At 44.4% G+C, this 60,897-nt stretch overlaps 1 protein-coding gene across 1 annotated transcript; it reads right to left on the minus strand.

Annotated features, from left to right (window-relative positions):
• Window positions 1-21,691: 21,691 nt before the first annotated feature.
• On the minus strand, window positions 21,692-50,547 carry LOC146338034 (digestive cysteine proteinase 2-like). The gene is made up of 11 exons (XM_084814403.1): window positions 50,385-50,547; window positions 46,499-46,570; window positions 41,918-42,010; window positions 41,358-41,530; window positions 38,635-38,875; window positions 37,780-37,981; window positions 29,394-29,587; window positions 28,557-28,648; window positions 27,494-27,655; window positions 24,275-24,464; window positions 21,692-22,986 (listed from the first exon to the last, which is right to left on the minus strand). The coding sequence occupies exons 2-11, from the start codon at window positions 46,533-46,535 to the stop codon at window positions 22,799-22,801; spliced, it is 1,572 nt and encodes a 523-aa protein (XP_084670529.1). The 5' UTR covers window positions 46,536-46,570; window positions 50,385-50,547; the 3' UTR covers window positions 21,692-22,798.
• Window positions 50,548-60,897: the final 10,350 nt, after the last annotated feature.

Below are 60,897 nucleotides of genomic sequence, written 5' to 3' on the forward strand. Positions count from 1 at the left end.
GTGCTGAGTGCATGGAGGCACGTATACCTAGTATAATAGGCAGTTTTGTAGTAAACCAAGCAGGCCTCTCACACAAAGTAATTTACAGCTCCACATGCAAACAACTTTGCAACTGTTTGGCCTGTGCCAAGTCACCTCATCCGGCATCCCTCTAAGATAAAGATGTTTTGCCCTGCCTCACAGAAAAGTGGAGAAATTCTTCCTCCCTTGCTGGATAGTTGGGGCCCTATTCTCACAGGAAAAGGTGATTTATCTCCCAGCCTGCGAGATCTCCCAGGGGGATCTCTATGGCAACGGGTTTAGTTCGCTCTCCACTTTGCTGCAGTTTTTACTGGAGTCGAATCTGCTCCGTCTGGGGACACCCAGGGCTTGAAAACTAGGATTATCCCGGAGCTAGCCGGAGCTCTCAGCAGGTCACATGGCAGTTTACTGCAAACTGTTTGAGTGGCTACTGGGTGGCCACTCTCAACCATGTCAACATTTTGAGAGGCTGTTCCCTCCCTCCCACTTTGTTCCTCCCTTCTGCATTCTCTGGCCAGTGTATGTTAGCACCCCCTCCCCCCTCCCAATTTTTAAAAATTTAATTTCCCTCTAAAACTGCAATAGCGCAATAGCGCCAGGACTAAATGCACAGACCCATTAATTTCATTTTACTTGGGGAGCTGGAACCACCAGGTGAAGTAGTTCTTTCCTGCACCTTCTCTGCAGTGGCCCCACGCCTTTGGAACAAGCTGCCATCAGAGGTCCGCCATGCTACATTATTGCAGACTTTTAAGAAGGCCTTGAAAACATGATTGTATCTTGGCCTTCTAGTGATATGACTGCTATTGTTGCTGTTACTGGTGTTAACATTGTTGCTGGTTTTATTGTTGGCTTTTATTGTTGTTTTTATTGTTTTTGTTATCACTTTTAATATTTTTAACTGTTTTTATGTATTTTATTGCTGTAAGCCGCCTTGGGAGGGCTTCTGCCCTAAAAGGTGGCCAAGAAATATTTTAAATAAAATAAAAAAATAATAAATAATGAGGACTTACTATGGTTTTTCCTTGCGTGGGATGAACCTGACTTCCTCTTCCTCCATAATGGAAGTGACAAACATGCTGGCCAGCAATTCAGTGCTGATTTAGTGATCTGTTTTACACTTCCCTAGTGCTTCAAGTGACCTGGCTGATGTTCATTTGTAAGCTGCCATGTCTGCATTTATTCAATTTGATGTACATTCATCCCCCCACTTTTTTTTCTTTAGCTGAATCATAATTTAAAATGATATACTTCTCTGAGAAATTATGTGTGGGTTTTTTGGATCACCGGTTCCAGTCAATGAGTCCTGTGCAGTTCTTGCTTCTGCTTTAAATACTCAGAACCAGCTTGCCTGAGCTCAGTCCTGCAGAAAAGTGTGTATGTTTGAACAAATGTAATGAGTGTACTTTCACAGAGCCTCCATTGCTTAAGGCATGCATGTTTGTACATTCCTTGACAATACCCCTAGCCTAATCATAGAGGTATTAGCATAACGACTAATTCTCATGTTTAATCCAAACATGTCCCATCAGCTTTTTAGTCTTTGTGGGCAAAAGAACCACACAGAGTCCAGACTGGATTGGGGGTGGGGCGGGCCTTTGGCAAAAGGGACTGTGATTTTGTTTCCCCATTTTTTTCTAACCAATTGCAGGCAGTGAGGAGACAAGGTGTGTAACCTCAAAGGAATAAAGAAATAACTCTACAATCAATCTGGCTTCCTCTTGCTCATCTGTGTGAATGAGGAGGTGGCCTGCAGAATCAGCTACTGTTTTTTTTCCCAACTGCTGTCAGAACTCATGACTGTGAACATCATGACCGTGCTTTTCAGTTAGGCAGGGTGAGGCCTCTGCCTAAGGTAAATTTGGGGAGGGGGCATGAGAAAGCAGCAAATTATCACTTACTGATGAGATTTTTACTTTAGTGTCAGGCTGCCTTTTGTATTTTCAACAGGTTTGTCTGGAATGTCTGGGTCATGCAAGCTAGACTTGAGAGTGAATGGGAAAGAAGCAACAATTGCTGAAAGCCTTGCTTTAGCGCTGAAAATAGGCAGCAAAATACTTTCCTGGGTTTCTGAGGGCACATCTACATTTTAAAATTATATCCACCTGGCATGGTTTCTTCAAAGAATTTCTGAGAATTTAATTTTGGTGCAGGAGCTGAGATTGTTAAGAGATCTCTAGCTCCCTGCACAGAATTACAGCTCCCGGGATTCCCTTGGTAGAGGGAAGCAGCCTTAAACCAGTTTAAGCTGTGGTGTAGCTATGTCCTCCAAAAGCGCAGTGGTGGATAAAAGGAGAACCCAGATAAACTCCCGTCTACAAAGTACTCAGCAGGAAAAAGCAGAGTGTGCATAATTCTCCTCCCCTTGCCTAGTCAGTTATGAGATTTCTTTTATTACTTGGGATCTCTGGCTCCTCATGAATAGTGTGAATGTTCAGCTATCTTTGAAGACCATGAATTCTTTTTTTGGATAGCTAGATCATGACAGGTGCAGATGCAGAAGCTCAGCCTCTCCAGTTCAAATGCGCTCTCACATAGCTGTGCCAGAAAACACCTGCCTTACTCCTTGGAGAGCCACTGCCAATCAAAATAAGCAATACTAGGCTAGATGGACCAATGGTTTGAACTGGTATAAGATAGCTTTGTATGTATGCATTCTCTCTTTTCTTTGTGTGAATAATACAACTCCACCCCCCAAAAGAGAGTTGTGGTAACTTCTATCAGATATTGAGGAGACCTTGGTAACTGAAAAACTATGCAACCACTCAAGATATTTTACACTTGCTCTCTTTTAAAGGGTCACTTCTTCCCTTCCAGGAAGTTACCATGGAGAGCCTGAGGGGCAAACAGGAGACAGAAATGCAATGCAATCTGGAGACAAATTTCCCCAAACAACCTCAAATTGAGTTGCCCTTCTGAGAGGTCTTCAAACACACCCAATATCATGTTCTGGGTCCTGAATGTTGGAAACCAGGAATCTCATTTTGGACATATTTCTGTCGCTTATTCCCCTTTTCATTAGTGATCCTTTTGTTTCTTCAGTTTGGGAAGATAAATCTTACCCTACACCCCACTTCCTTTTTAAAGAAGCTGCCCCCCAAAAGCCTGACACCAAAGAAACCACCTAGGTATGCCCCTCTTGTGGGTTCCATCCATCCATGTGTGGTATGCTTCAAGGTCTTGGCACAGCACCTTGTTTTGTTGTCACTGATGTTATTGATTTCATTAATTTTTAAAAACATCTATCAGAATTCTTTTGCAGGGTATATATTTCTCCTTTTTGATAAAAAAAATAAAATAATTTGCATACATTCAAAGGTCCATGAAGCTGTTGATATAGTTGTGTGGGTTGAGAGGCACTCAGAAGCACAGAGCTTTCTAGCACAAGGTGTGAATTTGGGGAGGGGTTGTTTGTGTGGCTTGATGGTATAATACGGGGATCTCTACACCTCAAGTTTATTGCGCATTCATGGTTGCTCACTCACTGAATTGTGCGGGTCCATTAAATTACATCGTCGTTGTCCAGTCATTATTCCACTATTTCCTCCCACCTATCCCATGTTTTCCTCAAAGGGGAAAAATGGGGTATTTTTCCAGATATGTGCAAATGGAGCACCACGTCCTCCCCGTGTATTTCTCCCCTAGCGTGAATGAAGTGCTGAGTGTGGTTGTTGGGGGCGTGGTCATGATGTCGAAGGTGGTGACGAAGGTCTGACAGGTGTTCAGACTTCCCGCTCCTGTGCTGTTTTGGCTCCTCGCCATTTTCAGCCTGCCTGTTCAAAACAGAGCGGCAGAACAGCAGAGTGGCAGCAAGGGGGGCGGCAGAGCAGAGGAGCAGCAGAGGGGCTGAGCGGCAGGGACTGGCCAAAAGCATGGAAGAGGGAGGCGGGGCCCGGGGAGATGGGGGGGCTGTCCGTGTGTCAGTCCCATCCACCAGTAATGTGCAAGGGAAAGGGGCAGGAACCCAGGAACAAGTATCACTGAACCTGGAGCGTGTGTAATGCCTCTTCACGGAAACATAATGCTATGGGAATGGCCATCTACAGAGAAGGAAGCACATGTAAAGGGAATCAGTTATGATCCTGCATTTAAAACAGAAGTGGAAAGCCCTGTTTTAAATGCAGGATTTTAGGCTGGTGTAGAAATCCCCTCCGTGAGTGGGGACTGATTCAGGGATGCTGTGTTGTACACATGGTTTCAGGAACCAGCTTCCCTTCTTCTACCCAGCCAAACTGAAATTCAGAAATGTAGTACAGAAATCCCAGTGTGAAGTCAAAATGCAAGTACTATTGATTCAAGTACTTTGCAGTTGCTCAGAGGCATTCAGCTTTCAGTAACAGAAGAGGCAAGGATGCAATCTACTGAACCAAAGGTAACAAGTCCCCAAAGCTGGAAATTAAATAGAGTAAGCACATACAGTGAGAAAGGCAACTAAGTGGTGGTATAAGAAATAGGGTCAGGACTGGTTCTGGGATGTGCCTAAGGTATACCTTAAACCAATACATGTGTGGAATAGATTGCAAATGAATGATCACATTCAGCCAAAGAAAGAGATCTTATTATGTCTTCATGCATGTGTAAGAGAAAAGGCTTCTTCTGCAGGCCTGAACCAAAGTCCCCAAGATGGAAAAGTATTAAGAATATCATAAGTGAATTACTGTGAAAAATAAGACACAAACAACTGGGTGAGAGGGTGGAATAAACATTCCTAAGCACAGATAAAGACTCTGACTGCCTCTTTCTGAGTCTTGAGACTCCTGTCTCATGAGGACGATGGTTCCCTGTTGCTTTTTCCCTCGTTTTGTTTTTGCTTTTAGAGAGAATGTCTTTATATCTGTATTTGTGCCTATTGTTCCTGCCATGTGAGGGTATGAGCTTTTTACTCCTCTTAGTCATCAAATGCCTGTCCTTTGGGTCTGCTGGACAGATTGTCCTATATGCCACCTGAAAGCTACAATAGCAGCAGCTTCTCCCGTGTAAAAATCAAGATGCAATGACTGTGTGTGTGACTGGCAACGCAGAGTGAATGTTGGCTGAGGACCGTCTGTATGGTCATATATTAGTTAATGTGTTTGTGTGTGTTTAATTAATCACTCATTTAAGTGATGAGACTGTGTTGAACTATTCCCAAGCATTAATGAAGTGTGCGAAGGTTTTCCATTCACAGGTTAAAAAGTGTTTCCAGCTGTTCCTACAATACAGTGTCACAACCTGTAGCCTAGAGACTGAGTCTACACCAAAGTCCATCAGAAGAAGTCTTCCCTTGAGCCTCACTGAAACAGACCCCATCAGGTGCTGTTGACCACCCACACTGCTTGAAGCTGCAATGACAGCCTACTTGGATCCCTGCATCCCACTGCAAGAAAGTGTTGCCCCTGGAGATGATGTACCCAGACCAGACAATGCTGGATGTGCCCTAACACAAGAGTTCATCAGCCCTTTGAGTCATTTTGGACCCAGAAAGAGAAGAACATCTCTGGTTACCATCGTGGTACTGGCTTGTTGCCCTTTTTCCTGCTATCGTGTGAGATCTTCATAGACTTTGGGCACTTTGGCTTCCTCTGGATTACAAAACAGTCTGCTCTAAGAAACCAGTAGTGAGCCAAGCACTTGCTGGTGAAGCAAGCATAAGCCTAGCAGTGAGCCTAGCTCCTGTTAGTGAAGAAAGAGTTGTCTCAGCAGCATCCACCAGAGGCATATTCTCATGATGTGGCCCACCTGCATCCTGCTGCTGCTTGACATCTTCTGTTGCATGAAAGCAGAGAACACTTTCCTGAGAGTAGTGAACCAGATTTGAATAGACTTGAATGTATCCAACTGCTAGATCTGCAGCCATGTGCCAGTCCATGCTCGTGGAGGCATACCCATGATCCCAATTCCACAAAATGAGACTGAAATGACTAAACCCTATTACCTAGATTTACCAGAAACAGCCACCAAGCAAGATATGTAATGTGATAAGCATAATTGTTGTTTGCATTGTTTCGTTCCATGTGATCATTGCTTTGATTAAATGTTGTATCAAATTCCTTACAAAAACTCTACATAAAGCTGAATAGGGCAGTATAAAGCCCTTCCTCTGCATTGGAAGGGAAGGTGTACTCTTGTTTATGTGTTACCAACATTCAATGTACATAAACACTTGACTTCAGAAAGCCTTACCAACCTAGGAAGCTTTGCCCAAAAGGTGTGAGGGAAACGTGACACAGAAAACCCATTAGTAAACTGACCAACCGGATTCCACTCCTTTGCCCGGTGGTTTATTCCGTGGCTAGGAGTGGCAGAATTAGAAAAAGCCATAGTAAATGTGGTCTTTAAACTATTTTTGTGCCTTGGCCACCAAGTGTGTAAGAAAACAGAAGCACCTGTGCATGAATATGTTAACTTAGTAACTATAGTTAGCAAAAACACACATGAACAAAATGAAGAAGATGGCAAAAGTATTCTGGAGGAAGAAGGAGCTGATAGAATGAGAAAAATATACATTAATTAAGTGGCACTTAACATTAGTGGCCAAAGGGGGGATTTGTAGGAGAAAAGGCCTTTTCTGCAGGCCTGAACTAAAGTCCCCAAGATGGAAAAGTATTAAGAATGTCATAAGTGAATTACTGTGAAAAATAAGACACAAACAACTGGGTGAGAGGGTGGAATAAACATTCCTAAGCACAGTTAAAGACTCTGATTGACACTTTCTGAGTCTTGAGACTCCTATCTCATGGAGACAATGGTTCCCTGTTGCTTCATGAGATAAGGAGCTGCCTTGCAAGAAGTTGCAAGTATTTTAGCTCAAGCTGTGCTTAGGGGTGTATTCATGGTTCTCATAAAAAGAAGCATCCTGTACATGTGATAAATGCCTGATGCGTGCATGATCAGCTTAAACCCTATGTGATTGGATATAGGTAGCCTATGCTAACTTTTCACACTGACAACAAAGGTCCACATAGTTAAAGCAATGGTATTCCCCGTAGTAACCTATGGCTGCAAGAGCTGGACCATAAGGAAGGCTGAGCGAAGGAAGATAGATGCTTTTGAACTGTGGTGCTGGAGGAAAATTCTGAGAGTGCCTTGGACTGCAAGAAGATCAAACCAGTCCATACTCCAGGAAATAAAGCCAGACTGCTCACTTGAGGGAAGGATATGAAAGGCAAAACTGAAGTACTTTGGCCACATAATGAGAAGACAGGACACCCTGGAGAAGATGCCGATGCTCGGGAAAGTGGAAGGCGAAAGGAAGAGGGGCCGACCAAGGGCAAGATGGATGGATGATATTCTGGAGGTGACAGACTCGACCTTGGGGGAGCTGGGGGTGGCGACGGCTGACAGGAAGCTGTGGCGTGGGCTGGTCCATGAAGTTGTGAAGGGTCGGAAGCAACTGAACGAATAAACAACAACAACATGCTAACTTTTTATAGGCTAAGACCTTTGCTTAGCATTTTCTATGTATGTATTTTGTTTTCTTTATAAACCATGTAATCTGTTTCCCCAATTTGTAGTTCCTTGGCAAATTACCCGTGTATACACTTTTTGAATAAAGTGTGATTTCAGAGACGTGACCACCAGCCTCATCCTTCAGGCAGGGATGGTTCTCACTCTGTTTGTTTCCCCGACACAGGACAGATTTTCAAACTGCAAATCAAGTGTGTGATCTAATTTGTTCATTTAGAAAGGGACTTGTAAGTGGCATTTGCAGACCCGCATTATAATTCAGACACGACTGTAAACTTTTTCAAAAGAAGGAGGCAGCGCTGCTTATTCAATTGCAAACAAATATAATAATTAGGGATGTGCATGATCCCTTCATGGATCACTGCCTTGTTGTGGCGAAGGGGCTTGCGTAACTCAGTGAAGCCATAAGCTATGCCGTGCAGGGCCACCCAAGACGGACAGGTCATGGTGGAGAGTTCTGACAAAATGTGGTCCACTGGAGAAGGAAATGGCAACCCATTCCAGTATTCTTGCCAAGAAAACCCCATGGAACGTATCACAAGGCTAAAAGACATGACGCCGGAAGATGAGCCCCTCAGGTCGGAAGGTGTCCAATATACTACTGAGGAAGAGCAGAGGGTATTTCCAAGTAGCGCTAGAAAGAGTGAAGCGGCTGGGCCAAAGCCGAAAGGACACTCAGCTGTGGATGTGTCTGGTGGTGATAAGAAAATCCGATGCTGTAAAGAACAATATTGTTTAGGAACCTGGAATGTAAGGTCAATGAATCAAGGTAAGCTGGAGGTGGTCAAACATGAGATGGCAAGATTGAACATCGACATCTTGGGAATCAGCGAACTAAAATGGTCAGGCATGGGCGAATTTAATTCAGGTGACCATCATATCTACTATTGTGGGCAAGAATCCCTTAGAAGAAATGGAGTAGCACTCATAGTCAACAAAAGGGTGGGAAAAGCAGTACTGGGGTACAATCTTAAAAATGATAGAATGATCTCAGTACGAATCCAAGGCAAACCATTCAACATCACAGTAATTCAAGTCTATGCCCCAACCACTGAGGCCGGAGAAGCTGAGGTTGATCGGTTCTATGAAGACCTACAACACCTTCTAGAACTAACACCAAAAAAAGATGTCCTCTTCATCATAGGGGATTGGAATGCTAAAGTAGGAAGTCAAGAAATCACCGGGATAACAGGCAAGCATGGCCTTGGTGTACAAAATGAAGCAGGACAAAAGCTAATAGAGTTTTGCCAAGAGAACATGCTGATCATAGCAAACACTCTTTTCCAACAGCACAAGAGATGACTCTACACATGGACATCACCAGATGCAGATGGTCAATATTGAAATCAGATTGATTATGTCCTTTGCAGCCAAAGACGGAGAAGCTCTATACAGTCAGTCAAAACAAGACCTGGAGCTGATTGTGGCTCAGATCATGAGCTTCTTGTTGCAAAATTACAGCTTAAATTGAAGAACTTAGGGAAAACCACTAAACCATTCAGGTATGACCTAAATCATATCCCTGATGAATATACAGTGGAGGTGAGGAATAGATTTCAGGGATTAGTCCTGATAGACAGAGTGCCTGAGGAACTATGGACGGAGGTCCGTAACACTGTTCAAGAGGCAACAACGAAATCCATCCCAAAGAAAAAGAAATGCAAGAAAGCCAAGTGGCTGTCTGATGAGGCTTTACAAGTAGCTGAGGAAAGAAGGGAAGTGAAAAGCAAGGGAGAAAGGGGAAGATATATCCAACTGAATGCGGATTTCCAGAGACTAGCAAGGAGAGACAAGAAGGCCTTCTTAAATGAACAATGCAAAGAAATCGAGGAAAACAACAGAATGGGAAAGACTAGAGATCTCTTCAAGAAAATCGGAGATCTCAAGGGAACGTTTTGTGCAAAGACGGGCATGATAAAGGACAAAGAAGGCAGGGACCTAACAGAAGCAGATGAGATTAAGAAGAGGTGGAAAGAATACACAGAAGAACTATACAGGAAAGATCTTAATGTCCCTGATAGCCATGATAATGCGGTCACTGAACTTGAGCCGGACATCCTCGAGAGTGAAGTCAAGTGGGCCTTAGGAAGCATTACTAACAACAAAGCTAGCGGAGATGACGGTATTCCAGCTGAGCTATTTAAAATCCTAAAAGATGATGCTGTTAAAGTGCTGCATTCAATATGCCAACACATTTGGAACACTCAACAATGGCTGCAAGACTGGAAAAGGTCAGTTTACATTTCAATTCCAAAGAAGGACAATGCCAAAGAGTGTTCAAACTACCGCACAATTGCGCTCATTTTACATGCCAGCAAGGTGATGCTCAAAATCCTACAAGCTAGGCTTCAGCAGTATGCGAACTGAGAACTACCAGAAGTACAAGCTGGGTTTCGAAGAGGCAGAGGAACTAGAGATCAAATCGCCAACATTCGCTGCATCATGGAGAAAGCAAGAGAATTCCAGAAAAATGTCTATTTCTGCTTCATTGACTACGCTAAAGCCTTTGATTGTGTGGATCACAACAAACTGTGGCAAATTCTTAAAGTGATGGGAGTACCAGACCACCTTACCTGTCTCCTGAGAAACCTGTACGAGGGTCAAGAAGCAACAGTCAGAACCATAAATGGAACAACCGAGTGGTTCAAAATTGGGAAAGGAGTACGACAAGGCTGCATATTGTCACCCTGCTTATTTAACTTATATGCAGAGTACATCATGAGAAATGCCGGGTTGGATGAATCAGAGGTCGGAATTAAGATTGCTGGGAGAATTATCAACAACCTCCGATATGCAGACGATACCACCCTAATGGCAGAAAGCGAAGAGGATCTGAAGAGCCTCTTGTTGAGGGTGAAAGAGGAGAGTGCAAAAGCTGGTTTGAAACTCAACATTAAAAAAACGAAGATAATGGCATCTGGCCCCATCACTTCCTGGCATATAGAAGGGGAAGAAATGGAAGCAGTGACAGATTTTACTTTCTTGGGCTCCAAGATCACCGCAGACGGTGACTGTAGCCATGAAATTAAAAGACGCTTGCTCCTTGGGAGGAAAGCTATGGCACACCTAGACAGCATAGTAAGAAGCAGAGACATCACCTTGCCGACAAAGGTCCGTCTAATCAAAGCTATGGTTTTCCCAGTAGTAATGTATGGCTGTGAGAGCTGGACTATAAGGAAGGCTGAGCGCCGAAGAATTGATGCTTTCGAACTGTGGTGCTGGAGAAGACTCTTACGAGTGCCCTGGACTGCAAGGAGGTCAAATCAGTCCATCCTAAAGGAAATCAACCCTGACTGCTCATTGGAAGGACAGATACTGAATCTGAAATATTTTGGCCACCTAATGCGAAGAGAAAACTCTCTGGAAAAGACCCTGATGCTGGGAAAGACTGAAGGCAAAAGGAGAAGGGGACGGCAGAGAATGAGATGGCTAGATAGCATCACCGATGCAATGAATATGAACTTGAGCACACTCCGGGAGAGAGCGCAGGACAGGAAGGCCTGGTGTGCTATGATCCATGGGGTCACGAAGAGTCGGACACGACTGAACGACTGAACAACAACAGGTGTAACTGAGACTTGGTGGGTTAACTCCCATGACTGGAATACAGCAATTGAAGGATATAACTTGTTCAGAAAGAACAGGAAGAACAGAAAGGGAGGTGGAGATGCACTATATGTTAAAAATACATATCTCTGCACAGAAATACGGGAGGATGAGCTTGGTAGCCCCATCAATAGCATCTGGGTTAAAATAAACAGAGCAAAGAATAAAAAGAACCTGGTGGTCGGAGTCTACTACCGGCTACCCAATCAAGGACAAGACGAGGATGGAACTTTTGAAAAGCAAATTGCCAGTGTTTCAAGGAAGCATGATGTAGTAGTAATGGGGGACTTCAATTTCCCCAATATTTGTTGGGAGCCAAATTCTGCAAAACATGGTCCCTTCAAGAAATTCCTGACTTGTGTTGCGGATAACTTCCTCCTACAGAAAGCAGAGGAAGAAACTAGAGGATCAGCTATCCTAGACTAGATCCTAACCAACAGAGATGGCGTAGTTGATAAAGTAGCAGTTATGGGAACTCTGGGGGAAAGCAGCCATGTTATACTTGAGTTCTTGGTTCTAAAGGAAGCAGAAGTCGAGTGTAGCCAAACACGTACCATGGATTTTAGGAAAAGCCCATTTTAATAAACGCAGAACAATGATAAGTAAGGTCTCATGGCCAGCGACTCTAATGAGAAAAGGAGTCCAAGATGCGTGGGAGTTTTTAAAAAAAGAAATTCTAAAGGCACAATTACAAACAATTCCAACAAGAAGAAAAGGTGGAAGACAACAGAAGAAGCCAATGTGGCTTCATAAAAAGCTTAGAGATGACCTGAAAACAAAAACGGACACATACAGGAAGTGGAGAGAAGGCCAAGCAACAAAAGAAGAGTGCAGGCAGGTAGCACAAAATTGCAGGGATGGTGTCAGGAACGCTAAAGCTGAGAATGAGCTGAGGTTAGTGAGGGATGCTAAAAGACATAGGAAAGAAATGGTGGTTCAACTATTAAATAAGGATGGCAAAATGATAACAGATGACAAGGAGTGCTCAATTCCTACTTTGGCTCAGTCTTCTCCCAAAAGAGGGTCTATGACCCCCCCGGCAAAGGCGAAGTGAAGGCTGAAGGGGCAGGATTGCAGCTTGAGATCGATAGGCATATGGTCAAGGAACACCTAATTACTTTGAATGAGTTCAAATCTCCAGGGCCAGAAGAACTGCATCTAAGAGTAATAAAGGAACTGGCAGAAGAGCTCTCAGAATCTATTCTCTTTGAGAAATCATGGAGGATGGGTGAAGTGCCAGACGACTGGAGGAGGCCTAATGTTGTCCCTATCTTCAAAAAGGGTAAAACGGAGGAACTGGGAACTATAGACTAGTCAGTCTGACATCAATCCCTGGGAAAATTCCCTGGGAAAATTCAAAAAGAGCAAAAAGGAGGAACTGGGAACTATAGTCAGTCTGACATCCACCCCTGGGAAAATTCTGGAGCACATTATAAAGCAATCCACCTGTAAGCACCTTGAAAACAATGCAGTGATTACTCAAAGCCAACATGGATTTGTCAAGAACACATCCTGCCAGACGAATCTGATCTCATTTTTGATTGGGTAACCTCCCTTGTGGACTGTGGGAATGCTGTCGACATAATGTACCTCGACTTCAGCAAAGCTTTTGACAAAGTGCCCATGATATCCTGATGAGCAAACTAGCTCAAAGTGGGCTAGATGAAACAGCCATCAGGTGGATCCACAGTTGGCTACAGAATCGGACTCAGAGTGCTTATCAATGGGATCTTCTCAAACTGGGGAGAGGTAACGAGTGGGGTACTGAGGGGCTCAGTCCTGGGCCCAGTGCTCTTCAACATTTTTATTAATGACTTGGAGGAGGAGGTGCAGGGAATGCTGATCAAATCTGCAGATGACACAAAACTGGGTGGGATAGCTAATACCCTGGAAGACAGTAACTTAATTCAAAGTGATCTTGATAGGCTGAAGTGCTGGTCAGAAAACAACAGATATGAGATTTAATAGGGATAAATGCCAAGTTCTGCACCTAGGAAAAAGAAACCAAATGCACAGTTACAAGATGTGGGATACTTGGCTCAACAACACTACAAGCGAGAAGGATCTTGGAGTTGTTGTAAATCACAAACTGAATATAAGCCAACAATGTGATGTGGCTACAAAAAAGGCAAATGCCATTTTGGGCTGCATTAATGGAAGCATAGCTTCCAAATCCTGGGAAGTACTAGTTCCGCTCTACTCAGCACTGGTTAGGCCTCATTTGGAGTACTGTGTCCAGTTCTGGGCACCACACTTTAAGAAGGATGCAGACAAGCTGGAGAGGGTTCAGAGGAGGGCAACAAAGATGATCAGGGGACTGGAAACAAAGCCCTATGAAGAGAGACTGAAAGAACTGGGCATGTTTAGCCTTGAGAAGACTGAGGGGAGAGATGATCATGATAGTGCTGTTCAAGTACTTGAAAGATTGTCACAAGAGAGGAAGGCCAGGATCTCTTCTTGATCATCCCAGAATGCAGGACACAGAATAATGGACTCAAGTTACAGGAAGCCAGATTCCAGCTGAACATCAGGAAAAACCTCCTGACTAACAGAGCAATACAACAACAATGGAACCAATGACCTAGGGAGGTGGTGGGTATTGGTCACACTGGAGGCATTCAGGATGAGGCTGGTCAGCCATCTGTCAGGGATGCTCTGACTTGCATTCCTGCATTGAGCAGGGGGTTGGACTCGATGGTCTTATAGGCCCCTTCCAACCCTACTATCCTATGATTCTATTCTATGATTCTATGAATAAGAAGACAAAATCAACCTTTTAAAAGAATGAAGTTTGATATTTCAGATTGGAACATTTGGAAAAGCATGGTTTTATAAGAAGAATCAAAGGACCCTGGTGCACAGTTAAAGAAATAATAAGGTAAAAAAATTATTAAACATATTTAGTGATGCATTTCTGTGAGAAAAGCTATAGAAAGTAAAATATATGATGCAATAAGTTGTTTAAAAAATTATCACAATATAACAAAGAAGAGTTATTAACAACTTACAAAAATGTTATAAATGAACATAAACATCATCATCATGGCGATCACTCGTGACCGAGTAAGATTGTCTTCCAGGGGTACAGTCTTAGCAGTGGGTCTGTAGGTGGCTGTGAAGACCAATTCTGGATCCACAGAGCCTCCCACAGTGAGGACAAAGGTTTCCAGGTAGAAGGCGATCACGATGAGGGTTTGCTTGATGTGCCTTCCGCTGAGCTCGTTTCTCCCTTTCGCCTTGTACTCGTGCTTCCTGAAAGTCCATAATGCCTTTAATACAGGCTGACCTCCAGTTGGAACGCTCATGGGTTAGAGCTTCCCAGTTCTCAGTGCTTATGTTACATTTTTTTAGATTAGCTTTGAGAACATCTTTAAATCTCTTTTGCTGTCCACCAATATTCCGTTTTCCATTCATAAGTTGGGAGTAAAGTAGCTGCTTTGGAAGATGATGATCAGGCATTCGAACAACATGGCCGGTTCAGCAAAGTTGATGTTGGAGAATCATTGTTTCAACGCTGGTGGTCTTTGCTTCTTCCAGTACGCTGACATTAGTCTGTCTGTCTGTCTTCCGAAGTAATTTGCAGAATTTTTCGGAGGCAGCATTGATGAAATCTTTCCAAAAGTTGGAGGTGGTGTTTATAGGTGGTCCATGTTTCACAGGTCTACAGTAAGATCGGTGGTACAGTGGCTTTCTAAACAAGCATTTTGGTCTCCCTGCGAATGTCCCGATCCTCAAACACTCTACGTTTCATTCGGGAGAATGCTACACTCGCAGAGCTCAGGAGATGCTAAATTTCAGCGTCTATGTTGGCTTTTGTGGAGAGATGGCTGCCAAGATAAGAAAAGTGATCAACATTTTCCAGCATCACACCGTTAAGCTGGATTGATGGCACTACAGAGGGGTTGGTTTGTGCTTGTTGGTAAAGCACTTTGTTTTTTTTTATGTTAAGCGAGAGGCCGAGCTTTTCATATGCTTCTGCGAAGATGTCTAGTATAGTTTGGAGATCTTCCTCTGAATGTGCACAGATTACGTTATCATCAGCATATTAAAGTTCTATGACAGAGGTTACTTTAAAGTAAAATTACTTTACTTTTTGCTTTCAGCCTACTGAGATTAAAAAGTTTTCCATCTGTTCGATATATGATTTCTACTCCAGTGGGAAGTTTCCCCTCAACAAGGTGTAGAATCATAGCGATGAAGATAGCGAATAAACTTGGAGCAATAATGCATCCCTGTTTAACGCCTGATCCCACTTTAAATGGATCACTTTGAGAGCCATTGTTATCCAAGATTATTGCCATCATGTCATCATGGAGGAGCCGCAAGATGTTCACAAATTTATTAGGTCATCTGGTTTTCAAAAGGATGGTCCAGAGAGCAGTTCGGTTTACAGTGTCAAAGGCCTTAGTCAGATCAATAAACGCCACGTACAGAGGTTGGTTTTGCTCCCTGCATTTTTCTTGGAGCTGTCGTGCAGTGAAGATCATATCCACTGTCCCCCTGGAGGGGCGGAAGCTATTTTGGGATTCAGGGAGGATGTCTTCTGAGATAGGTAAAAGGCGGTTTGCGAGGATCCTTGCCATGGTTTTGCCTGCCGTAGCTAGAAGGAAGATGCCACAATCTGTTCTATCACCCTTTTTGAAGAGAGTGATAATTATGTCATCCCTGAAGTCTGCTGGGATCTCCTCCCTCATCCAGATTTTTTCGATGAGCTTGTGAAGCTGTCATGTAGCTTCAGACCCACCTTCTTTAAAGACTTCAACAGGGATCCCATCGGGTCCGCTAGCTTTTTTATTTTTCATTTGGTTGATGGCTTTACTGACTTCTTCCAAACTACGGGATAATGCAAGCTCATCTCTGGTTTATTTTTGTGGGATTTGCAAGAAGACCTCATCAGCCACAATAGAGTTACGTTTAAGGCGATTGTGGTAATGCTCTTTCTAACGCAGTGCAATAGACTCTTTGTCCTTTAGGAGTTTGGCACCATCTATTGAGCGTAGGGGGTTTGTACCATGATTTGTTGGTCCGTAGATGGCCTTTGTGGCATTAAAAAAGCCCGTGCATCATGAGCATCTGCAAAATGCTGGATTTCTTGAGCTTTCTTTATCCACCAGGTGTTCTTAAGTTCTCTAGTTCTTCTTTGGACCTCAGCCTTTGCACTGGCGTGGATTTTTTCTTAGCGGCACAGTTGATGTCTTTTTGCCATATTTGGAAGGCTTTCCTTTTCTTATCAATAATATGTTCAATCTCCCTATCATTCTCATCGAACCAATCCTGATGTTTCTTAGTTTGGTATCCGATAGTTTGTTCACAGGCTGTGATAATGGAGGTCTGCAGGCTGCCCAGTGGCTGGATGTGCGGCTGCCGGTGGCCCTGGCTGGCGGCTCCACTGAATCACCACGGAGCGGAGCCGGCCGGAGATAATTTCGGGGGGAGGGACAGAGCGCCTCCCCCCCCCCCACGAATGTCACCCTTCGAAAAGGTAAGTGACTTTCATACATCCCTACACTGGATGAATTCTCCCCATCACTACATTTCATATGTGTGTGATAAGGCACAGCTTCATGTGGAGGCCCATGGCAAATTATGTTCGGAGAGACACACTGCAATGTTAGGCCTCCCTCCTACCATTGTTACCTGTTCAGGGCCTCCTTCTAACGTGGGATGCTGGAGAAATCTCCAGTTTATTCCAGTGTTCCTCGACATTTTCAGGGGTTTCCATAGGTAGGTGTTCCTTAAGAGTTGTTTGAAAGCAGGCTCACTTAATACGATCTTGAAGGGCTTGGGTGTTGATTTTACGTCTTAGTTTTCTTCCTTGGAGCCTACGTTGAGGGACAATCTTAATGGCCATTGTGGAACGAATTAATTGGTGGTCTGTCCAGCAGTCATCACCACTCGTCATGGCTCTGATGAGGAGTACATTGCAGCAACCTCTGGCACGGACAATTACATAAACTAGGAGATGCCAGTGCTTTGACTGAGGGTGCTTCCATGATGTTTTAAATTTATTTTTCTGGCGAAAGAGCGTGTTGGTAATAACAAGATTATGCTCTGCACATTTAGTCAGAAGTAGGATTCCATTCTGGTTGCTATTGCCAACTCCTTCTTTCCCAATGGTCCCCGGCCACAAATCAAAATCACGCCCAAGCATTGAAATCACCCAGGAGGATAATTGTGTCCTCCTTTGGTATCTCTGATAAGGTGGTATCCAGCTGGGAGTAAATTTTTTCTTTGATGTCTGCATCAGCATCTAATGTTGGTGCATAAGCACTTAAAATAGTTGCCTGCTGGTTTTTGGCGAGTTTTATTCAACGGGTTGAGAGTCGTTCGTTAATGCCAATAGGACCTTATGACAAGAGCTTCATAAGCTCATTTTTAATAGCAAAGCCTACTCCATGTATTCGTCGTTCTTGTTCAGGCAGTCCTTTCCAGAAGAAGGTGTACCTCCTTTTTCTTCCTTCAGTTGTCCCTCTCCTGCTCTTCAGGTTTCTTGGAGTGCTGCTATGTCAATGTTAAAATGTCTCAGCTCCCTTGCAGTGATGGCAGTCCTATGTTCAGGGTGTTCACTATCTGTATTGTCCAGCAGTGTCCATATATTCCATGTTCCAAAATTCATTTGTTTGCAACCGCTAAATGGTGACCCCACTGGACGTGGTAATCCAGTCAGGGAAGAGGTGAGGCAGACTATGTTTAGGGCACCTTTTCTAGCCCCCTCCCCATATGGGGTGAACAGAGTGGGTCAATGTTAAAATGTTAAAATAGGACTGCTCAGTCGTGGATACAGCTGCCGAACTACTCAACTGCCTCGGTCCTTGAGTCAGGATGACTGAATCTGTATCCGCTGCTCATGTGCCGGTCCTTGACTAGGGGCTTCCGGATTTTACAGTCCTGCCCCCTTTACCATTTGCCGGTTGCCATGGGACTTTTGGTTGCTTGGGGTTTGGATTGGAAGACGCCTGTGCGTGAATTTGTTTTATGTGTGGAGATCAGTGCACAATGATCAACACACAGTCTTCACAGAAAAAGGCTCTAATCCAATGGCATGAATAAAATGACGATTGGTAGTCCTTTATCTGCTGCAGCCTTCATCTGCCTTCACAGCCGTTGTAACATACACCTTGTTATCTTCCACCTGTTCTGCCGTTGAGGACCTTCTTGGATCGCTCTTTGTCTGGTTCCTCCCCCTTGAGTACATGACTCCTGACAGCTTCGCTCACAGGGTTCATTGGAACACACAAGCCCACTCACCACAGCAAGGTGACAATCCAGCGAGCGAGACATAAACATATAAAGACTGCAAAGACTTTAATTTCTTCTTCCAGACTGAAAAAATGACAAATTTTGGAAAACAGGTACCTGATGTTGATCCTGGCTTAGCCTGGACCTTGGTTGGCATGTGTGAGACATTAAAGTCATATCATGAAACATACCCAGCATATAACACTGATGAAATATCTCAAAGTGATAGAGAATATGCTGATGAGAATTAAATCTGAAAACAAAATCCATGAAGACTAAGTATACCCAGATGCTCGAAAACTCTTGCTAACCGGATACAAGCAAGAGCTATGAATCTTGGAAAATAAATAACATGGAAAGCATATCCTGTGAGACAAAGACATGTCTATAAAATGGTGCATTTGAATCCAGAATTGAAAGCCTACATATTGATAAACAATTCCAGATCAACAATAGACTAATTTGTGATGAAAATCTACATAAAAACTAATCTCAGGAGAAGTGGAATTCCTTGCCAAGAAAGAATAAATCTTATGCATACTGAAACATTGCTAAAGAACATTATCATGTGACTTAATGTAACCAGTCTAAACTGTACTTATTTTTGTACTAGTATGATTAGTATATAGAATCCTTGTAACAAGATGATTTATAAGTCTTTTATTATAAATATATGTTAAGCGCAACAAAAAAGTGATGTAAAATTCTTGAAAAAAAATTACTAAACATAACTATTAATTCAAGACAAGAAAACAAAGTTTCCAGTAGCTATTCCCAGCAGGGGAGGGTGTCCTGGATTTTAGGAAATAGCTGATTTTGCTTTATTGAACTTGCTGGGAAGACTATTGAAAAAATGCTAACCCACCTCTCTTAAAACAGTATGTGTTATTATGAAATGCAAATGCTAAATGTTCAATGATAATTACGAATTTGAAAATGTAAATAAGAAGTACTGTATTAAATAATATTAAAGAGAAGACAACACAGAGACACAAGGAGGTTCACAACGAACTCTGAGTAACTGGTGTAAGAATAATGGTCAAGATGACCTGGATGGTATCCAAAGAGAAAATTCTGATTTAAAGCCCTATGACTTGGGTCAAACGTTTATCTGACTAATGAACAATTTATCTGAGTAATGAATGCTCAATTAATGAGCACAAAAACATTGTGTAAGGTTTATACATCAAAAAGTTTGATACACAGATGTCTAGAAAAATGTATAGACTTAAGTTTAATGGACAAATTTTAATTGGCAATTTCTTGTTAAGCTACTAAGACCTAAGAATCTCTAGCAAAGCAGTTTAACAGAAATGTTTTTTTAGTTTTTATATGCATGTTATATTTTGATGTGATGTTACAAATATATTTCCAATAAAATGATACATGAATCAAAAAAGGTTTTCCATTACTAATTCTTGTTAACCCAAAACCTGGATTGCAACCCATCAAACAATCTTAGGTGTACACTTTGTTTAGAAGTGTTTTATTCTGCTGTAGGGGCAGAATTGTGGTGCTGGAGAAGACTCTTACGAGTCCCCTGGACTGCAAGGAGGTCAAATCAGTCAATCCTAAAGGAAATCAACCCTGACTGCTCATTGGAAGGACAGATATTGAAGTTGAAGCTCAAATATTTTGGCCACCTAATGCGAAGAGAAAACTCTCTGGAAAAGACCCTGATGCTGGGAAAGACTGAAGGCAAAAGGAGAAGGGGACGACAGAGGATGAGATGGCTAGATAGCATCAGCGATGCAATGAATATGGACTTGAGCACGCTCAAGCGCAGGACAGGAAGGCCTGGAGTGCTATGGTCCGTGGGGTCACGAAGAGTCGGACACGACTGAACAACAACAAAGGGCAGAATAAAGGCAGCTAAATGCTCTGAAAGTACTGAACTCTAGACCGGAAGCTCAAAGTCTCAACCATGACACAAGCACGTCCCTGTGTTCATTAGTAAAGTGCTGGAATGTAGGCAAAACATGTTTGGAGTTCTATTTATGCCTACTGTTAATAGAACCTAAGGTTAGGTTAATAGAACCTGAAATTTTCAGAAAATGAAAGCTCCTTACAAAATGGCTACTAACTCCCCCACCCCCTTGCAGAGTCACTGCCCTAATCAACTTCCAGTAAGCCTAAGCAGAGCCTCTTGGCCTAGCTGACTCTGTAAGGCCTGGCAGGCTGTTAGGCCCAGGTGAGGCCCAGTCTCAGTGCAGGAAAGATATCTGACAGATGCTGCCTCTTGAGCAGCCCATGCGCAACTGACCCTTTCAGAAGTCCAGTCATGTGATATCAGTCAGTTCCCCAGGCAGGGCCAAGGGCAAAAGCAATACCATAGACTTAAGGATTAGACTGACACATAAGGGTCAACTTCTGGTTCTCTTACAGCACAATCCTAGGCATGTTTAGACAGAAAAAAAGTCCTACAACTCCCAGCATGCCCCAGCCAGCCATGCTGCCTGGGGTATGCTGGAAGTTGTAGGACTTTTTTTCTGTCTAAACATGCATAAAATTGCGCTCTTAAACTTCTCTCCCCCTCAGTCCCCCCCCCCCCCCCGGGTGGAAGTGAAAAATAAAAGGTAAAATTGTGGATTTTAGTATAGCTGCCTTCGGGCACCAGCATGTCCACCACTTCCCCCAAATGAAAGTGAGTAGCAGAAACAGAGATTCATGCTCCTTCTAATGAAGTGTGCATTGTTGTGTGTGTGTTTAAATAAAATAATTTATTTTATTATTTTTAAATGCTGAAAATCACAGCCATCTGCATACATGTAAATCGAGCATGAGGCTTCTTTGCACTGGATTTGGGGTTGGAGGGGGGCAATTTGCTTTTGCCATGTTGTGTTTTGCAGGAAAGAACTGCAGACTAAGAAGCGTTACTGTGTTCTTGCAAATCTCGGTTTGTTTCACTGGGGGCATCTCTACACCAGCCTAAAATCACGCATTTAAAATGGGGCTTTGTGCTTTTGTTTTAAATGCAGGATCACAATGGATTCCCTTTACATGTGCTTCCTTCCCACACTTTCCCCCTCCTTTCCCCCCTTATCTGAGTCTTCCATATATTTCATTATCCACCCGCTAGATGGCACTGTGGTCTAGCTCCTCTTAATGAGGCTTTTCCTTTTTCACAAGGGAACTGAAACGGAACTCAATCGTGGTAATTTGATAGCTCATTATCTCCGATCTTTTAAAAAATGGAAGAAAGGTCATTTAGCGCAGGAGACCCTGGAGGTTGATGACATCATCTAAAGGGCCCACAAACCTCCGTGTGTAACCAATCTCAATAGCTGGATAAAAGCTCCGTGTGAAGAAGCCCATGGAGAATTCATAATATTGCTTTGGAGTGATCAGAAACATAAATAACCGTAGCCCATTCATGCTTAATTGTTTGCTGCACATCATTTATTCTTACAGAAGCCGAGTTTTATGAGATCTAATACATTTCTCCCCTGCAACTCAAAGAAAATGAAAGTATTTGTAAAGTCTTTTTACAGAGTAGTTACAGCAATATCGTTCAGTCAGAGCGGGTTGAATTAATCAGATTCAAGATGCTAAAGAAAAAGATATATCAAGAAAATACTGTAACCACACTGAAATCCTAAATTACAAGATATTTGATCAATCGCTCACTTCAGAGACTTCCTCTTTGTGATGCAGTGATGTGTTATGGCTTGAATATTCCTGAAAGCTGCCTTAATTTGAATGATTGATTTCTTAATGAGGCACTTCAACATAATGCAGTTCAACAGAGGTCTCTAATGCTATAAGAGCAGTTGTGTACAGTGGTGCAATTAGGTAATTAATTTTAGTCCTTAGGTTAATGGTCTTATGGGGGTCCTGTTTAGATGGACATGTATGTTACTTCACTTGTGAAGCACACAACTAACATTTCTCTTCTCCTCCACCCCACCCCCCATGCCAGCATTCTGAGCTTTACAGCTCCTACATTCCTGATATGTTAGAGCAAAAACCCAGAAACACTTCTTTGCTAACCCTGATTAAAATGAAATATTCTGTGCATGTGCAGTTTCACATTTTAAACTCACTTAAAGCATAGCACCATCATGACTACCGGAATAAAATGGAGTTTGCTTCTGCTGCCATGATGCTGAATACATTTATTTGGTAATAAGCGCCCTTTTGTTGTAGAAAAGGATAATATGTTTTTAAAGGGAAAATAGTAAAATGAGCACTTGTAACCACATACATGGCTGGCCATCCAGATCCAGATGATGAAATGTTGTTTTTTTTTTAATAAGAAAAAAGGATGCTTTTTATGTTTTAAAAATGTTTTTTTAAATAAGAAAAATAATGCTGCAGTGAACAGTGTCAGCCCCAGCCCAGATGCTGATCCTTTTTGTCACTATCACCTGTTTCTCTCTGGATGGTAATGGGGGGGGGGGCTGAGCTGCAGAGCCCTGGACTTCAGCATTAGGTGCACCACTGGTTGTGTATCGGCTGGTATGTTCCTTCTTGACAGCCTTCACCATTAGGCCAGGACTGGGTAGGTGGCAGCAGTAGTCACCCCACAGTTATTCTCTTTCATGGACATGAGGATGTAGCCATCATTGCCCCAATACGTGGACCAGGAATTCTTGATGAGCCAGTAGCTCTCCCCGTGGAGGTCTCCATATCCCACAGCTAGGACTGCATGGTCTAACTCCATGCTCCTGTTTCCTAGAGGAAAAGAAGCGACAAGAGGCATAAGAACATAAGAAGAGCCCTGCTGGATCAGACCAAGGGTCCATCTCATCCAGCATTCTGTTCACACAGTGGCCAACCAGCTGTCGACCAGGAACCCACCAGCAGGACATGAGTGCAACAGCACCCCCACACACACCGATGTTCCCCAGCAACTGGTGTACAGAGGCATACTGCCTCTGGTAGTGGAGGAAGTGTATAGCCATCAGGACTAGTATCCCTTGATAGCCTTGTCTCCCATGAATTTGTGTTAATTTGGCCAGTTGACCAGCCAGATGCGCGATTGATAATTTAATAAATAAATAAATAATTTGTGTAAAGCAGAATTTTAAAATCTGGTTAAAAAGGGAAAGTTACATGTGCGTACATAATTGGTATAATTGTTCACCAAAGCCTCAGAAATTACTCCCCAAATAATTGAGTAATCTTCCAGATCTTTTAATTGCTGCCCCACCCATGCCCAGCACTGTCCTTGGTCTTTCAAACTTCGAGTTCTTCAAAAACTCAGAGCAGTGCAGTTTAAATAAACCATGTGGCTCAATGTAATGCAAGTGTACATGAGCTCCGTACAGTACATTCCAGATACAGAATTAGAATGTGCTTAAGAGGTGAGTAGTACGTTTACCTATAAAATACATGAAATGCTTATTCTTTTTGAGAGTAAGAAAGTGTGGACGTGACTCTAAATATGGTCTTCTGCTTAAAACCACTTAGAGATTTTATTATATTATGTAGTATATAATAATAATAATAATAATAATAATAATATAATTATAGGGTGGCCGGGTGGCCTGCTTTACAGAGGATAGTCCTCTATTTGAAGGTGTCCTTTATTTGATGGGCTGCTTTAAACCCAAGCCTGGTTAAAAGCTGAAGAAGCATAAGAAGGGAGAACAGCGCAAGGGCCTTGAAGTTGCCCATCAATGCTCAGGACAGCAAACTGAGCAGGCATACAGGGCGCCTAGTCAACCTTCTCCACTATGATGAGATGTATTGTATTTCTATTTAAATTACAGTTATTATGTCTAAATTAGCATTTATTAGCATACATTAACATATGCAAATGTTATGCAAATTGGTGTTATCTTTTTCCGGTGACATGTGTCCCTCTTTATTGGCAGTGCGTATGCGGCCACCTTATTTAATTGGTGATGAGCATGTATGAGAGAGAGCCTTTCTATAGTGGCACCTGCCTATAAATCTATCTCAACCAAATTTCCACCCTCCGAAGAGGCCTTGACCTGAGGAGCCAACACAGACTCACCGCAGTTTGGTTCGTAGTAAATGCCATCGGAGTAGAATGCAAAGGACTTGTGTGAGGCATCAACGTTCACTGCCACAGGGCCGTGCTTGTAGAGAGCAGCTTTCAGGGCAGTGATGTTTTCGGAGGCCACATTGACATAGCCAGAGACCATTGCCGTCAGCTCAGATTGGTTATAGTGACAGTAGCCATTCTGGAAGAGGGAAGGCAGATACACCCAGTTTCACTGTAAGAAAGCTATGCCAACCTCAGGGACAAGCCTGCAACTTCATCTATTACTAACAAATGGGCCTGGCTCCACGAAGGTTGGAACAGACCTTAGTCTGATACAGCAAACCCTTCAAGCATATATACGCGGCTGTCAGAGTTGGACACGTGCCTGCCCTGTCTGAGTGAAGCCATGCCCTCTGGCACCCCTAGGCATGGGATGTGCCATGGTGCAGCCCTATAGCTCCCTGAGGGAGGAGTCTGTCCACTTCATTCGCCTGAGGGGGCTGCCGCACAGCAGGGGGGAGCGGGCAAGCGTATGACTCTGTCCCTCGGCCTACTAATCTCCCCGGCTTCAAACTGTGTGGTCTGTTAGGAAAGGCTGCTCCTAGAGGCTGAAAATGTTACTGAAGGCTTCAACCACGTCGACACATTTTAATGAATTAAAATTCAATAATGTGTTTCCAAAACAAGGTAAGTCGGTGTGCGGCTGCTACAAAAAGACAAACTCCATGTTAGGCATAATTAGAAAAGGAATTGAAAATAAAACTGCCAATATCATATTGCCTTATACAAATCTATGGTGTGACCACACTCGGAATACTGTGTACAGTTCTGGTCACCGCCATACCTAAGAAAGGAAATGGCAGAGCTGGAAAAAGTGCAGAAAAGGGCAACTAAAATGATCAAGGGGCTGGAACATCTTGCCCCTGAGGGAAGATTACAACAGCTGGGATTGTTTAGCGTGGAAAAAGGAGGGTAAGGGGAGACATGACAGAGGTCTACAAAATTATGCATGGTGTGGAGAACGTGGATAGACATTTTTTCCCCTCTCTCATAATACTAAAACTTGGGGTCATCCCATGAAGCTGATTGGTGGGAGATTCTGGACAGATAAAAGGAAGGACTTCTTCACGTAGTTCATAATTAAAACTATGGGATTCACTACCACAGGATGTAGTGATGGCCACCAATTTGGATGGCTTTAAAAGGTTAGAGAAATTCCTGGAGGAGAAGGCTATCAATGGCTACTAGTCCTGATGGCTATATCCTGCCTCCAGTATCAGAGGCAGTATGCCTATGGACACCAGCTGATGGGGAATATGGGTGTGTGGCGGGGTGCTATTGCACTCATGTCCTGCTTGTGGGTTCCTGGTCGGCAGCTGGTTGGCCACTGTGTGAACAGAATGCTGGACTAGATGGACTCTTGGTCTGATTCAGCATGGCTCTTCTTATGTTCTTGGATGCATACTCCTAGGGTCCCCTTAGTACGCTTGCCACGCTTCGGATGTCTAGGGCTGAATCTACACATAGCAGTTTTACTGTTATCATACTGCAATGATAACTATTGGTGCACATGACACCAATAGGCATCAATAGTTATCACTGCAGTTTGACAACGGTAAAACTGGTACATGTAAATTCAGCCTAGGATTCATGGTCTTGGTGCTGAGGCGTTGATGGATGGATTGACAGACAGACATCCTCTTATTATTATAGACTATTTATTCAAAGTATTTATAAGCTGCTTTTTAGGGCCAAGCCCTACCAAAGCAACATGCATAAAATGAATAATAAAAAGCATAAGGTTCATCAAGTATCTTTGTGCTCCTTCCCTGCTTTCAGGCTGCAATTTATGCAAGATATTCATGTACAAGACAGTGAGTACACTGCAATGCCACAACAGTACAGGAAAACCACATTGTTTGTTAGGTACTGGAAGCAGCATTCAGCTTCCTAGGTATCTGAACTTTCATGTTCTAAAAAGGAAGTTTCTAGCCCATATGAATGCACAGTTATGCACGGAAGTGTGTAGGCAATCTGAATCTAAGGGCCAAACAAGATGTTACCTTAAATGCATATGTGCATTTATCATGCAAATATGTGCATACGTGCATTTATCGTGCACATTTTGGGGGCTACTGCCCTCATGTCTGGCTTTATAGACTTCCCATGGGCATTTGGTTGGCCACTGTGGGAAACAGAACACTGGACTAGATAGGTTTTGGTGTGATCCAGCAGGGCTCTTCTTATGTTCTTAAAATGCAAATAACAGCTCCTGAATGGTGCAATAATGACTGGGATCACTGCGGATGGGAGGGGGAATATAATCTCTTGTGGTCCTGATAAAAATTGCTCCTCTGAAGCTGATGCTTGTATTCTTGCTTTGTAAATTGTTTTGAGTAGTATAAAGAACTATGATTTCTAGTAAACACCTAAGTGCCAGTTTGTTTATTTCGGAAAAGTGTTCTACCACTTTTTTTTTCTTTTTTTAAATCCCCAAATGGTTCACAAAGTAAAATCATAATAAAATACAATAAACTCAATTAATAAAACAGTAATAAAACAATAACGTATCTCATTAAAAATAAACAAGGGTAGCTGACAGTGCCAGCAGTCAGGAAAATGCCTGGGCAAACACATTTGTGTTAAGGTGTCGGCAGAAACACTCCACACTATGAGCCTGCATGATGGGTGCTACAACGGAGAAGGCTTTCCTCCACTCTGTGACCAAGTGAACATTAGTAGGTCATGGTGTGGTAAGCAAGACCTCCCCCTCAGAACGTAAAGACCAGGGCAGCCTATATTATACAGACTGAGTTTACATCCAGCGAAGAGCTACTGCGAATCCTGACTTTCTGACAAGAATGCCTGTATGATACACACATTTGACATGTTATCTTTCCTTAAGGTATGATGGGAGGCTGCCCACTCCCCCCACCCTTCAAACTCTCTCAGTTTTGAAAGGCTTGAAGAAGGAGGAAGCAGTGGACATCCTCTCAATACTTGTTAGATGTACACCTAAATATGCAATAAGCAAGGCTAAATCAGGAAGCTGAAGGCTGAACAGTAATTTGAACCCGGATCCTGAATCAGCATTCTCAGCTCTGAGCAGCAAAGGCAGGGTGCTAAGCAGCTGGCTAAATGCATTACCCAATAAGTTCAGGTTGTGTCCCAGCACTCTTACTCCCAAAGTAACTGCTATGTTCCCTCCAGAGATAACACTGGACTCACCTGACCCATGTATGGCCCATAGGAGTCTGCATTGGCAATTCCACCATGCTTCATAATCCACTCATATGCAAACCACTCCACTCCACCATCACAAGCATGGTTTCCAAAGCCCCAGGAACAATCGATTAAGATTTGCTGAGACAACGGAGTGAGCACCCCAGTCTGTATGGAAAGGAGGAAAGATGGTTCCTCAAGCCAGGAACTATACAGGGTTCTTGTTGTATCACACGGCTCACCATTGCAATGATATCTGTGTTATTACCCAACAACATTTTATGAATGGCAAGTGTTAATTATGACTGTACTTTTTGTATTTTGATTCCTTCTGACAACAACATTTACATCTACCTACCCACTCCCAGCATGTGCATATAAATCTGCCAATTTGAGGTTAACACTTCATGTGTCTGATAAAGTCATCAGTGTCCATGAATGCTCATGCCAGAATGAATGTGTTAGTTTTTAAAGTGCCACAAGACTCGTTTTTTCGGCAACAGACTAGCACAGCTACCCCTCTGAATATCTTATGTGGTTAGGCATGCTTAGGAGGAGGCCGATGCTATGAGCTTTACTTTACCCACACTTCTGCTAGCAAGTAAGGTCTTTAACCAGGCCTCTGAGGAACCAGGGCTGCCTCCAGGCAAGGCTTTTATAATGCTATTGCCCTACTGCTTTCACAGAGTTTTAAAAGAGGGTCCAGAGGTTGTTGTCTTCCACTCATAACCCTCCTGTGTTTTCCCACTTCTGTCTTTTTCCTTACCGCAGAAAATCTATTAAAGGAAAAAATATGGAACAGCCACTGGGGATATCAGAGAAACCCGCAACAGATGCAAATAAGCGCAAGTTGAATGAAATTCCGGTTTAAAAAATCCGATTCCGTCAATGAGCAGACGACGGAATGAAAGATGCCCGAGAATCTGTGAAACACAGATGGAATGGATTTAATGAAATCCATACATCCCTAATTGCCACACAACGGCTTCTGATTGTTAGCACTAGCAGCCCATAGTCTCAACGCACCCCGAGCCACCTGCAAGACATTTTCCAGCAACTGGATTGTCACCTTGAGAAAGAGTGCGCCTTCCAGTGTTCCAGTCGTAGCAAAGCTCCAGCAGGAACCACACACAGCCTGATCTTTGACTGGGGTCACAGCACCTTTAGTGGTGGGCAGAGAAAAGTGGGGACAAGAATTACCGATATGCAGATCTCAACCACATCGTCACAATAACTAAAAACAAAAAAACACCACCCCCATTACACAGTTTTAATATGCAAATAACTATTTGGGAGAAATTATGCATTAAATGGAAATGTTCTGGGCTGAAAGCCAAGCAAGATCATGGATTTTAAAGAGAACCCCCCTCCTCCCTATTTCATATGCTAATATGCTAAAATCCAAAATGAGGGCTTCATTTGCACTCAGAATGATATTTTGTTTCTGGAGACCATTCAGGACACCGCTGGGCACCTGGCCTGAAAGCAGTGGAGGCTGGTGGCTCCGGTGTCAGTGGGGTGGTGAATCTGCTCTGGGTTTCAGTCAGAACTCTAAAGGAGCTATACAAGGTGCAGAACACCTTGGATAGCTCCTTTATAGAATCATAGAATAGTAGGGTTGGAAGGGGCCTACAAGGCCATTGAGTCCAATGAGTCCCTGACAAATGGCTGTCCAGCCTCGTCTTGAAGGCCTCCAGTGTGGGAGAGCCCACCACCTCCCCAGGTAATTGGTTCCATTGCCGTATTGCTCTTATGGTCAGGAAGTTTTTCCTGAAGTTCAGCTGGAAACTTTAGAGTTCTGATTGGTTCTGACTGAAACCCAGAGCAGACTCACTGCCCCACTGACACTGGAACCACCAGCCTCCACTGCCTGAAAGGCAGAAGAAACCGATGCTATCATATTCACCATAAAGCCTCCAGTCCAGGTTCTCGGGCAGGGTGAGGTCATTATAGCCTTGTGATGGGAAAGGCAACCCCTTATTGGGTTCCCCAGTCTTTAGCCTTCCCCTCAGCACTGCCATCTCTTCTGGAGTATGATCAGCCAAGTGATTCACAGCCAGTTTGTAGGAGAGGTTGGCCCGGTTCTTGGAGTGGACGTATCTGCAAAGAAACGTAGAAGAAAGAGGAAAAAAGGATAGGGGCACAATCATTTTTTCCACCAAAACTTGAAGGAGAGATGAGAGCAGCATTGTTGTCCATGGTATGCACACTCGTCCCACTATTATCTTGCTTACATGTCCTGCAGGTTTATATGGAAAAACCTGCAGAACCTATTTGACCAGAAATGACAGCAAGACAAAAGAAATAAATGTCTCTTAAATAAGTGTGTGTGTGTGTGTGTGTGTGTGTGTGATATTATAAATCCCTGGCTAGCTCGTCTAGTGATAAGATAGCCCCTAGAGCTTTTCCCCTAACTTAGCCATGCAATTTAAAACTGCCTTGTAGCTTTAAGTTTACCTTTGCAAAAGAGAGGGGATCATAGTCAATTAGCTCCTTCTCTCCTTGCAAAAGAGAAAGTTTTGTTGTTTTTAATGTTTTTAAAATAGCTTAAATTAAAATTTCTATGTCAACCCATTAAAAAGAAGTCGCTTCCCCTCTGCAATCTCTGAGCAACCGAGCCAAGACAGATGGAGAAGGGAGAAAAAGAAGGAGGAGGAGGCAGGAGGCAAAGAGAAAGAACATTTGTAGGGAGTCTGGCAAGAATGCCGGCCTTGCCAAAGATACACCCTCCTCAAGAAGACGAGGATCCAGACCCGCCTGTTGCCCACCGGTTGAGAAGTACTGACAGTGGAGCCCAAACCTTGCTCCCCTTGAGACAGATAACCCAGTTAGTGGCCAATCCAGATCTAAGTGCAGATGAACGTTATGTACCTGTTCAGGCTTACACATACGCACCTTTTACTACCTCTGATTTACTGAATTGGAAAACCCATTATGCCTCATATACAGAGAAGCCCCACGAGCTAGTAGAACTGTGCTCCAGCATCATGGCTTCGCATATGCCCAATTGGCAAGACTGCCAACAGTTGTTATTGACTTTGTTTACTACTGAAGAGAGGCACCAGATCCTTCAGCAGGCAAAGTGGATTGCCCTAAAAAGAGCTCCCGAGACTTATGTAAATGCACAGGAATAGATGAGAGGGTGATAGGGGTGAATGCTCCTTCCTTGTTCTCCTCGACCTCTCAGCGGCTTTTGATACCGTTGACCACGGTATCCTCCTGGACCACCTGGAGGGGTTGGGCATTTGAGACACCGTATTGCGGTGGTTCCGGTCCTTCCTCTCCGGCAGGTACCAGAGGGTAGCACTGGGAGAGGAGGTTTCGGACTCGTGGCCACTTACTTGGGTGCCACAGGGTTCCATCCTCTCCCCGATGCTATTTAACATCTATGTGAAGCCGCTAGGGGCTATCATCTGGAGGTTTGGGGTGCAGTGTCATCAATATGCGGATGACACGCAGCTCTACCTCTCATTCAAATCTTCACCAAGGTTGGCCGTAGAATCCCTGTCCAAATGTCTGGAGACGGTGAGTGGCTGGATGGGGAGGAATAAGCTGAACCCTGACAAGACCGAGGTACTTTTGGTGGGAGACAAGAGGAGGCTAGGGGATGTTGACCTGGTGTTGAATGGGGTACGGCTACCCTTGAAAGACCAGGTCCGCAGCCTGGGGGTCATTTTGGACTCCCAGCTGTCCATGGAGGCTCAGGTGTCAGCTGTGAGCCGGACAGCGCTGTATCAACTCCATCTGATACGGCGGCAGCACCCCTTCCTTCCCGACCATCTGCTCCCATCAGTAGTACATGCCCTGGTCTCCTCTCGTTTAGACTACTGTAATGCGCTCTACATGGGGTTACCCTTGAAGACGGTTTGGAAACTGCAGCTGGTACAGAACGCGGTGGCTCGCCTGACTAAAGGCAGCCGCCGGCGAGATCACATCACTCCAGTGCTGAAGGAGTTGCACTGGTTACCAGTTGTTTTCCGGGCCAAATTCAAGGTGTTGGTTTTGACCTTTAAAACCCTATATGGTTCCGGCCCAGCCTACCTTAAGGAGCGCCTCCAGCAGCACCAGACAGGCCGCTTAACAAGATCAGCCTCGGATGGCCTTCTCTCTGTCCCATCAGCCAGGACAACTAAACTGGTGGGGATGAGGGAGAGGGCCTTTTCTGTGGTGGCCCCCACTCTGTGGAACTCCCTCCCTAGGGAACTCCGTCATGCCCCCTCTTTAATGAGCTTCCGTCATGCATTAAAAACGTGGTTGTTCAGGCAGGCATTTGGAGTGGGTTAGGGTATTTTAGAAAATGTTTTTATTGTAGAATTTTATTGTTTTAAACTGTTTTATTGTATATTGTACATCGCCCAGAGTGGCTGGGTGACCAGCCAGATGGGCGATTAATAAATTTAATAATAAATAAATAAAATAAATGAGAGAAAGAGTGCCTCTAGAAAACACACCAGAGGGGCTAGAGCGCCTCACCCAGTATCAAAACCCTGCTGTTAGAAGCCATGAGGGCAGGTATGAAAAAGTCAGTTAATATGACCAAGGTGTCTGAAGTGCTGCAAGATGCCACCGAGGCCCCCGGAGCGTACTTAAAACGCCTTTTAGATGCTTATCGCCAGTATACCCCCCTCGACCCAGAGGCCCCAGATAGAAGCTCGACGGCTTTGCAGGAAAGAATCGGACGGAATTATTGAAAGTAGCTCAGAAGGTATACGTGAATAGGGATCAAAAAAAAAAAAAAAGAAGAGAAAAAGAAAGACAAAAGAATGGCCAAAAAGGCAGAATTGCTCGCTGCAGCATTAGTGGAGCAGCGTGGTAGAAGACGAAAAAGAAGTAGAGGACCATAAGGACATAGACGAGGGAATGAGAGAGGACCTAGCAGAGGCAGGGGATTCCTAAAAAGGAACCAGCGTGCCCAGTGCGGACAAGATAGACATTGGTGGCGTGAATGCCCAAATGGAATGAATCAGACATACAGAGAAGAAAACCAGAGAGGCCAAAACGGGCGAGGGAGGGGACAGCTTAGTTAGCAACCAAACTAGCAAAAGTAGGGGTGTATAAAAATGTATAAAGAAGCCCCTTTATTAAAATGGATAAAGCCAAAAGTCTTAAATAAGATAGACAGGGCCCCCTTAATCTCAGCCCCGGGGAGCCCCTAGTCACCGCCACTGTGAGGGGCCGTGACATTAACTTCATGATTGACACTAGAGCGGCATCAAGAGCAAGCAAACGTTAGCCTTAGACAAGAGGTCCAAGCACTAAGCAAAATAGGCCCCCAATTCCCATCACAGAAGTTCATCCTTTCCAACCAGGAGATGAAGCATAAATTAAAGAGTAGAAAAATAACCCTAAAACTCCCAGGTAGAGAAGACTAAAAACTGTCATACTTTCCACCCCCACAGCCATGAAGGTAGCTGGAATTAAACCCTGGATACATTAGACATGAGTCAAGAAAGCAAAGGGGAGGGGGGTAGACTGTAGCTGAAAAGTCCTTTAAAAGTCATTCTAAAGAAACAGTAAGAAAACTCAGGCTAGACCCTACTGTGGGCGCACCTGGAGACCGCCCACCCAGCGTATGGTCAGACCTGCAACTGGAGAGAATTGAAGAAGGGGACTAGACCCTACTGCAGCTAGCCAGGTGATAGCTGCCCAGCGTACGGTCAGATCCCAAAGAAAACTAAACATGCGGGTTGTAGTAGTAGTAGTGTTGTGTGTTTTTTTAATAACGTGTACTGAACTACCGCACAATTGCGCTCATTTCACATGCCAGCAAGGTGATGCTCAAAATCCTACAAGCTAGGCTTCAGCAGTATGCGAACCGAGAACTACCGGAAGTACAAGCTGGGTTTAGAAGAGGCAGAGGAACTAGAGATCAAATCGCCAACATTCGCTGCATCATGGAGAAAGCAAGAGAATTCCAGAAAAACGTCTATTTCTGCTTCATTGACTACGCTAAAGCCTTTGATTGAGTGGATCACAACAAACTGTGGCAAATTCTTAAAGTGATGGGAGTACCAGACCACCTTACCTGTCTCCTGAGAAACCTGTACGAGGGTCAAGAAGCAACAGTAAGAACCAGACATGGAACAACCGATTGGTTCAAAATTGGGAAAGGAGTACGACAAGGCTGCATATTGTCACCCTGCTTATTTAACTTATATGCAGAGTACATCATGAGAAATGCCGGGTTGGATGAATCAGAGGTCGGAATTAAGATTGCTGGGAGAATTATCAACAACCTCCGATATGCAGACGATACCACCCTAATGGCAGAAAGCGAAGAGGATCTCAAGAGCCTCTTGTTGAGGGTGAAAGAGGAGAGTGCAAAAGCTGGTTTGAAACTCAACATTAAAAAAACGAAGATCATGGCATCTGGCCCCATCACTTCCTGGCATATAGAAGGGGAAGAAATGGAAGCAGTGACAGATTTTACTTTCTTGGGCTCCAAGATCACCGCAGACGGTGACTGTAGCCATGAAATTAAAAGACACTTGCTCCTTGGGAGGAAAGCTATGGCCAACCTAGACAGCATAGTAAGAAGCAGAGACATCACCTTGCCGACAAAGGTCCGTCTAATCAGAGCTATGGTTTTCCCAGTAGTAATGTATGGCTGTGAGAGCTGGACTATAAGGAAGGCTGAGCGCCGAAGAATTGATGCTTTCGAACTGTGGTGCTGGAGAAGACTCTTACGAGTGCCCTGGACTGCAAGGAGGTCAAATCAGTCCATCCTAAAGGAAATCAACCCTGAGTGCTCATTGGAAGGACAGATACTGAAGCTGAAGCTCCAATATTTTGGCCACCTAATGCGAAGAGAAAACTCCCTGGAAAAGACCCTGATGCTGGGAAAGACTGAAGGCAAAAGGAGAAGGGGACGGCAGAGGATGAGATGGCTAGATAGCATCACGGATGCAATGAATATGAACTTGAGCACGCTCCGGGAGAGAGCGCAGGACAGGAAGGCCTGGCGTGCTATGGTCCATGGGGTCACGAAGAGTTGGACACGACTGAACGACTGAACAACAACAACAACTAAAAAGTCTGCCCCTGGAGGGGGAAGTCTGTCCCAGCGATTCGCTGATAATTACTGGCCTCACCTGGCTAACATCACGGGAGTAGAACATTTTTGTTTGCCAAGAGATATACCTGCAAACAGGCTTCTTTTATCTTTTTCTCCTCCATCATTTAGGCTATGAAGTACACCAGACGCTTTGTTGTTTTAATTTGACTGATAATAGTAACACTATAAATGTTCAAATCAATAATCTGCATAATATAGTAGCTGACATAACAATAAGACAAAACAATTGGCTAAACTGGTTAACCTCTTGGCTCCCAAATTTTAGCTGGCTTAGAGCATTGTTCATCCTAATTCTACCAGTGTTGTTCATAGGGGTACTGTTATGCCTTTGCATTCCTTGTTTTATGCGCTGTTTAACCAATCTGTTTTACGTCTCGGCTAATAAAACTGCCGCCCTCTACGCTCTAATAGCCCAACAAAAAGTTAAGTGATATGTCTGTTATAAAAAGTTTTGTATTGTGCTTTGCAGACTATTATGAGCATTCGCTTATCAAAAATGCTATAATTGTAATGAAATTATGCATTTAAGGGGGGAAATGTAGTAGCAATGTAGAGGGTCAGACTAAGTAGCCTCATGCAGTCTCATGCTTCATGTTCTTGCTGAGCTCTTTCTCCCTTTAATATATTGCTGTAGGCTGACGAGACACAGGAATCTCTTAACTTGTCACCAAGGCTAAGGTCATAGTGATATGTATCATGTTCTTTGCTTATCATGCCCTATAACCTACTTCCTGGGTTATAAACAAATTGTGCTAGGAGAAGAAATGTTGAGGAATGCAACCCCACACGGGAGGGGGAGGAGGAGCCGTTTCCTATGTGTCACAATATCTATAAAAACAATTTGCTAATGTAACTCGGGGCTTTTGGCACTTTGGGAGTTATCCCGGCCATAAAGCCTGCGCGTTAAATAAAGAAAAACTCTTTTTCCTTCACTCCGTGGTCTCTCTGATTTCTGCTACAACACTATGGTCAATGAGGCCTCTGCCATACTATCCTCAGCAATCTGGAAATTGTCCAGGCGCAGCCTCAGCACATTGCCACAGGGCAGCTCAGAAGGTGCAATGCACAGCTGAGCCCTGGAATATACAGGTTAAGGTGTGGTGATCCCAAGCCCTTGTCTATTGCAGACAGAAGCATCTACCGGAATGACCTGCAGGTTTCACAGATGGCTTCTGTATGCTTGCCAGCAAAGGTAGTCCAGGATGCTTCCCTCACATCCAGTTTAGCATGAAACTGTCAGGGTGGAAACTGAGCCCAGAGAGCCCCAGAGCAGTTCTGATTCTGAGGAGGAACAGCCATCCGTGGGAGAGGAGCCAGCTCATCCCTCACAGGCTCAGCACCTGGCAGAGATTCCTCCTGCCGGCATTCCAGTGATAGATAGTGACCTGGGTAGTGAGGGAGTGCGGGAGGGGGGCTTCTTAGATGCTCCACGCAGACGCAAAGAGCGACGAGTGATGGAGGGCGCGGAAAGGAGGCGTAGCGCCTGTTTGGCGCGCAAGCAACGGCCACCTCCCATGGACCCAAGGGAAAGAGGGAGGATCTCTCCCTAGCCCATAAGTTCTGGGTCTTCAAGTGACTCTCTTTCAAACGGGGATCAACTGCCTGTCCACACTGCTGTTTCTTTGCTTTAGCCGCTGGTGATTAGCATCTGAAAGAGTCATTAAGCTGTAATGGGATTAAAGCTTTGAAAAGAATTCCCTTTCATCTGTGTCTTGAGTTGGCTATTGGAATCTACTGAGAGAGGCCGCCAAGGCGTTCCTGACAGAAACCACAGAACTGAGATTATGGTGAGCAGAGCAGCAGGACATGGATTACATTGCTGGGGTCCTGGAGCCAAAGCCCAGGGGACACCCCCCCCCAGACCTTTTCTATTCTTATCCATATAAGAAAGTTGAAATTTCTTCCTCTATCCAAGCATTCACCAACCTGGCACCTTCCAGATGCTTTGGACTACAATTCCCAGCATTCCTGCCCATTGGCCGTGCTGGCTGGTGCTGATGGGAGTTGAAGTCCCAAAGTCCGAAGGGTACTAGGTTGGGGAAGGCTGCTTCAGGGTAGTCATGTTCGGGCACTGAGGCTCATGATCTCTGAGGGTCTACACCCCAGTGGGTCCCACTGACAAGAGCCCTTTGGAGTTGCTCCTCCTCTATACCACTGCAACCTGCTTCTACACCTGCCTCTCACTCTGGCTCAGAGAATGGTGGTGTTGAGATGGAGTAGCAGCAGAGGCCATGGCCTGCTTGCTCACAGGTTCTCTGCCTGTCAAGCAAGCAAGAAGTAGCAATGATGAGAGAACAACAGCAGCTAGGGGCAATGGTGGTGGCAAGGTAGACTCATTGAGGGAAGGAGCCCATTGGGGGTGTCTTGCCCATGGGCTCTCAAAAACCTGGAACCGGCATTGGGCTGCTCCATGGGAGGAAAAAGACCGGTGGATGATATGGACTGCTCCATATTGACGAAGTATGGCTAAAGGGACTAGAATTCGTATGGCATCAGAGGACAGGGGTTGCTGCATCTTTAACCAATTAACATCCTTAGCTCATGCACAAAAGGAAGGTGCTCCCTCGCAAATACAAGTCTATCAGGCCCAGGAACTCCTGTTAGGAACTGTGATGGGAAGTTGCCACATAGAAGCATCCTCAGCTTGTCGCTTAGAAGACTGAAATCATGAAGATAAGCAAAGGGCTGAATGTGCCTTTTGATTCCTGCATTGAGCAGGGGGTTGGACTTGATGGCCTTGTAGGCCCCTTCCAACCCTACTATTCTATGAATCTATGAATCTATTCTATGCCTGATCTTGTCTGATCTCGTGAGCTAAGCAGGGTCAGCCCTGGTTAGTACTTGGATGGGGACCACCTGGGAATCAGGCTTCCTGCATTGAGCAGGGGTTGGACTTGATGGTCTTGTAGGCCCCTTCCAACCCTATGATTCTATGAGCTCCTGAATTATCGCCCTGTGGTTTGCCAGTGTTCTACTTCAATGCTATCCTGCAGCACCAGCCTTCATCCTGCCCCCTATTAAGTATTCTGAACTCCACCCACTGAAATATATCCATGCGGATCTGACTCAACTGCTTGATTTTGACCACCACCACCCTTTCCCCTCTTTGTTTTTCCTTTGATGCAAAATCAGGTTCCTTATCAGGCCTGGTGTGGCAGAATTTGAAGGGCTCTGCAATTTAAGTCTTCCCGTTCCTCCTTTCTGCTGCCTCCTATACCTCACATTGTGGATAAAGTGGCTTTTCCTGTGCTCCGTCTCCTTCTCAGTCTTGTAGCTCTTTCTGAATCTCTCCTTGAAGTGATGGAACAGATGCTCATGGTCTCTGCTAACGTCTCCAGCTCCCCCAACAAATTCCTGCATGGGGTTGGCCAAGATCCTGTGTTCTGGTCCTATCCCAGGCCAATGTGTACACTTTACATCTGAGATGAAAAGCAAAAGCGTTAGTCATTCCCACGGATCAATCAGATACAGATTATTCCGCTACAGCAGTGGTGCAGAACCTCTCGGGGTCCCACTCCGGCCTGCCAGTGTTCCCCAGAAGACCATACACCCTTCACTTGGCTCTATTCCCTTCCCCCAACCACCAATGGTTCTGTGGTTTCCCAGCTTTTGTGCAGTTCTGTTTCCCATTTAAAAGATTGACATGCCTTTCCTAAGACTTAATTATTGGGAGGAAGGGCTTTAAGCTAAAATAGGCTAGTATGGGGGGGGGGGGGTTGCCCCATCTCTTTTGCCTTTGGCCACACCCGCCACTGGAATTTTCAGCCCGAGAACTGTATTCGATTTCACAGAAGTTTTCAGAGACCTCATCCCAATGATGGGCAGGCCCAAAGGCAAAGGGGGTGGGGCCAAAAGTACTGCCATACTTCAGCTTAAAGCTGTTACTACCAGTAAGAGAGGAATTCTGACTTTTTAAAATGGGGAAAAAAGCTGCACAAAAGCCAGGAAAACAGGAAAACGACTAGTGGTTGGGGGAAGCAGAGTGGGACCAGGGCAAGGGCTATCTGGGAAACCCCAGAGGGCTGGATTTGGCCCCCAGGCTGGAGGTTCTCCACCCCTGCTCTGCACATACCATGAGGAAGATCAAAAACGTTGGATGGGAAACTGCGAGAAAAGCTGGTGTAGTCGATCTCATACTTGTCGTAGTGGGAGCCCAGGAGGGTGTTGAACCCCCTCATCTCGTAGTGCACTGGGACAGGTTCGGGGGAAGCATCTGCCAGCCACAGCCTGTAGATGTTCTTCTTCTTGCCCCAATAAAATATGCTCTCCAGGACTGTACAGTGCCGTCCGTTGTAGTATTCGACCCGTACAGGCTGGAATTTGGAGTGCAAGACAGCAGAAGGGAGTGAAGGATTAGGATCATTCGTGGGAAATCAGGGAGGGCAAGTTACAAATACCATTTATGTGCCGCAACGGTTCCTAGAATCGGCCCACCATTCACACACATACACACACACACACACATCATTATGACTATGGCTGCAACATTTACAGTCCAATCCCATACGTGTCTACTCATAAGAAAGTTGTGAGTTCAATGGGCCTTACTCCCAGGTAAATGGGTATAGGAATGTGGCCTAATTTGAGTAAAAGAAAAAATTTTAATCTACCAAATGTGCACCTGATTAATCAAGGTGCAGATTTTTAAAATATACATTATTTTTAATACAAGCACCATCTTAAAAGACATATTCTCCCATCTCTCGCATAAAGGACGAGGAATGCCTCTTCTTAAGATGATGCTTGCTACGACGCAGATGTGAACCACCTGAAAACAAAACCGGTATGGTTCTGGCTTCAGAAATTTTGTTTTTACCCATATGAAATTCAATCAATAATTGACCCAAACTCACATGATTACTCAATTAAGGTTTATTTTATTGGATTGCAGCCCAGTTACGACGCTTCGAATATAAGAAGAGCCAGCAGGAAATGGCCACAGGAAAGGATAGTGGTTCCTGCTGCCCTTTCACTTTTAGGTATAGGGGAACCGGCATTATAACATCTGGACTGTGCATTTTTCACCCATTCTTATCATTTGTGGAATCACTTTTCTGCTATATTGACTGCAAGCAAATTGCAACACAATAGTTCAGTTTTAAACCACAACTGCAAGTGTTCTTGGAACATTCTCAAAAATACTCAACTGCAACTGACAACAGCAGCAGCTAAAATAATAAACAGTAGACACCACAGCCAAGATCAGCTGAAATAAAGCATTTGGCAAAACTTTGATAGCTAACTCTTAAACAGCCGTGCTTGATTTTTTTACCATATTAGATATTCAGTAACAAATTGGAAGGGATCTTTGAGGTCACTTAGTCCAACCCCCTGCTCAATACATCTTCTAATTCAATTTTAAATTTAAATCCTGGAATTAATTTCCTTTCAGCTCTAAATTAAGTCAGGTAATTTGGTCACCAATAACTTCCAAGGCCCTGCAGTGAAATCTAGCTTTCTAAATTCCTATCTCTGTCACTTGCCCCGTACTCCTTACCTCATACGGGCTGCAATCAGACATAACATCAAATCATGGTTTGTTTGTTTATTTGATTTATTAGCCACCCATCTGGCCAGCTACCCAGCCACTCTAGGCGGTGTACAGTATTAATAACAAATTTACATAATCAACTGAACAAAACAACATAACAAAACAACACTGCTCTAAAAAACCCTAACCCACCCCAAATGCCCACCTGAACTGCCAGGTTTTTAAAGCCCGGCAGAAGCTCATCAAAGAGGGGGCACGGCAGAAGTCACTAGGGAGGGAATTCCACAGAGTGGGGTCCACTACAGAAAAGGCCCTCTCCCTAGTCCTCACCAGCCTAGCTGTCCTGGCTGATGGGGCAGACAGAAGGCCTACCAAGCCTGATCTCGTTGAGTGGCGTCCCTGGTGTTGTTGGAGGTGCTCCTTAAGATAGACTGGGCCAGAACTATATAGGGTTTTAAAGGTCAATGCCAATACCTTGTATTTATAATTCTGAACCATGATGTGGCATTATGTCGGAACCTATGGCAGCTTATAAATCCAGGTTTACAACAGGTTGCCAAACCAGGATATCCAGCTAAAGTGTGAAGCTAGGTTGCAAGTTCTGCTGACGGTGGTTTGCTATCATGACTGAATTTACAGTTTGTTGACAAACCACAGGGAGACCCATTGCTCTACTGCACCACGGAAAACAAGAGTTGCTGCACCTCAAGAGGCTGCAACGCCGTGGAGACAGAAGTAAACTTATGAAGCTGTGTGCTGAGCAGCTGGAACATAAAAGGAGACAAGCAGCTCTAAACCATGGTTTGTTTGCTCTATATCTGGAAGCTCAAACCATGGTGTGGGTTCATATGTATGGTTAGCACAAACCATGGTTTGATGTGATGTTTGAATTGAGCCAGTGTAGATCAGGAGTAAACAACCTCAAGTCCAGGGGCCAAATCCGGCCTGTCTGGGGTCCCAATCTGGCCCTCTGGGGTTGTCCTGATGGCAATACTCCTTTCCCTGGCCTCACTCCCTTTTCCCCAACCACCAATCATTTCATGGTTTTTCTGCTTTTGCGCAGTTTTTTCCCCATTCTAAAAGGTTAAATGCTTCTCCTAAGGCTTAATTACTGGCAGTGAGAGCGTCAAGCTAAAATATGCTGGTATATTTTGTATTTTCGGCCCTGCCCATGTTGCCTTTGACCCCGCCCACCATGGAATGTGGCCCCCGAGAACTTCTCCTAAACAGAATTTGGTTCTCGGGCTGAAAGAGGTTCTATACCTTGGTGTCGATGATACAGAGAAGGATTTTGAGGGACTCACTTGGAAATCAGAGAAACTAGGAAAGACACTTTGAGGCCTAATGGGATTCTTAGAAGTTCCATTGACTTGGAAGCACTCCTTAAAGTTGACTTTTGTTTCTGTGGTTTCTGGAGTCACCTTGAAGCTGGCCCCAAAAGGCTTTATAGAGCTGAACTGGTAAGTGATCACCTGGCCTGAAACAAGGGGAGAAACATTCATTACACCAAATATTTCATTGCCTCAAACCACATCTGCTTCTTATTTCATTACAGTATCTACCCCACCTTATCTATCATGCTCATGTCAGGAAACAACATTTCCCTGTTATAAATGTTGGATAAATTTGAGGCTTGCTCTCAAAGCTCTGGTAGGAATAATAATAACACATTATTTTATTATTATTTTATTATTATTAATAACTTCTGCCTGAGATCTTGGAGAGCTGATATCTGGACAAATAGTCTCACCTGATATGAGACAACTTCCTAGGTTTCTAAAGCAGAAGTCTTTATTCATGGGATAACAGAACAGATGCTTTCACTGGGCTCTCTATCACCACCTTGGTACCCAACTTTTCTTACCGTGATAATACTGGATACGGCTTTTCCCTCCAGTCCCGTTGAACCAGGCTTCAAAGGGCTCCTCTATTTCAGCATAAGGCAGTTTGAGAATCCCTGAAGGAAGAAAGGTGGGGACAGCTGCTAAGCCAGAGCAAAAACAGCGCAGTAGAGAAAGGGGATCGGAAGAGATGGGTTGGGAGTCCCTCAGCAAAACGTTATGGGAGTTATAATAGCATCCACTTTCAGTACCACAAAGAGATATGTGTCAATTATAATAGGAAATGATACAAGGTCTAGCAGAAGAAGAACCTCAGCCTCTCATGGGAAATAACCAGGGTTGGTCCAAGATGGCTGAGTCTCTTGGATGAGAAGCGGGTCTCGTATATGTAAGCCTCCACCCCCAATGCAAACATGCCAAACTGCAATTTGGTATTGCAGGCTAATTTCAGTTCTTCCTCACTGTCACAGTTGTTATTATTTTTTCCATTTTTACCCAGTATACCCCACTATGAGGGCTCTCAAGGGAGCTGCCAGTGTTCTATCTTTTGTATAGTTCAGTTTTACCACTGTCACAAGCACCTGTTGGATAGTGCCTGTGAAGTCCCTGCTTACTAACATGAGATGCAGCCTCTACCCAAACTACATAAAGAATATTTAACCATATTTGTTGTATAAAGGATGAATACTGAGAGAGCAATTCTGTGGCCCCTGGACATTATCTGAGGGGCCATACAATGCAGTCCATCTCCTCCAAGGCTGGAGGCAGCACTCTGACCTCAGATGAGGAGATCTGACTGTGGATCTGCCATCCACCACCACCACCCCAGACCTTCCCAGCTGCCATGGAAAGCTTTGCAGTGGCTCTTTCGCCTAAGATTAGGACTCCGACCTTTGGAAGGAAGGAAATGGGTATGCTGGGACAGGCCAATGAGCAGGGAGGAATAAGGCCATGGATCTACAGGATCCAAAGGCCTCTCAGTTCCCATGCCTGCCCCTGGCAGGGAGGGAGCATTAGACAGGCTCAGAGCCCCATCTAACATAAACAGCTATTTCAGAGGACAAAGAGGCAAAAATAGCCTCTGTCACACTTCCTGCCCTGCCAGCAAGACCTCTCCATCCTTTGGTGTCTAACCCATAGTTTTGCGTCCTTAACCTCTTTGACACATGGAGTACTTACCCACCTGTTTAGCAAGGTGGGGGGGAGTTGAAGTCGCACCCCTTTCCTCCTCCATAGCCATGCCATCCTATTATTTAAACCCTTTATTTAAAAAAAAAAATCATTTCCTTTGAAGGACCTGAATTCCCCTTTCCAGCAGCTTGTTTCCTGGTGCAACAATGCATTCCCCCTTTACATTTGTATGTATAGAAATGTTCTAGGATTGTTCAGCATGAACATCTCTCACTCTGGACAGTGTTATTCCCGTTCCTAATTTTTCCACCTTTGCTTACGCTTAAAGCCACCTTCATAATGAAGCACCTTTGATATACGGGCATTGCTCTCGTCACAAATAATCCAGCCCCTAATAAGTGGCATTTAAATAGGATTAAGAAAAATTAGCATAATACAAGGAGATAATAAACATTATTCCACTGAGCATTTGGAAGCTGGCAAATAATAGCTAGAAAGAACAGGTGGTTGATAACATTTAAGTAATGAATGAATTTATAAAGGCAGTGACTGATAGAAGGCCGCTATTTCCCCTCCAAAAGCAGGATTGTGAAAAGGAGAGCTGATATGTGGAAGGTGCCCAAGAGAGTCTTTTTTTCCAGCTTGCTTTGAGATTTATTTTTCTTTGGTTCAGTGTTTGCACTAACCCTGCAGATTCTCCAGGTGTGCCTCTGTTGCGCCAGATGGTCTGTTCTGAGGACATTGCTCTAAATATTTAGGGCTGCACGCTTCAGTCAATTAATGCAATCAGACAACGAAAGCTTTCATCACAAATTAAGACCTCCTCCCCCCCATCTCCACAACCTCTTTTTTCACAAAATAAATTAAGGATTTAATAGTGGTGGTCTTCTTCTCGCCTGCCCCAGTGAGCATAGCTTTGAATTGGAGAGATGCAATCCTTTAGAACAGCTTTCCCCGACCTGGGGCCGTCCTGATACGTTGGACAACGACTCCCATTTCAATTCAGATCATGTTTTTTTTTCTTGCATTTTATATTATGGTATTTTATGGTTTTAAGTTTTGTTTTGTGAACCGCCCAGAGAGCTTTGGCTATTGGGCAGTATAAAAATTAAATAAATAAATAAAGTAATCAAAGCCTCTCAGATTTGCTAGATAATGCAACAGAGATGTCATCTGATCCAAGAACATTAGAAATAAGAGGAAACATCTGGATATATAGAAGTGACATAACACCACATGCCCTTAAGCAGGAGGATAATACAGGTCATCATTAATATACAGCAAATACCACACTGTGGAATATTCCATCCACACTGTTCTATACAAGTCACATTGGCTACAGTAGTCTTTGATTCACACCAGAGCATCTGACGAAGGCAGAAGGCAAAACATTCAGCTTTAAGATATTAATAGGGTGCAATCCTATTGTTGTTATTGTTATTGTTATTATATTTATATTTATTTATATCCCACCTTTTCCCACAGTACTGGGACTCAAGGCGGCTTTACAACATTAAAAACTTTTACCGTTAAAACATATAAATAGCAATATACAAAAGTTAAAAATATAATTAAATCATCAATAATATTAAAATTGTATAAAATATCAAAAATTTTAAAAGATAGCAACAACATAAACAGTATCAATCCATCATATTCTCACCGATCCATACTATCTAAGCATCCTATGATGATTAGACAGAAAACAGTCCTACAACTCCCAACATGCCCCAGCCAGCCATGTGGGACTTTTGAAGGATTGTTTTATGTCTAAACATGCATAGGATTGCACCTTTAGTCACTGTAACTTTCCCCCACTTAAAAAAAATGTTCTCAGTGAAAGTGCTCAGTCACCATGAGTTTAACCTCCAAACAACCCCCCACTGCAACACAAAACCAAGGGTTTATCCCTTGAGCTGGGCTTTCCCAACCCGCTATGTCCTTCAGATATTTTGGAATAACTAACTCCCATATGCCCCAACCAACATGACCAATGGTCATGAATGCTGGGGTTTGTAGTCCAAAACATCTCCAAGCGTTGCAGCCCAGAGATCCCCACAATAGAAATAAGACATCCATGGCACCTCCCATCCTTTCCCTTACCTGCTGTAGCAAGCAGGACTCCAGGTGTGCTTTATAATAGGGAATCTCTGGGCTGCAACCTAGCAACCCTATTTGGCCTCTTCTCATGCACTGCTCCCTCCTCATTTTAGGTACCTAATGAAATGAGTAGACTAGAAGAAAGGAGATCTTTGCAACCCAAAGTTCCACAGTGCAATGCAGTCGAGAAGTCTTTCAGAGGGGACCTCTAAATGTATTTATTTTTTCAAAAAGCTTTTGCAGCAAGGGCCTTTCTCCTCCACCCACAAATCCACTGTGTGTGGACTGGAATTTGTGCTATGGGTACTGTGTGGGGGATCACACCCTCAGAGGTTTACATAAAAACTGTCCCCGTCTCCAGTTCTCAGGAAAGGTCCTTAAGACTTATCATAGCCTCCTCCCACCACAGTGCCCTTAAATTTGGCTCTGTGTAGGTGTGACATCATGATACTCTCAAAGGGGCAAGCCTCTATCAGGCCACTGTGAGACCTGAAGTATGGCAGTGCCTAGTGGTACCAGGCTCCACAATTGGTCAAAACAAAACAAAACAAAAAACAGCGAGGGTAGGGCAGAATGGTGGATCTAAAGGACCACCCATTCCCTTATGAATCTGCCCCATCACTGAGGTCATCTTTGGAGGCATCCTCCCCCAGAGATTATTCCAGCTGCTGCAGTTAGGTGGGTGGCAACTGGAGATACTGCCTTCTCAATGTTGGCACCCGACTAGGCAATGCCCTCCCAAAAGATGCCTGTACTTTTATGAGTACAGGCCAAAGCACTGTTATTCTCTGGGGTTTTAACAGAACAAGAAAGTGTTACATGCTATTTTATGTTTAATCTGTTTTTCAGTGGTGCTGATTTTATTGATTTGATATTTTACATGATGGTTTTTATTGTCTACTTTTGACATCGGAAGCATGAACAGATTTTCAAGTTATATGACAAAGAAGAAGCTCCACTGTGTATCTATTGGATTAAAAGGCAAGCTATACATTCCTGAAATAAAAACAATTAAGAGTGTAATCCTTCCTGTGCACAACTAGACAGAAAAGCTCCTACAACTCCCAGCATTGCACCCTAAAAGACACCAATGGGAAAGCCAAATTTGCAACATTTCCATCTCTCCCCAATGGGTGGGTGGGAAGCAAGGCTAATTCCACATGGCCAAAACTGAAGGGAACAGTTGGCCTCCTGCTTAGGTGAATAGGACGTGATGGGGAGCATGAAATAACCAAGCCAAAGAACAACCATATATTTTATGTATTATGCAAAATCACAAATCTTAATCAAGATCCATGTAACCGTTCCTCTGCCTTTTCTCTACAAATCATACAAATCACATTTTCCTGAAGCATTCAAGGGAACCACTTTACCTGTAACATGGTAGACATCCCCAAACTTGGGAAGCATCTGCAGATTTGTGTGTAGATGGATGCAATCCACCACTGAAATGCAAAAGAAAGAAGACAAAACAATGAAATTTGATTACTTTGATGTATAGGATGCCTTTCCTCAAAGGAAATCACATTCAAGGCAGTGCTCATTCCTCTCCAGGGCCAGCCCTACGATTAGGCAAAGTGACGGATCTGCCTTAGGCAGCTAATGTTGGGTGTCATGAAAGGGCAGCCAATCGCTGGTTATTTAATTATAATTTAATTATTATTAAATTATAATTAAATAACCAGCAATAAATTTGAATAATAATAATAAATGTTAGTGCTAAGAAGTCGAAGAGGTATTTGTGGGATTTAATAACTTGGCTTGCCTTGGCTTCTAAGGACCTTGACTTGGAGGGCAGAGGCATCATTTTCTGATTTGCCTCAGGCAGCAAAATATCTTGGGCCAGCCCTGTTCCTCTCCAAGTCTATGGCAAAAGATTTTCATTAAGATTATCTTTCTCTAATGAAACAGAGGCAAAATAACACATGATACGAAAGAATCAGGATGTGGGTACAATTACCAGAAGAGAGATCCCATAGAACAGCCTTCCCCAACATGTTGTCCTCCAGATTTCTTGGACTACAACTTCCATCATGCCTGAACATTGGTTGTGCTGGCTCAGGGTGATAGGAATAGTAACCCAACACATAAGGAAGGCACCATGGTAGGGAATGCTGCCTTAAAAAATCTGCTGTAGACATGCATACAGATGTCGTCACCCCCCCACCAACTGTCCTTAATTCTCTACCACCCTGCACCGCGCGATGTAGCCACACAGAACCTTCCCACATTTTGCCCTGGATTCAACAGTGTTCCTATTAGTGTCACAGCTTTTACTCCTGAGTCTGCTTGGTTCTCCTACAGGGTACTCTAGGAGAACCACTTTCACCTTGAGACGAAAAGAAAACTACATGTCTGTCCCTCCAATAATCTGAAGGATGACAAATAAAAAAGACTTACCAAGGAAACAAGTCCATGCTAGTAAGAAGAAGAACAGCATCCCCATTCCTGCAACACTTACAGGTCAGACACACTATGACTCAGAGGCACCTCAGCAGGAGCTGTTTTATCAAGCAGTGGTCAATTAGCCAGTGGTTAATGCTAGGCCCACCCAAGGGCGGGATTAGGAATGCGATGGAATGTAAGAATGGGACTGGAGAAGGCACTGATCTTATTGGTTGCTTAAAGCTTCCCACAAGGAAACAGCAGATCAGGCTGCTAAGTAGTTTAAATAAGTGGATCATAGCCAATCCAATTTACCACTGGAGGCCAGGTGTAGGGTTCCATCTACATGGAAATGAGATGAGAAGCACTTTCTGGTTTTATCCGGATTTTCATGAAATTACTTTGGTCCGTCAGGGGCACACGAAGCAAGAAAAAGGGAGTATACACTACCCCAAACCCCATTTTCACAGGTCACATTAGCACTTGAAACCCCCATACTTCGGGTTGGGTGGGTGGAGTAGAACATCAACGATGTAGGTGCTGCTCAGTGAATGAAAGAGGCTTGTTCCCTGCCTCTGCCCCTGCTCCCCTGCTCAGGGAAATTTACTGGAAGCACTGCATTAGGACCCTGTACTTTACCCCACACCTCTCCCCTCTCATCCGTCATTGGGATATTGTGAAAGATTAAAAAAAATACTGCGCTATTGTGAATGGGAAGAACAGGTTACATAATCTGAATGCATAAAGCAGTTATTCCGCTATTGTGAATGATGGAAACAGTGCTACCACACTTTTATGAATGGGAAATACAGGCTACGTACTGTGAATGGGGAAAGCAGCTACTGCGCTATGGTGAATGCCTGAAATTGTGCAATTGCACTATTCTGAATGGGAAATACAGGCTACAAACTGTGAATGGGGAAAGCAGCTACTCTGCTATTGTGAATGTCTGAAAAAGCGCAGCTGCCATACTGTGAAAGGGAAAAAGTGGCTAGATTTGTGAATGGGAAAGCAGCCTTACTGTGAATGGGGAATGACCGTGATGTGCTGTCGCTCTGCACTAAACCAGCTATGTAGATTGGGCTTAGGATAGCAAGCTGGGTATCTGAACCTGAATCCCCTGGAATATCTTTCAACTTCCTAATACAGCACCTGTGGAGTTATCTTCCCTGGATTGCTCTATAACATAGAGTCTATTTTCAGACAGGTCTTCCAGCAGAATACAAAGGAATGTGTAATCTACGCAGAACACATGTGAACAGAAACACGATAGTCCAGTTTGGTATGCAGAAATTAGTGGCCTGTACCTTGCAAATGACTTCATGTACAAAAAGCATGGATTCCATTGTGGTCCGCATAATGTGAATCGCTTGTTTGGGGGGCCATTAAAGATGGGGGCCAAAATGTATTGCATATCCTACAACAGCTTTCCCTGACCTGGTGCCCTCCAGATGTGTTGGACTACAACTCCCAGCACCCCCATCCAGCACACGTGGTGCTGTCCACCTTCTTGGTTTATAGGCTCTCAGTCAGAGCTGGCTTTATGTCTGAGGGATCTCCAGGAAGGCCCTAGTGGTGGACTTACTTGGAGGAAGTGGTTGGGTCTGGGAATCAACTCACCAGCTTAAAGTTCTTGCAGTGCCCCAGAACAGTCAATGTACCATCATTTCGCCAGATCCTCCTGGGCGCTATGGGAAAGTTAACATGGCAGGTGGCTTCCCAAACTCAGCTTCCACCTCCCAGGTAAGCCAACAGCCAGGGGAAGAGGTGAGTGGGAAGGAGGTCCAAACAAGCATTGATATCCATGCTTGCTTGATAGCAATGGGCCCTGGTAGGCTGTTTGGGTGCTGGCAGCTGCCACATGGTGTTGGGCGCCCATGCTGGCCTTGCTCTCAATTCTCTGGCAAATGTGTGCACCTATTCAGTCCCCTGGTATCTAAGTTATGGTGACCGGTGGTAACCTGAAATACTCTGATTCGTAAGATTGCAGCCTTTGAACTAGTAGAAATGGGGAAGCAGCCTTAAGCAGAGAAATTATGAAAGAGAGTAGGGGTAGGGAACCAGTGAGGATTCCAACTCTCAGCATCCCCGCCCATCTGCCATGTTTGCAGGGGATGATGGGAGCTGGAGTCCAACAACATCTGGAGGGCATAGGTTCCCCACCCTTGGTACAGAGCCTCATGTTAAGCATCACTCTCCACTGAGAATAAAGACACTTTTTGGTCCAGGGAGCCACACTGGCATCTCCAAATTGGATCCTAGGATACTTGTGCATGTTCTTATCGTGTCCTTCATACAAGTATCCATATAGGCTCTGTCCGTTCATTCATTCACCCTACTGCATGCTGCACAGGATGCCTGCCTCATACACAGTGGAGGCTGGTGGCTCCAATGTCAGTGGGGCAGTAAATCCACTCCGGGTTCCAGTCCTAACCAGTTAGTGCTCTAAAGGAGCTATCCAAGGTGCAGAAAGCTCCTTTAGAGTTCTGACTGGTTCTGACTGAAGCCGCCCCACTGGCATCAGAGCCACCAGCCTCCACTGCTCATAGTTTAGATCATGTGTATGGTTGAGGGAAGTGATGCATGCCCACTTTCCTCCATCACACAAGTGAAGCCACCCTTTTCCATCCTGGTGCCCTTCAGATGTGTTGAACTATCACTCCCATAATTCCTATCTAGCATGGCCAATGGCTGATGGGAGCTGCAGTCCAACACATTTGAAGGGCACCAAGTTGGGGAAGGCTGATCTATGGACAGTTTTCACCACAATAGCTAAGCATTCAGAAGCACTGTTCCTCCACATTCCAGTTACAAGCAATAGGGTAGAGCTAGTTTCGTTAAAGTATAAAAATTATGCCCTGTTCATGGGCTTACCAGAAGCCTCCAGGCTGGCAAAGACTGGAAACAAGATGTCAGACTAGATGGAACCTTGGTCTGATCCAGCATGGGCTCCTCTATGTTCTTTAATGCCAGAAAGTGGAATATTTAGGATTTCATTCTGATGTCATCTTTTCTCCTTCCTGCTCCAGATCCATCTGGTTTCTGTCTCAAGGTTAAAAGCAATCTGTTCTCCTGCCCTTTGTGTCAATATGTTCTTTTTGAAGTCATAACACAGCTGGATAAGAAACCAGCCCTTTCAACCAGATTCTGCATTCACAATTGACATTTTAATATGCACTAAGGATGGTTGCCTTGTTTGGCAAAGTTACTCCATGTTTTCTTAAAAAAAAAAAAAAAACACAGGCAAATTATTCCTCCCCACCCCTTAAAAAAAAAAAACCTTGATGAATCACAATTGCAACTTTAAAACAGGGAATAAATTTTACATAACTCAAATGTATGGAAACTACGGGTCTACTTTGATCAAATAATAAATGTGTTGTTGATTTTTAAATCACAACATAGTAAAACAAAGTTGCAGATTTGGGAATAAAATATTTAGCTTACAAAAATTAATAAATGGAGACCAGCAGTGAGTATAAAACAATCTCTGTCTATTCTCCTTTACTCTTAAATAGTGACAATGCAATCCTATACACGTCCACCAAAAAGTAAGCATAATGGGGTCTGCTCACAATTTTAGTCTGGCCATTGCAGCAAGTCTCAATTTTTTAATTTTAATATCATACTAACCTGCCAGTATTATAATTAGTAATTCATTATGCTGTTTTTGAATTGTCTTCTGTGTCTCAGTTAAAAGAAAAGTTGTGGCTCCATTCTGATAGAATAGCCTGGGATCTTTTCCAGTAGAATCTGAATTTTCCTCCAGCATCTGTTAGCAACAAATCAAGGTCCCCACCCCCTTTGAGCTGGTGGGCACATTTGGAATTTTGAGAGAACGTTGTGGGTGTTTGTGCAAAATAGCTGCCATAGAGAGGCTTGTTCTTTCACAAAATGGCTGCCATGGTGGGCGTTCCATAAATTGCTCATTTGTTATCTTGATAGGAGTAAACTGAAAAAGGAAATTCGGTTTAAGTAATAGAGTCATCCTTGCCAGTGAAATACAGCCCATAAAAAACAGATTCAATTTCAATCCCTTATTACAGCAAAGTTAGTTGATATTTTCTGCCTGGTCTGGGGGCCATCTACATGAGCCTTTTACTCCAGGGTGGGTGTGAGTCAAGGTCCTTTTGATTAGATGACGCAGTCACCACTTCGCAGCCATCCGTGGTTTTCTCCCGGAAAATGCAGATTTCCAGGGAGGCATTTTGCTGCAATGTTTTTTGGTTTGCTGCAGGTTTCCCGCGATTGTGAACTGCCTGTCCTTTCCCCAAACTGACTTCGCATTTTGTGGTGGGTGTGTTGTAGGTGTGCGAAGAGCTTCCGTCGCTCTGTGACGCCCCTTTACTCCCCTGATCCCTTCGCAGCTGTGCAGTTACAGAGGCACAGAGAGGCGTTTTCATCTATTTAATCACACTTTTGCACACTTTTGCAGCTTCATATCTTTGCAGTGGTTGCTTTTGGACGCAATGCCCAAGGGCCAGGGGGTTCTTGGGGGAGGTCCAACATCGCTACGGCCACCATTTCAGAGTGACGGGTAGGCACGTACTGCTCATGCTTGTGAGTGTGAACCATTGAGAGAGTCTCAGGCTGGGGAACTGACAATCAGATGGCGTGGAAATGAAGGAGCACAAAACACTCACTTTTTACCTAATGAGGGACAGAAAGACACAGCAGAGCCCCTAAAATACAAAATAGCCACTGAAGTGTTGCACCCCCACACTCACGGGAATGCAGTGTAGGATAATGGCAAAAAAAGGGCATGGCGGAGTCTGTTAGGGAAATGCGCAGTAAATCTCGAGCGTATGGGCCCCTTCACACTGGGCTTTTATCCTGCGATTGAGATTGCTCCTTCATGGAAGTTTGTGGGCTCTTTACATGACGCAGTGACCCTCCTGCACTAAATGCCCTTCATTCCATTTTTAAATAGATCGCAGATAGTGAGCTATCAAATTACCTTGTTGTGTTCGGCTTCAGTTTCCTCCATCAAAAGAGTTAAAGTGGCAAGAAGATGAGCAAGATGAATGAAAGATAATGGAAGACTCAGGTACGGGGAGAAGGAGGGGGGAGGGGGGGAAAGGGAGCACGTGTATAAAGGGAGTTGTTTAAATCCTGCATTTAAAACAGAAGCAGAAAGCCCCCTTTTAAAAGCAGGATTTTAGGCTGATGTAGAAATGCCCTATACCACAGAAGCTACTTTGAAGCTGAAATGCTGCACAATTTCAACAGGGTGTGGGGTGAAAGCGGTGCCATGTAGATGGGGCCCTGGACAATCTTTTGTTGCCAAGCTCTACTTCAGAGCAAATCTATACAGCACCTCATCTGCTCACAGTTGGGCTTTGGTAGATAGGATGAGAAATATCTGAAGGAATGGCAAGCATATTTTCCCTTGGACAACCCTATATTCTGTATGCTCAGCCTAGGGATGTATGGATTTTAAGACATCCATTCCATCTTTGTTCTGCGGATCCACTCATTGATGGAAGTAGATTTTTAAAACCAGAATTTAATTCTACTTGTGCTAATTTGTATGATCACCCCCCAATTTGCAAAGCCCCTCCCACCCATTCAAAAACCAATTTGCAAGTCCGCAGAATCTGTGTGACTCGGAAAAAGCCGGTCTGCTGCAAAACCCACCGGTCAAATTCATAGAAGTCCAAATTTATTTGAATCTGTTGCAGATTTCTCCGATATCCCTAGCTCAGCCTGCCAGATGCAATGAACTGCCCCACCTAAAGAGTTTGATCCAATAGGGCCAACTCTTGCAGGAAACCACGTAAGAGGCCCAAAGTCAGCTCGGAATCTTGTTACAAGGCTGGCCATCAGGCAGTGTGAGGCCATCGCCTCTCGCGGTAGATGTTTAAGCAGGTATTTAAGCAAGGCTGGATAGCTGGGAGACCCTTCGTTGAGCAGGGTCTTCCAAGTTCCCTTCTAAATTCTATGACTGTACAGCCCTGTTCAGGCATTCAAACTAGTAAGTGGGAAGGGGCCACAGGGCCGTTCTTGATCTCCTCATGTTGATGGGGAAGATCTGAAGGGAGATTGTAATTTGTAACTGTGTTCAGCTACAATCTCCTTTCAGACATTCCCGGCCAACATGGGGAGGTTGTGGGTGGAGGGGTGGGGCTCCGCACCCTCCTGTGCTTACAATGTTGAATGCCTGAAGAACACTTATTATTACACTAATGGCAAAGTAGAGGTACTTGATTTACTAGGGAAAGGAACTAGAAGCCGAAAGTCTCTGCTTAATTGGGACAGTTGGAATGCATGGAGTGTCAGTGTGGTGTAGTGGTAAGTGTTGGACTGGGACTTGGGAGACCTGGGTTCCAGTCCCAGTTCGACCCTGAAACTCACTAGGTAACTCTGTGCCAGTCACTGACTCTCAGCCTAACCTCCCTCACAGGGTTTCTGTGAGGATAAAATGGAGAGCAGGACCATGTAAGCTGCCTTGGGTTCCTTGCAATAAGAAAGAAGGTGGGGTAAACATGTAATAATGAATAAATAAATAAATAAATAAATAACAGGAAATCATATTTCCAAGTTTTTGTGTGTCCCCAAGCAATGAATAGGAGCTGTGTCGTACAAGCAATTTGCCACATGCAGGGCCCAAGCATGAGGATAGAGGAAGGTACACTTTACCAGAGCTTGGAGATCCAAGACTGTAGCAGCCTAAGCTGCAACCCCATTTCCATGTGGGAAATCTTTTAAGGCTAAATTGCAGGTTATACCTGAGGATATTTATGGAAACTTATTTCCCTGCATCTGTCTATTGTCCAGATCTTGTGGGATTTGCTGGAACCAATGATAGAGCAAAACAAGCAACGGAGTTGTTGGCCCGGGCGCTTCTCTAGAACAGAAACTGTGTGCTTGCACAGTAACTAGGACTTGGGGTTCGAGAGACAGATTTACACTCCCTTATGTGACATGCTTTCTCAAGAACTACCAATCCCATAGTTCCTTGTGCATATGCAGGATTGAGGGTCAGCTGGCAGGAAGGAGCAAAGCACCATAATAGGGACATTGGTCCTAGGGACTGTGGGAGCCAGTGCTGCTGGTAGGATTTGATATATGTCAAGTAAATGTCTACTCATATTCACATACCATAGTGCCTACAAATCATGAGATTATATATACGGGATGGGATTGTGGTAGGAAGATCATCTTCAGCGTTCTTTTTCTGGGAGCTCCTTCCAAAGGAAGTGAGGCGGATGGTTACCAAGGAGAGGGCTTTTCCTGCCGTGGCACCCTGGTTGTGGAATGAGCTTCCTAGGCTCACCTGGTACTACTCACATTGTGCTCTTTCCAGCGCCACGTGAACACCTTTTTATTTTCCCAGGCATTTTAGTCTTTTAGTTGTATTGTTTTGAATCTGTTAATTGTATTTTAAATCTCTGCATCGCTGCTAGGTTTTATTTTGGTTGTACTTTTATACTGTAGTTATAAACGTTTAAAGTTTATATTGTATTTTATAGCATATTTTGTGATTTTAGTTGTTGTGAACTGCCCAGAGAGCTTCGGCTATTGCGTGGTATAGAAATGTAATTAATAAATACATATAAATATGTGTGCAGGAGAGGCCCATATTGCAAGTTTGTACTGGGCCCAGAAAAATTATGCTTGGGCCCTGGTCACATGGAACTGCATTTCAACAGCCCATCCACAATACAAGGTACACATATATGAACTGGACTTTTGACAACTTCAGTACAGTTGTATCTCTATGGGTAACTTCAACTGCAATACAACACCAGCCATTACCTCTCGTAGTGTGCCACCATGATGCTGAGTCAGTCACTGGAAGGGACAATCATGAGAGAACAGATTGTTAGCAACATTTAGGAAAACAACGACAACTAAGAACAACTTTGCATTTTAGTTCATGCTCTGCCCAGGTTTGCAAAATGCGGCAAGCACAGCTGCCATCTAAAGAGAAGAGGCGATTGTGCGCAGAAGTGGGCCCCAAGGTCAGATAATGGAATGGAAACGAATCAGGCCAAAAGTGAAGCTAACATCACCCTACATTTCTGTGGCCACCCAGCACCAGGATCTTATCTCATAGTCATAATACCATCGTTCCAGCATCATACTGACAAGGAATGCAGGGTGGAGGTCGGATAATTATCAACATATTATGTGAATGTTTTCCAGCTTCTGCAAAATCAAGGAGAAATGTGTTCTTTTTTCATTTGCAACAATGCCTGGTCTGAAAATAATAATTTTCTCTCTCTTTTATTTAAATGTTGGTTTTCTTTGCTGAGTTTGCATCGCAAGACATTATCACCCATTTCTAAAGGAAAATGACTTTCTTAAAGGGAAAGAACAGGACAAGCAGGATTTTTTGCCCAGTAACAAGATTTTCCTTGTGCATTGGGCTCCTGCCTTCTTCCTTTCATCTTGGTATAGGATAGGTGCATGAGCAAAGTGCTCCTACTGCTCTCGAAGGGTCACCTGCATGCATATTTATTACTTATTTAAAATATTTTCGCATAGCAGAGTTCTCCTGCAACCATCACATGACCTGCTGACCTGCAGACTTCTTCTCCCAGACTATACCTGGGACTCACTAGTCGAGACCTGCAGACAATGTGACTATACATCTGGTCACCTTTTTCCCCACCCCTGCCCCCCACTAGCCCTTTCTTTATATCATTTTATCTTACCTAAAGAAGGGATTGGGGATCTCAAAGCTTACACAATTGGGGGGGGGGGCACGGCAATCTTTTGGTTGGCCTAACAAAGGTATTATAGCAACACAGATTTTGGAATTTCAATCAAAGATAACAACATGGGGCTCATTTGATTGAACAGCACCAACTGTTCAGCACTACAGAATCAAGTTATGCTGCTTGCTCAAAAGCTACCCAGTGAGTTAGTTTCATGTCTAGATTCATTATATTTATGTCCTACCTTGCCTCCAAGGAGTTCAAGGTGGTATATATAGTTGTTTGTTTTTGTGGTTGTTGATGGTTTAAAATTGTTATATTTTTGTATGTAACTGGTTTTATATTGTATTTTTAGGGTTTTAATCTTTGTAAATCACTCAGAGAGCTTTGGCTATTGGGTGGTATAGAAATGGAATGAATGAATGAATGAATGAATGAATTCCCATTATATCCACACAACAGCCCTGTGAAGTAGGCTGGAATGAGAGAGAGTAACTGATCTAAGGTCACTCAGCGAGCGTCATAGTGGATCAGGGACTGGGACCTGGACATCAGGTCTGGTTTTGGTACAAAGACTGCCTTGGTCACCCTGATAGATTACCTATGCTGGAGAAGGACAGCAGGAATTCAACCCTGCGGATTCTTCGAGGCCCAATCTACACAGGTGATTTAGGGTGGAGCAAGAGCACATCAGGGTTGATTGCTACACATGATGTTGTCGCCACCCTGCAGCAACCAGGCAGCTTCCCTCTCAAAAAGGTGCATTTTTGCAAAGTCCTTCTAGTGCGTCTTTTTTCCTTAAATGCAGCTCCCGTGCGGTTCCGCTGCTGGGTGCCCTGTTCCCCCAAATTAAATTCTGCACACTGGGCGTACCTAGGGGTGTGTCTGTGATCTGGCTGTGACCTGGTTAAGGCATGGGGCCGTCCCTTTCCCCCCTACATTCTCCCCCCCCCGGTAGTAGTCGCTTTCAACACCGGCTTCTTTTCCCACTTAGCACTCTTACTCAGTAGTGCCATTTGGCTGCTGGCCTTTCCTGATTATTTTTACTTTGCACTATTTCTCAGTTGCACTGTTTCAGTGCTTCGGGGTGAGTTAGAGCTTGACTGTCATTTCCGTGTAGAGAGGAGGCTACAACACTGCTACTTGTAACGTAGCCCTGTAATCGCACAATTGTGCAATGTTGCATTAGCGCTATAGTCAGAATTGAGTTGTAGTGGGGTAGTAACTCATGGGGGCAGCAGAGCTTCAATACTGCTGCTTCGCAGTCCTGTAATCCCACAGTTGTGCAATTTCACACTAGCGTGATAGTCAGAATTGAGTTGTACTGGGGTAGTAACTCATTCTCCACCCTTACAATGATGAGGAGTGTGGGGAGCAGGGTTCAATATTGCTAATTCACAGTCCTGTTGGATGAGAGGAGAGAGGTATGGGGTAAACTATGGGATGTAATTCGTCTCTTCCATTCAGCTTCCCAGAGCAGGGGAGTATTGAAAGGGGTGGGGAGCAAGCCTCTCTCATTCACTGAGCAGCACCTACATGGTTGATGATGTTCAGTTCTCCTCGCTGGACTCTGCCCACCCAACCCTGAAGTATGGCGGCTTCAAGTGCTGTTTGACCCGTGAAAGTGCGTTTTTAGGGCCTCTGTACTCCCCTTTTCTTGCTTCGTGTGCTGCTGACGGACCAAAGCAATTTCATGAAAATCCAGATATAACCAGAAAACACTTCTGAAACCGTTTCCATGTAGACTGGGCCCTGGTCGTCTCAGTGGTTTGTAATACAATCAGACACAGTATCATTCAGGTATAGATGGCGGAGAATTCCGCCACGGATTTCAGTGAGGCCGAATGCACTGGCATTCAGCCCCCCGAAATCCATGGCAGAACGGCCTGCCCCCCCCCCGCGGATTCCCCCCAGGACGAGACTTACCTGGGGCGGATGTTCTGGATGGCGGCGGGTCCGGCAGCGGGTCTGACGGCAGTGGCGGTGGCAGCTGGCCTTTCGACCGGCTGCCACAGCCGCCATTGTCATCCTGGTCTTTGCCCTGACAGGCTACGTAAGTATTTACGTAGCCTAACACGGCAAGCCAATCAAAAAAACAAACAAACGGCGTACGCAAATGGCAGCGGCTACGGCATACGCAAATGGCGGCGGCTTTTATTGAGCCCCAAAATATTTACATAGGCTAGAATGGCGAAAAATAAAGGAACGCAAATAGCGCCCGCTACGCTATTTGCGTTCCCCTTTTTTTTGCCGTTTTATCTTACGTAAATATTACGTAATTTATTTTTCGCCGATTTATCTTACGTAAATATTTACATAAGATAAATCGGCGAAAAATAGGGAATGCAAATGGTGGCCGCCGTAGCCGCCGCCATTTGCGTATGCCATTTTTTTTTTCTTCCGGAAGGAAGTTGCCCAGCGGCCAGATTTCCGGCTGCGGGCAGCCCCGGCTGGCGGCTCTGGGGAATCTCCGCGGAGCGGAGCCAGCCGGAGAAGAATTTTGGGGGGAGGTGCGGAGTGCCTCCCCCCCACCGCGAATCGCCTCATCGAAAAGGTAAGTGACTTTCGTACGTCCCTACATTCAGGGTCTTGTAGTGAGCTGCCATCAGTAAACTGACCACACCAGCTTTTTCTCCATTTTCATCAGATTCAGGCAAAGCAATGGGACTACTGAACTGGTGCCTGGAATCAGAAATGGGGCTCAATAAAAGCCAATAAACTAAAACTCAATCCTGACAAAATGGGGAGTCTGTGGATAAGTGGTTCGTCTGCTCAGGGAGATGGTATTCAGCCTGTTCCAGATGGGGTTGCACACCCCCTAAATGATCAATTGTGTACAGTACTCCTGGATCCAGCTTTGATACCAGAGGTCTAGGTAGTCTGTGTGGTAAGGAGTGTCCTTCATCACCATAGGCTGTTGCACCAACTGCAGCCTCTTCCAGACAGAGATAGTTTGGCCACAGTTACTCATACTCTGGTAACGTCTAGGATTGACTACTGTAATGAACTGAGTGTGGGGTTACCTTTCTGTCAGGAGCGCCCTAGCTGCCTCTTGTAGTCCCCTCCAATAGCCAACTCAGGACACAGACGACGAGGATTCTTTCTGAGGCTTTATCCCTTTATTACTTTATGACTCTTTCAGATACTAATCACTAGTGACTAAGCAAGGAACAGCACTGGGGAAAGATAGCAGAGTAACCTAAGCGCCAGGTAAGGCAGTTTGTCCCCTTTTGAAGGGGAATCACGGGAAGACTCTGAACGTATGGGCTATGGAGAGATCCTCCCTCTTTCCCTTGGGTCCTCGGGACGCGACCGTTGTTTGAGCGCCAAACGAGCGGCACGCCTCCTTTCGGCGCCCTCCATCTGTCGTCGCTCCCTGCGTCTGCACCGAGCATCCAGCAAGCCCCCCTCCAGCGCTCTCTCACTGCCAGGGTCACTACCTATCCCAGGAATGCTGGCAGGAGGAATCTCTGCCAGCTGCTCTGCTTGTGAGAGATGATCAAGCTCCTCTCCCACGGAGTGCTGTTCCTCCTCAGAATCAGAACTGCTCTGGGGCTCTATGGGCTCAGTTTCCACCCTGACACTTTCAAGACTGTTTGGACATTTCAGTTAGTTCAAAATACCGCTACTAGGCTGTTGCCTGGGATTGGACAGTGGGAACAAATCTCATCAGTTTTGAAAGAACTTCACTGGCTTCCTGTCCATTTGTACCATTTCAGGGTGTGGGTCCTGTTGAGTCAAGGGATTAGCCCAGTTGAGGGTACTGCTGCACCAGGTTCTCAGGGATACAATCAAGAAAAAAGAGTTCAGATCCAAGGCTAGGCATAGCAAGGGTCAGTTTCCAGGATGGTTAGCATGGGGGAGAGTCCAGAAGCGAGATCAAACAAAGTCAAGATCAGATACCAGTTAAAGAAAGCAAGGAGTGGGTAGCGCCATGGAAAGCTCCAAGTAAAACTGGGATGGAAGCCAGACAAGCTCACCTTGTATGTTGCTCCAACAACTGGCAGACTCAACTTAGCTTTAAATAGGACTTCAGCTTCCTGTAGGCTGCTAGCTCCTCCCGCACACTGGATGAAGTCTCCTCCCTTCAAGGGGCCATGCTTGATTTTGAAGACTTTGGCTGCCACAGCATGGAGCCGTGGTGGCAGTGGCTTCAGAACATAAATCCTTGGGATCTGAGAATAGCAGTGCAGCCTTCCCCAGAAGCTGGGGAGCTGGTCTCAGGGGCTCTTCTGATTTCAGTGGGTGCTTCCGTGGCCACATCCTCTTTTGGGTCTGAGAGGTTTATATCAGAAGCATCTCCTCCTGAGGAGGGAGAATTGGATCAATGACATGACACCATTTCTGAGCGCAATACAGAGTGCTGATGTTTACCTTTCAAATCCTATAGAGTTTAGTAGGACCCAGGTAACTGAAGGAAAACGTGCTCCCATACCAACCGGCTTGTGCATTGAGGTCATCTTCAGAGGCTCCCTTCCTGGTGCCTTTGCCATCCAAGGTAAGATGTGGCAACCAGAAAGAGAGAGCCTTCTCAGTGGTGGCACCATGTTTGGAGAATCACCCCCCCAGAGAGGTCCATCTAGCACCAACACTGTTATCTTTTCAGACATTTTTTAATTCTCCCAGGCTTTTGATATGTTTTTCTTTTATTTGGGTATTTTATCTTGTTTTTGTACATTGCCCTCAACTGGTATACCGCTGAAGGTCAGCACATGAATCTTTTA

Source organism: Heloderma suspectum, chromosome 10, assembly GCF_057233095.1.
Source record: "Heloderma suspectum isolate Gila_16-S chromosome 10, 16-S_ref, whole genome shotgun sequence".
NCBI classification, from domain to species: Eukaryota; Metazoa; Chordata; class Lepidosauria; order Squamata; family Helodermatidae; genus Heloderma; species Heloderma suspectum.

Excerpts from the sequence above, each read along its gene's own strand:
- LOC146338034 (XM_084814403.1), bottom strand. The coding sequence starts at position 46,535 with ATGCTTCCCAAGTTTGGGGATGTCTACCATGTTACAG. Across the intron at positions 41,531-41,917 it reads CCGTATCCAGTATTATCACG|GCCAGGTGATCACTTACCAG; the intron begins GTAAGAAAAGTT and ends CCCTTGTTTCAG. Across the intron at positions 28,649-29,393 it reads CCTGGACTGGAGGCTTTATG|GTGCTGTGACCCCAGTCAAA; the intron begins GTGAATATGATA and ends CCACCACTAAAG.